The 69,453-nt window shown below is 47.2% G+C and overlaps 3 protein-coding genes and 1 long non-coding RNA gene across 11 annotated transcripts in view; 2 read left to right on the forward strand and 2 right to left on the reverse strand.

Moving 5' to 3' along the window:
* Positions 1-491: 491 nt before the first annotated feature.
* BOK (BCL2 family apoptosis regulator BOK) lies at positions 492-23,505 on the reverse strand. 2 transcript variants are annotated; one of them, XM_068954349.1, is made up of 5 exons: positions 23,203-23,505; positions 21,934-22,308; positions 17,255-17,383; positions 9,165-9,328; positions 492-4,023 (listed from the first exon to the last, which is right to left on the reverse strand). In XM_068954349.1, exons 2-5 carry the CDS (start codon positions 22,154-22,156, stop codon positions 4,003-4,005), a joined length of 537 nt encoding a protein of 178 aa, XP_068810450.1. In that variant the 5' UTR covers positions 22,157-22,308; positions 23,203-23,505; the 3' UTR covers positions 492-4,002. The 2 variants fall into 2 exon arrangements, with proteins under 2 accessions (XP_068810450.1, XP_009688829.1); XM_009690534.2 differs by having other exon boundaries at positions 492-4,027; positions 23,203-23,503.
* Positions 23,506-40,425: 16,920 nt separating this feature from the next.
* Positions 40,426-62,031, forward strand: STK25 (serine/threonine kinase 25). Of its 3 annotated transcripts, none has more exons than XM_068953736.1 (12): positions 40,426-40,508; positions 42,071-42,196; positions 48,033-48,263; positions 49,991-50,047; positions 51,196-51,304; positions 52,489-52,646; positions 52,912-53,097; positions 53,313-53,458; positions 54,387-54,501; positions 54,797-54,868; positions 58,082-58,218; positions 59,789-62,031. In XM_068953736.1, the coding sequence occupies exons 2-12, from the start codon at positions 42,146-42,148 to the stop codon at positions 59,826-59,828; spliced, it is 1,302 nt and encodes a 433-aa protein (XP_068809837.1). In that variant the 5' UTR covers positions 40,426-40,508; positions 42,071-42,145; the 3' UTR covers positions 59,829-62,031. The 3 variants fall into 3 exon arrangements, with proteins under 3 accessions (XP_068809837.1, XP_068809840.1, XP_068809838.1); XM_068953737.1 differs by having other exon boundaries at positions 40,469-40,512; XM_068953739.1 differs by lacking the exon at positions 54,387-54,501.
* A 221-nt stretch (positions 62,032-62,252) lies between these two features.
* LOC138068119 (uncharacterized) overlaps positions 62,253-69,453 on the forward strand; it is an 18,878-nt gene continuing 11,677 nt past the window's right edge. Inside the window, exon 1 of the long non-coding RNA XR_011142748.1 lies at positions 62,253-62,422. This is a non-coding gene — a long non-coding RNA (uncharacterized lncRNA). The remainder of the gene's footprint in view (positions 62,423-69,453) is intronic.
* The window catches only part of FARP2 (FERM, ARH/RhoGEF and pleckstrin domain protein 2), a 92,269-nt gene continuing 88,366 nt past the window's right edge, over positions 65,551-69,453 (reverse strand). For 3 of the 5 annotated variants that reach the window (XR_011142746.1, XR_011142747.1, XR_011142745.1), the window contains exons 26-28: positions 69,393-69,453; positions 68,401-68,552; positions 66,147-67,306 (exon numbers count right to left, since the gene is read on the reverse strand). The exon at positions 69,393-69,453 is cut by the window's right edge and continues 47 nt beyond it. Coding sequence is in view for 2 of the 5 variants with exons in the window: in XM_068953741.1 (XP_068809842.1) it covers positions 67,216-67,306; positions 68,401-68,552; positions 69,393-69,453 (304 nt within the window). In the remaining 3 variants the exon portion in view is untranslated. Of the gene's footprint in view, positions 67,307-68,400; positions 68,553-69,392 lie in introns of all 5 variants that reach the window. The other 2 variants (XM_068953741.1, XM_068953740.1) reach the window with 1 other exon arrangement.

The following is a 69,453-nucleotide window of genomic DNA, read 5'->3' on the forward strand; positions in this document are numbered from 1 at the left end:
GTGACAGCAAAGCAAGAGGCACCAAAAGCTTGGTTGGATCTTAGCCCCATGTGTGCCGAGGGATGGCTGCCTAACGGGGCAAATAGCAGCCAAGCTCCCCTGTGCTACCAGAGGGTGCCTCCTCTGCCGGGCTGAGCCGGGGAGAGCACGGGGCCAAAACTGGCCAGCGGACTTGAAGGTTAGTGGGGAGAGGGGATGACCCCACCAAGACAGCTGGTGCTTAGGTAAGTCTCACTTAAAGCGTTAAATGGGAGCAAAAAAAAACGAAGGCAGCATTCACTTTGATCAGTGTTCTCAAGCAGATGACTGGAAACGCTGGTAAGAAACGTGAGATGGCTTGTTTGGGGGGATTTCATTTTTTGAAGCTGGAAGATGAACAACAATTAGGCTTTCAATAGGAAAAAAGCACAATGGTAATAATCTTGGTACTTACACCCTCGGTTTTCTTTAGCAGCTACATAAATTAGACACACTCCTAGGACCTTTACCAGTCATATGAAAGAAAAACGTTTATTAGGGCGACACATAGCCAACCCTGCGTTCCCCTCTCAGGTAGGATTGGCCAGAACGCAGGAAGGAAAAGAAAAATCACAGAACCATAGAAAATCTGAGGTTGCAAAGGACCTCTGGAAGTACTCTGAGATGCTTAAATATTACAGCTAAAACTGAACGCAACATAAATACTTGGCTGAACCAGGCTCGAGACTGTTGCTTCCCAAACGCACAACACTCTGGGTGTAATTCTGTTTGCTGTTTATTTTGGTAGCAAGACAAGCACTGGTGCCGCTATTGCACAAGGAGCGAGAAGTCATATGGGAGCAGATGCCGGCACGCTCTTGCGGCTCCCAAAGCTCCAGGCCAAAATAAGAAAGAGAGCCGGCGGTGGTTGCAGAGTTGCCACTTCGTGGGAGCCGCACCTTAAGGCTCAACCTATAGCAGCCCACTGCAGTTCTTCCACACGAGAAACACCCACTCGGCAAGCAGGATAAAAGTAGCATCACGCTGGTTTTAAAGCGTAAGGGAAAGATGAGCAGCTCACCTTTCAAGGAGCTCCATTATGTACACTGCAGGGCCTAGCGGAAGCAAGAAGGAAGCAGAAAGCCAGAGAAGTCTGGCTTGAAGAACTCAAGCTCGTGGAAACTGCTGGTCCAAGTTCTCCCTAAATCACTTTCCCAGCTGGCTCTCTTGCATTTGACTCTGAAAAAGGACACAAGAGAAACCCCTGGGAATCCCAAACTCTCCACAGAATCCAGGCTATACGAATGCCACCAGATTTTGGGACTGAAACCCGTTCACGGGCATCTTCACCAGCTCTTCACTCTCAGCAGTTTCCTGTTAGAAACTGTGGCTGCCTGTGCATGTCACCCCCTTCCCACCCACACACATTCCTTCCAAGCAGTGTTGCTTTATTTGGCTTATTGGCCTTATCTTTTTGTTAAACTGACTTAATTGGTGTATTTAACTCTTTATGTTCCTTAACAGTCCATTTGGTTTCACTTGCTTACTCCAAAAGCAGTCACAGCCTGAAGTATTACATTCCAAAACAGCATCTAAGTTGAGAAAGGTCTTGGCAGTTGCAGGGTTGGACTGTGTTAGGTTCATTAACTCATATACACTTCATAAAACACGAGTCATGACAAGGCAAGCTGGATTTTACCAGCTGCTAAATTGTCAAAGTCAGCACACAACGTGGGTATTTCCAGCAATCAGGGACGCCTCTCTCCAGATTTGCCAACGCTCTAGGGGACCGATCGAGAAATCGTAACTAACTCCAGTCTTTGATAAGGCCCTTAAAAAAAAAAAAAAAAAAACTAAACTAAACAAAGCTGCATTGCCCTACAATGAACCGTACTGCTTTACTGCATCTACTCCAGATCAGAAGAGACCCTCTTCCCGCTGCTTAAACCGCAATTAGTCCACCAAGTAAACTATACACAAACTGAGTCTGCACACCGAGAGCTATCAGGAAGCTAAGGGAAAAAAAACCCAAACAGGAGAGATGCCAGCAAAAGCCCTAATGCTGATGCAGCTATGTTGGGGCAGGGGAAGGGGAAAAAGAAAATAGAAAAAAAAAAAAAAAAAGTCCTTTGGCAGCTTGGTTTTGTTTGGGGAACTTTCGCAAGCTCTAAACAAACAAACAAAAAGGCACAACCCGCAGGGCAACGTAAGCTGCATCCAACACTAGGAACTTTGCCAGTATAAATCCCCCCACAAACTTGTTGCTGTGTAGCCAAAGTCTGTCTAGACAAAGTCGAAAGCAGCACACAGCTTCAATACATAAATTTTTAAAAAGTGGGGTTTTCTTGTTTTGGGTGAGTTTTCGTTAGGGTTCTTTGCGGAGGGTTGTTTCGTTTTCCACGAGTTTCTCTCCAAAGATATTAAAAGAGCTTCCGTAAACTGAGCTGGTAAAAACAGCGGGTTCACCGCGGGTGCAGTACTGCTGGCAAAGCTGAGCCCTGTACTTATGCTCAGTAGAGCAGTATAAAGCCAAAAAATCCCTATAATGCCGTATGTAACCTAACACAAAATAGTGTTTTTCTGCAACACCGTGCTCTTGGGAGCAAAGCAGCTAGCAGCGGGGCTGCAGGGAGGCTCTTGCTGAGAAGCGACTCCACGGCGTTCCCCTTCGGATGACAGCAAGGCCTGGCTTCTATCAGAGAAAACAGCGTGTTTCTGACATGTGCTACCAACACGGGTTAAAATCCTAGCATGAACCAGGCAAATTGCAGTTTTAACATGTTAACACGTTCTACCAGGGGAAAAGCCAGAGTATTTTTAGCATGGACTGAGTGTTTGTCTCTCTGCACTGGTCTGGCCTTTTTTGGAATTTTTAACTGTGGAAGCAAATACAATACCCTCTGCGATAGTGAAACACCACCTATTTTCTTTTATTGTTTGCCACAACGGAAGACGGCAAGTCGTACTTCTGAAGACGTTAAAGGAGAAACATAGATCAGGCGCTTTTGACGCAGCTTTCCCCCTTCAAAGCATCAGACAGCTTGCTCATGGTTGCCCTAAATCCTGCACGTCCCCCCTCCACCCCACCAGCCAGTTCTACTTGCAGGTTTAGCTCTGCTGGCATCTCAGTGGAGAAAAACTCTCTCTTCTTTGTAACGTTCAACCCCTGAGCTGTTGTCTGAAGGCATTGCCCTCGCTCTGCTGTTTGGAAGGGCGTGTGTCAGCACAGAGCGGGCATGAAGCATGCTTACTGACCACCTCAAATGCAACTGCCCTTTAGTCCTACCCCTTACGCAGCCACTCAGTGGTTTCCAAGATACTTCAGCGAGGGAAGCTTCTGACCACGGTGCGTTCTTCATCATGTTGAAAAGCCACAACTGCTTTGTTCCCTCAACCACTCAGTGCTGTGGAGAGAGCCCAACAAGTCACAGTTAGGTATAAAGGAGGAGACAGAGCTTAAGCACAAATATAACAAGAAGAACGGACCAAAGGCGAGTCACAGGGCTGGAAGGGAAATTCCACTGAGCAAAGGAGGGACCCTCCCCCTCTGCACTTGCTATTCCAACAGCATCCCCCTTCCTCCTCCCCTCTGCCTGGCATTAGCGCAAGGTGTGCAACACGATCCTAACGAATGGAGGTCCGGCAGCCCACGTTGCACACAGCTGCAATCAGTCTGCCCAGGCACTGGCATCGTCCAAGCTGCACGCAAGTCACCCAGGAAAACAAGACTCTTGAAGGGATAATGGTGAGCAGAAGAGAAGGCTCCTGGGGCTGCAAAAAGGAGACCGTGGTTGATCGGGCGCTCACAGCTGAAGGGAGAGGAGAACAAGCCTTTTGTTTGTCCCAGCTTTTTCTTCTCTTCCTCCTCTTCAGAGTTTGCTGTCACCACCGCTTCTGGAATGGGGGAGGAGACGGGTACGGGGCTGCAGTTAGAAGCTCGGATTCATCTCTCAGGCAGCAGGACGAAGAAGATGGCCTTGAGGAAGTGCCCAAAGCTGCAAATGGCAGCCACAAGCCAGTGAGAGCGAAGGCTGGGGTCGGTATTCACCACACATTTTGTGATGTCTGCCTAAAGGGAAGCAAACGGAGATCATCAATGACGGATGCCCAGAACGACGCTCACAGAACCCCATCAGCACCGCTGCAGACCCCCGGGCACCCCACCACTTCTGCGGCACCATCCCGCAACCAGCTCCAAACACTTGCTCTGGCCTTGCCATGCACTGCAAGTTATTAAATCAGGCTCAAGAGCTCTGCAAAAGGCACTTTCTTCATCCTGCACCAACAAGAAGTATCCCCTTTGCAGCCACACAGAGGAAAAGAAATGCTACAGAAAGACTGCAAGCATTCAGCATTTTGAACAGCAAAATCAAAGAAACTCCTTTTCTTCTCTTTTCAAAAGAGCAAAGAAGCCTTGGCAATATCAGCACTCTCATCCTTTTCCGTATGGACAAGATGCTTCCCAGAGGTTGTCCTGTTTAATATCAGCTCAAGCTGCTTGCACTTTTTTCCTCTTGCCTTAATGTTTTATTTGGAACTCATTCAGGCAAGCCAACCCCAATTTAATTCCTAAGTAATGCAGGCTTTGTTTGTGGAAATGTGTATGCTGGCAGAGATGCCTCCCAGACGCGTGGGTCAGATTTAAAGATCGCTTGGGCAGCTGGTTCCAAGTATTAACAGGAATGGAAGCTGGCCCGCAATGAATAGAAGTATAACAACAGTCCAGCAAATTCATGAAGACAGGATCTCGACTGGCAATATGAGGAGAAGGTGGAAAACATCCAGAGGGCTAAAGTGAACAGGACACAGATGACAGAAAACTGCATCTTTTGGTGGGAGAAACAAACGAAGGTTGTATGAGAAAAATAACCAAGTTTGTGGTTAAACTTCAGCCTAAGACAAGGAGATATGGACTGCAGTTCTGTAATGGAGGGCATGCCAGTAGCAAGTCAACTTGAGAGGGTTTTCAGAAATATCACTGGGAGGCATATGTGAAGGAGAATTTGGTTTCATGTCACAAGCAGGGCAAATATTCATCAGCCCTGAAAGTCTTTTCTCTACAAGCTTAGCTCAGCAGGGCTCCAAGTTTGGTTTCCGACATGAGTCTTTTTATTGACTAAACAGAATAAAGTCATAACCCCAGATCTGAGAGTAAAATGTAACATAAAAACGGCCAAATATTCCTATAATCCTTTCCAGTGTTTCTGTATATGTTCAGGACATCAGTGAGCTGAACCTAACTTACTTGCCTTGGTAATAACTACAAGAAAACAAAAAGGAGGATGGAAGGGACGAATGCAATCCCTGGTGTCTGGTTAGTAAATACAGCAACATTAACCGATTTCTCTGTCATCTACAGGTCAAAGGTTGGCCAACAGCAGCCTCAACAACCTTCTAAGCTGTTCCTCCCTCCCAAGGAAGTCTGAAATGCTGGCACCCCCAATCGTTCTGCATCGCTGTTCTCTGAGGAGCCCTAGGAGACCTTGAGCCCATGAATAACTCACAAGTGGAGACTGCAGGAGGAACAAATACAGCCGCACAAGGAAGTGGGGAAACAGGATGACAAGAGGAAGCTGAAGCAGCACACGGGGTGCTCCCACGGTATGGAAATGTTGCTGCCTATAGCTACAAAAGCACACACAAAGCTAGCAAACAGCTAGGTTAGACCATAGTAGAAGTTGCTACGAAGTAGTACCAGTGGTTATAAGTATATCGTCTCCACTTTTAAGTAAAACAGGTCTATCGGAATGCTTTCAGTGATGGCTTAGCAAATCCACCTTACTTTGCATTGGAAAAAGCCTGAACTGATTCAGCCTGCCCAATTTTAGGTTCCAGCAAGGGTGTCAAGCTGCGTCTTTAGTCAAGAGAGGTTACGATGGACTGGCATCCGTACAGAGATATTCCAATGTTAGGGGAGCTGAGCACTAAGAAACCTAAGATGAACTAGCTCCTAGCTTTAGTGCCTCACATGAACAAGTGCCAGGACCAAATATGCACACTGGGTCGATTACAGCTGTAGAGTGGTAACTTCCAGAGGAGAAAGTGTGAAGTCCTTAAAGCCTACCCAAAGGCAACCACCTCACTGTGGCTCATTGAGAGGAGCTGCTGTCAGAAGCACATGCACCACAGCAATCAGTCTGAATAGGTTATCAGTGGCCTGACTGTGCCACCTTCAGTAAGTAGCAGTGCAGGAGTCAGTTCTGCCAAGGCTATCCCTGAACAGAGCCACAAACATGGAGCATATCATTTCCCTGTTCAAACCATTAAATGACCAATTGCAAATTAGGATTTGTAGACAGACTTTTCTGTTCAGTTAGAAAGTCCTGCAAATCCAAATGTTACCAACTGGTATGGCACTTGCTTAAATAAATAAAATTGCTCAGCTATGTAGCAATTGCCTCAACTATTGTTATCCAGATAAAACACACCTGATAAGACACTGGAATTGAATATTTCAAAACTGCTTCATTAAATAAGTCTTTCAGTCCTGTGAGGTAGTGATAAGCTGTTGCGATGGCAGTTTGATCCTTGCCTGTTAATTATTCATCAAACAAGTTCAAGCTTTGCACTCTTCTTTGTAGCAAATGTATGGCACAGCTGCTAAAATCCTTTCCATTCTACTGCAAAGCCACTACTGAGGCTGCAAACTCTTCCCAGGGGCAGATGATACCTCAAAGGGTTAAATATTTCTTGTTTCCCCTAAGAGGCTTTGGGTTTTGGGAGGGGGTGGGTCTTCTTGGAGGGGTTGGGTCTTCTTGGAGGGGCTGGGTTTTCTTGGAGGGGCTTTCCCTGCCATATAAAGGAGGATTATGGAAACCTACTGCTGACTGGAGGCTTCCAAAAGCCTTTTTAAGACCTCCACATCGGCCTCCCTGAAAAAAGCTCAGAGCACGGTAGTTCCTCTTGGCAGCCTCAACCTGCGCTGATGCATAAGAGATTGGGACCATGTGCACGGCAGAAACATGGACTCCGTGCCAAGACAAACTAACAAACAGCTAGGTCAGGCAGTAGATGAAAGGGTCTCCCGTACAAAGCTGCTGCGTTCTGGCTCCCTCGTGAACAAGGCTGGGAAATCTCATGCTGCAGTGCCTAGATCGAGGGGAGGAACATTCAGGGAACCATAGGACAAGATGGCAACAGGATTTACAGTCTCCCCACAGACAGAAGGAGTTTCTAGAGGGAAGGTGTCTCTTTTCTGCAGCTCAAGGTTGCTGGTAAGGATACTCGAAACAGGCTGTGACCACCACAGTCCAATGGCTATATGCACCAGCCAGCTAAAGAGGAACGAATGGCACGTGGAACAAGTAGCGGGGCAGCAGTTTTCTCCTCAGCTGCAAAGAACCAGTTCTGGTTAGAAGGTAGCTTTCATTAAAATGTTGGAAATGTGCTACACAACGACCATTCCAAAAAAAACCCATCCATTTGGAAGTATCAAAACACTTCATTTTGAAGTCCAAGAATGTAACACAAAAATCAAAACAAGATGTTAACTTATCAAAGCATGCACATTATCAAAACAAAGAGAAATTCAGTTGGAGAATAGGAGGAGATGCACTCCTATGCAACATTTCAATTTTAATGAAACTGGTTTTTTCCAAAGGAAAAACTGTTCCAGGGAAAACATTTCAACCAGCTCTACAGTTACCTACTTCAAAGTCAGCCTCACAGCGATACTAAGGCAGGGATTTCATAGCCAGGAGCCGGGCCACTTAATCAGCCTCTTTCACAGGATATCCTCTTCTCTATCTTGGCACAACTGTTTGTGCAGCCACAAAACGAATCAGATCAGGGTATTCAAATCAAAGGCTACTTTTCAGCCCGACTAAACAGTTCCCTGACCCAGTTTGCCTCAAGGTCACACAAAGTTTTAGAGAGGGCATGGAGTACTTAAGGCAGCAATGACAGGTAGTAAACACACGGGATCCACAATCAGAACGTCACTACTTTCCCAGCTGCCCTCTCTCAGATAGAGGATGGAGAACTCAGGTCACTAAAACTGCTACAGGCACACCTGGAAAGGCTCAGCACGGAGGTCCAAGACTCAGTTTGGAAACAACCACCCTCCGGGTCTGAAAGAGGAGGGGTGCCTTCCCATTTTCTTACAGCTCAGGAATAAATACCACTTCTTGGGAGGGAGGAACTTTGCTGCTGTGGCTCAGTTTGGAAAGGGAACAAGATGTCCCAAGAGCTCTGGGGTGTCACATAGGAATATTTAACTCCAGGCAGCATCTGCCAGGCAGTATTTCTTCCAAAGTGCTTCAGGCTATGCGTCTCCAACAAGTGTCTCTATTCCTGCCAGATAGGCCCAGAGACCAAGAGACGTACAAATATCACCCAGCTTCTGACATCTAAAACAGCTAACCAGCCATCTCAGGCTTCTGGGGAGGTCACTAGAAAGGTGCTACGGAACAGCCAGACACCTAAATAAAGCTCTTACTCTGACCTGTCCTCTGCAGGACCATGGCATTTCCCATAGGCTGCAGAGATAACCTAAAAAGTCCGAGGCTTAAAGCCAGCTAGTGTTTATACCGCACACCAATCTGCAGCAGCACGGTGCCTTACACGCAATTTCAGCATAGACCAGTGAAAGACTCAAGAGCCCTTCCACTGCCAGGCCCCATTGATTGGTGCTATTAGTGCTCTTCAAAAGGCAAGCATGCCATGACTTGAGCTACACTTGAGCTACACCAGAAGTTACTCACAGAGCATTGCCAGGGCCAGGTCAGGAATGGCACGAACTACCAGGTTTTAATAACCCTGTAACATTCTCTCGAGTGGAAGTTACATTAATATACTAACCCTTGACTTGGGCAGCTGTGGGGCAGTTGAAAGGTGAAATTAGTTGGCAAGCTTCATTTATCCACTTTCAAGAAAGCAGCCGCCCAAGCAGTCTCCTGCTATGCCTGGCTGGCAGCTCCAGAGAAGTTAAGGACAGGAATAGAAGAGACATCAGCAGGTCAGGATTGAATTAGTCTGGCACAGTTATGCAGGAAGCTGAGGACTGTAATAGCTGGTGAAGCATGAAGCAGTAACACGGAGGCTAACAGAAGTAGGAGGGTGGTGGCCACAGGACGAATGAGAAGCTCACTCAGGGTCCTTCTGCATAAAGCCCAAGCTGCAGTGTAGACACTCACTTTCACTAACCCGGATATTTTCTGATGTCCATGTGTGGATAGAAGTAAGCATGATCAGATAGTATCTCTTACCCAGCCTCCTCTCCTTTTCAGCCACGTCACCAAGGTCTTGCGGACAAACTCTCCCAGGCAGTCCACAATGGTGTGAACCATAGCTGGCTGCGCATGTCGCACGCAGTCCACAGCCAGTCCAGCTGCCACAGCATAGAGGGACACCACCTTGCCCCACGTTATGCCTATGAGAAGAATAGAGGACATTCAGATTCAAACATGCGTGCACGGCTCAGCCTCGGGCAGTCAAAGAGCACAGTACCAAACAGCTCTCCCTCATTAAACGCGCTTGCTCTGAGTGCCTACTGCTCCGAGTTGGGATGCAGCCACAGTCCTGCATGCTTTCCCATGGAAGACCAGAAACCTGGGGAGCTGGATTAGGGAAAACTCTCTACCTGGAGAAGGAGAAAGAAGTAATCTGATCTGGAAACGCTTAGATCCCCCCTCAGCCCTGGTTGCACAGCTTCGCAGAAAGCGGTCCAAAGGCGTCACCAAAGTAGGGAAGATGTGCACCACCATTGTTTATATTACTGTCAACTCTCAGCCACGGACATGCTGCCTGGGAGGAGACAGGATTCAAAGGGTTGAAGCAACCTGTAGTTTTTGCCATCAGCCCTTTATACCTTGAAGACAAAGCTTTACCATTTTTTCTTTTGATCAAAGGAGACTGTTCCAAAGCAACACACAAAGCACGTGAGAGATGAGCATCTTCACAGTCAGTTCTACCATGACATGAGAACAAAAGAGGGAGACCAAGAGGGTTGGGGGCCTCCTTGACTTAAGAAGTATGCCTCAGTCTCCTGCTGAAAGGCAGGCACCTTCAAGAGTTTGGTGACACTGTCTGTAATATTTAACATGACACAGCCCACTGAGGGCAGTGCAGGGAAGGGAATGTCAGTCAGTTATCTAATCTCCAGTAAAGCAGAACTTCCTGCAAGGTGGACTTGCCAGAAGTGAATGCTCCATGGAAGTTGTCCCAGAAGCAGTCATCTTCCTGTTCGCACTAGTGATAAGTGCCCCACAGCCATGAGCTCAGCTCTGGGTACCAGCCAACCTCCCTGGGTCTCCCCCGCACTTTGCCAGTGCCACTGGGCATAAATCTTCCATGCTGAAACACTGCAGCCAGCAGTCCCTCATCAGGCTTTTTATCAGGACCAGTGACGTGGAAACGCAACCCTTCTGCTCCCATGCAGGAGCACCACTGCAGCACAATAGCACACGGATTTCCTTTGATTCTGCTAGGAGGTTTAATTGCCCCCTTACTTTACTATCTGGAATAGCAGTATTTGACAAGCATGCTGTGAAGTATTTTACAGTGTCAAATTCCTGTGGAGTCTGTCCAAGGTCTGTCCCAGACTTAGGCAGAAGTCAGGTGAAGTTTCAGAAGTTTAAAAGTACCCAAAACTGCTCTCACTGGGTTGCGACCAGAAAGAAAACAGGTGCGAGGAAGGAAGGATTTCAGTCAGTATATCTAAGGAGTAGAAGGGGTTAAAAACATGATCAAGAAACTGGATATGCTCAGCAATCTATCAGCTAGGAAAGCAAATCCTTAAATACAAGCTGAATGAATCAAAGTCGCTGCCTCTTTCCTTCATATCATTCCCAAATCCCTAAGCACCCAGAACCTCTCTCTACAGGGTGGGGCTTAAAAGTCACACTGCAGCAGCTCCCCGTGTCCCTTTACAATACATACAAGTGTCAACAGAATGATCCTTCCACTTAACGCCTCCAAAGTGAGGCTCACGCTAACACTTCTAGTTTTAAGTGCAAAACTTTAAAAAACCTATTTAAATGCCAACCACAGGAATGAGATTTGTTAGACTGAAGAAAATCCATTCACTGTTCCAAGCAAAGCCATTTGTCCACTGATGACTGATACGAGATCCAAATCTACAGAAGATACTCTTGCGAAGCCTGTAACAACAATAACTCTGCAGCGGTTCAGAGTCCCCTGTGATCCTCTGTCCTTTGCCAACTCGCTATCTCCAAGACCAGAAGGAAATTATTAATATAGCTAAGTTGGTTGGGTTTTTTTATTCTGGTTTTATTTTCCTGAGTAGGCCTTGTGGCCCATAGCTGTCACTCAGGAAGTTCACTGCCTATGTGGTATTCACACTATTTATCTATCTTTCTCACATTGTGTGTCACCATGACAGCCAGCAAAGCGAACCAAGAAGAGGCTACAAAACTCACACGAGAAAACCTTAGACAGAGGGCTTCTCCTGGTAAATTATACTAGCAGAAAGAGGCTATTCTGTCTCAGGTCAATACCTCTCCAGCTAATGAGAGAGGCTTGGAAAGGTAATCTCTCGTTGGTCACATTCTTCTGGACCACAGCCTCAACTGGCTGATGCCCAGCCTTAGTGCAAATCGATTATACCCATCCTCCTTCCTTGCAGAAATTTGTCTCCTTGCATTTTGTTTCTTTTGAGTTGCATGCATGGACCAAAGTCACCCAAAATTTCAGGAAAGAATTCATCATCCTATTCTTAAGCTTTTACTAACACTGCTCTTACTTACATATCTGAAGCAAGTCCACCAGCTTTGAGATATTTATATGGCAGTGGCTAAGATGAGAGCTGAGGCCACCCTGGCAGAGAAAGATGACTGCCATCTTGATTAACTTTGTTTTAAACCCAAGTTTCTTTTTCCAAGGGAAGAAAAGTCTATTTACAACCTATGAAAGGTAAAGGCTCAAGAGAACCATGATTTCCTGCTTGAGCAGAACGGTTAGACTAAATGATCTCCAGAGATCCCTTCCAACCTCAACCATTCTGCGGTTCTGTGATTTCCCTAACACAGAACAAAGTGGTCCGCTCTACAAACCTGTCAGTCTAAAGACTGCCTCCCTCGGGGAATGCAGAGAAAGCTCCTTGTGTTCTTGGCTTCTCTGCCAAAGTCACTACTTGCTGGTGCTTGCTGCAGGGCCTGCACAAGGTGAACACTTCCCCAGCACACACAGCCTGTCTCCATTTCCTGCAGACCGTAGAGAGAGCCCAGGTTGTTGGCTAGTGCTTTTCTTGGTGATGGATGCGAAGGTCTCGGCAGTCACTTCCCATTTCCTCCTCATTGTAGAGCATGCTTATGCAGGTCAAACCAATCTTTATGTCTGCTTTTGCTATTATTGGAAAAGCCGAGCCACTAGGGTGGGAGGGAAGGAAAACCTCCCCCTCCTATGATTTCTTTACATGGAACCTCCTATTGCCACTGCTAGAGACAGAAGATAGAGCTAGCTGGCTTGAACCACTGGGCTCCTGATCTGACCCAGCAGGACATATCTTACGTTCCTGTTCAGTCAAGATGTTGTAGGAAAACCTTCAAGCAAGGGAAAAACAGATATCTACAACAGCTGCTCTAGACCAAGCACTGGGCCATGCCTGTGGCCTGTCTGTCTGTCCCAGGCCGGCTCCAGCAGCCCACTCAGCCTCAAGCAGGTGCAGTGCTGGAGAACAGGGCAGAGCAGCCTCTCATCTATCCTTTTCCAAAGCACATGCTGCATACATTTTTCTCTCTTCATGGGATCCCCTTGGTAGGGGTAGAGGAGCACAATCTACTGTCAAGGCAACATCTGTTTCTGCTCCTCTGTAAAATCTAGGCCAGGGCCAGGGTGACACTATCTTGATGCATCCCTCAGCATGAGCAGGAATTGCTTCTGGCCACTACATACAAGCAAAGAAAACTCCTTGTCTCACTCCAAATTCCTCAAAATGTCTGGCTGCCATCCACACTAGGGGAACAAGGGCACTCATCACTAAGTGCGGTGGAGAGAAACAATCTATCCACAGATTCCCACTGTGCAGACCAGCATGCGTGGGAGCTAAAGATAGGAGGGAACAGAAAACCAGTCCAGAAAGAAGCGATTAAAACAGAGAAAGTCCTGAAAACTTCTCCCCACAGAGATGGAACAAGAGCATCAGCTCAAAAGGACGCAGAAAATGTGAAAAGCCGCTTGGAAGGAGTCTTAGAAAATAAGAAACACAAGTTGCAGACTCAAGGCCAGCCGCGGAGCTTGAGGTATGTAAACACTGGCGAGCCCAGGGGAAAACGAATTAGCAAGAAAGGACTGCTCTTGAAAGTGTTCCCACTGCATATCAGCTTGTGGGCTGCAGCGGAGAAGTCGGGAAGCCATGTGACACGAACGCGCGGAGTCTCCGAACACACACACCCTGCACACGCTCTCCAAGGTTATTCAAATAAACTTCCCTCTGCCCCACTCAGCATCAAAGTATAACTTGCAAATCAGACCAAAGAGAAACATGATCAAGTGCCACATTTCAACGGCTGGGAGAACGCAGCCAGACACAATATACTTCCCCCCGGCGGAGGGAAAGAGGCCAAGAGGGATGCACGCAAGGCCTCCTAAGGCCTAAATGATGGGGCAGCCGTGGGATGCTTTTTCAAACAGCATTTGCTGCTGCAGGGGAAAGCATTTACTCCTGACCACCTGTTAACCATGCATCCCTGTCCCTTGTTCTACAGGGTTCACTGCAGCCCAAGCATTCTTGATTAAAGACCTACTAGCACCTACAACAGTATAAAAAGGATGAAATCCCTTAGCACCTACAACAGTATAAAAAGGATGAAATCCCTTCTGGAGAAAAATGGGTCTGCCTTTTCCTCTTTTGTTCTTCCACCAAGTGGCCTCTTCCCTCTGGAGCTTATTGAAACAGCTAAGGCAAATGCCAGCTCAGCCAGGCTCTAAATCCAAAGTCTGTTAAAGTCAGTGGAAAGTCTTCTGCCAGCTCCAGAACAGTTTTGGATCACATGTCAAGGCACAGAATCGACGGTGATATTGTCACAGAGCAGGAGCGAGGCACCGAGCGCCTGCTCAGAGAGAGGAGGGGTAACCCCCAAGTGGATGGTGCTGCAATCCTCAAACGCCCAGCCCAGGACAGGGCCCTGTGGTGCCAGGCTCCGCACAGACACGGACCGTCCTCGCCCTGTGCACCTAACAGGTTGTTCGGAGACAAGGGCATGAAATACAGCTTTAGCCCTACCATGTCCTGTGATCTGCTCACTTTCTGCCTGTGTTCTCAGCTGTTAATTGCTGTAATCTGGATTCCAGCTGCCCGTGCTATGCCAGAGAAAAGCCAAGCTTGAGATAACTAGGCATTGACAGCTCTGTAAACTCAGCTACGGTCCCATTCATCCATGCAGCGGGCCCTGATGGAAGTGTCAAACATCCTCAGACTTGCCCTCTTGAGAAGTCCACCCAGAACTTGTGCTTAGTCCAGACTTATGGACAACGTGGACAGCAAGTGAGCTCAGCCAGAGCTACAGTATGATGATTCAAAACCAGACCAGAGCATGGAGGGAGGCCATGTACAGTGTGAGTGCAAGCTCCCAGCTAGCTAGTGCCACAGTACTTCCTGACCTGCGCTGGCTACAACGCAACCTTTTTTCCTTGCGGCAAACTGGGGAACAAGAAGAGGACTGTTAGAAGAAGCGAAGAAAAAAAGGTTCAAGAAAAAAATTCTCCAGCAAGATAAGTTCAAAGCATCCCACCTTGTTGGACCGGCCTTGTGAGTGACTAAAGGGGGCTCCCCAGACTGTCTGGACACTGGAATGTCAAACTGCAGTTGTTTTCTTAATAAACTGGACTGTTAAAAACAGGCTCAAATGCTTGAGCTGTCAGTAATTGGCTTGAAAACTCAGACCGCATTTGAGCTCTCTGGTTGCCTCTGCTGAATAAGAGCCTCCTTCCTCTGAATTAGGAAAAAAAATAAGGAATGAATGTCTGGCTGCCACAGCCAGCTCTTGATTTGCTGGATTTAGCATTAAATGCTGAGTCTCAAGACTGCAATTGGGATTCTGGAATGTTAAAATCAGCAAACTTTTCCCCCACTCTGTCGCTCAGCGGTCTTCCAGCAAGAGAAATCAAGGTAATGAACTGATAAAAGTAAGGGATTGAATTCACAACAGGAGCTTCGCGCTCACCGGCTGTCCTGTTAGTTGATCTCAAGGCAGACATGGGAAAGAGAGAAGAAAATGGATCTTACAGCACAGGGAAGGTTTGGAATCCATCCCCTGTGCTGCCAGCCATCTGCCAGCAATTTATGTAGCACAAGTTCACAAAAGAGAGATAGCTCTGGCAACAGAGCCAGAGTCTGGGCCCAGACTTTGACACTGTTCCTAAAGGCTGCAGCATTGCCAGCCTCAAAAGTCTGAGGCTCAGGCTCCTGTTCTTACCAGATCCCCTGCAAACCCTGAGCTTAGAGCCCAGAGTTACAATGTCTAGCTTTACTTCCAATGAAAACATTTTAAACATTAATCTTAACTCGATTAACTGGAAACTTGAAGAATACTAAAAAATGCAACTCTCCCAATGACCCACTCAATACACATTGGATTTACCTGTAGCCATCCTCCTTTCTGGCTTACGTCCCCGTGTTGCTTCGGTACTGCAGATGGGCAAGTTCTGATGTAGTCAGCTATATTCATCTAAGAACACAACCTACTCACTTATACGGCAAATACCTGAGCCTGCAAACTTGAGCCTTGTTTTCTGTAAGCCTTGGAGCAAGCAAAGCTCAGCACTGAAGTGACAAGACAGGACACCTGAACCCTGCCGTGCTCTGACACTCTTCTTGTATTTGTCCAGCTTTTGCCTTCTGAGCCCCTACAGCTTCCCAAGCCAGCCCAGCACACAGGCAATCTCTGCATTCCAGGCATACTTTGAAGGATGCTGAGGGCTGCAGTACTGGCTCTGGAATCCAGCTCCATCCTTTTTTACGACACAGCATTGATTTCCCTGGTCCAGGGAGTAAATCCGCCTTGCTAGACCTTCCTGGGAGCCCTGCTTTATTCTTGATACAACCCCGAGCAGTTCCTCTCGGGCAGATCTCTTTTGTCATCTCTTGCTGTTCTGGAGAGGAACTGTGCTCTGTATCACAACATACTTCCAATCCTAAGGCCAGGATCTCAACATAGGGTTTCCCTAGAGTGTCAGTGCTCCCCACAGAGTTCTTGTCCCTAAGGATGTGTAGCTGAGCGTAAGATGAGGAGTTTTTGAGTGAGGAAGCCTATTCAAAAGTACATTAGAAACATGGATTTCTATCCTGTCCCAACTACCTCCAGAGTAACAAAGATCACTGCCTCCTCTGACACTTCCCATGTCAGTGCCACTGGTTCCAGTGTTTTCGCACTACTCTGCTGCTAGTAAGCAGGTGTCAGTCTCGCTTTGCTTCAGGTCCTCTCCTTTCAAACCACACCGACGTTTCCAGTCCCTAACATCCATTGTCCTTTCCACAGACAACACAACAAGGCATAGTAGAAAACCCAGTTACATCAGGGCTTGCCTTACTCAAATCCATGAGTGACCTCAAAATGAAATCTCCTTTCTCCTCCCTCGATTTCCCCACATTGCACTCCCAATCACAGGCAGAGAGGCTGAAGCACCGGCAGAGACTGTTTTCAAGGGAGGCCAAGGCTCCCTTGCAGGAACACAGCACAGGGATATCTTCGCTTTTGTTAACAAACGCTGCGATCAGCCAAACAGCAGCAGCAGAACAGTCATGTCTAAGCAGCAAGAAAGCTCAAAGCACCTGCTTGTTTGGGAACAACTAGCCTGGAAGGCCAAGGCTCCTGCCTTCCTGCCTACGAGAAAGGAAGAGAACAGCTGCAAGGAGCAGGCTCCATTGCAGTTCTGGCTGTTGCTGGGGGAAAGGAAGCCAGAAAGAGGGGAACTCCCTTGTGAAGAGTTAGTTCTGGCTCCTAGCATTAGCAACGTGAGCTGGAATTAGGGAGACTCCCATGTAATGAATCTTCTCCGGCTGCCAACGGTGAGCAAAGGAGCTTGGAATGAGTGACCTCCCTGTGCAATGAGGTAACACCACCTCCTAACGAGGAAGGGCGGGAGATGCCTTCTAGAAGGAGTGAGAACCTGCCAGGAGGATATATAAAATAGGGCATTTCCCTGCCAGAACAACAGAGCATACAGGAGCTCTCATTAAATCATTAAAGCAGGGCATGCTGCCAAACTGCCCATAGCTCTTTCAGAAATCAGGCCCCACCTTGCAGGCGATTCCAGAAACATGCCGTCTCTGACGGAGTCAGCCCCATCTTGTTCTTTTCCTCCCAGCCCTGTCTGTGTATCTGTCAGGGCACAGTACCTGCGGTGAAAATCTGTGCAGCTACTGCCAGAAAGGCGTCCGTGACCACCGTTTCCGAGTGCAGTGAGATGTTCAGTTGGCGGGCGATATTCCGGTAGACGTTGGGGCGGATGTACTCCAGCTCATCCCCTGGAAACCAACAGTTGGGAGTCAACACGCAGAACATCATGCGCTGCTCTAACCATGCAGGAATGGCAGCTGGGGCCACCCCATGTGCCCTTCCAGCCACAGAGACTTATCCCCACCTCCGCTTTATTTTTAAAAGGCAACAAGAGCGCATACGGTAATTTAGATGTAACTCCCCTGGCACCTGCTCTCTTGTTTCCTAATAGCCCTTGTGCCCAGGACTTCTGAAGGGAAAGGGGACAGGCAGGGGACCTGGACTGTTGGTCTGGCTGCAGTAATCTCTGATACAGATTACGTTCCCAGGCCAGTTGCAGAAGTCAGAGTCTAGCCAGTGCCTGCCTTTAGTCCACAAGAGACTGGCCTGAGATAAATAAAGTCACCTCAGTCTTTATCATAAGTGAAAAGCGGGCATGTGCATCTATGCATGCTTTAGTGAGATTCAACTGCTTTCAACACCAAGATTTCTACAAAAAAAACCTTAAGATGTGAGACTCAAGCATCCTGCAGCCTGATGAAAGCCAAGAACCCACCCAGAGCTGCACAATATTGATGGAACAAAGACTATCGGTTCAGCTACTTCACACTAAAACAGGCTCAGAGCGAAGACCTGGAGTTCCTTCTCTCCTCCAAATGGTTAAATGCATGTTCATTTGCCTGGATGACTCCTCAGCAACAAGGTTCCTGACACACACCAACATGTGCTTTCACCTCCAGGTGGTTTTCTCCCCAGCTGGGAAACGGTTGGAGGTGTTAGGTTAGCTTGAAGACCAAGATGGAAATACCAAGGACAAGCAGAGAATCCCCTCCCCCTCTAGGTTTGTGCTCTGGAGCTTGGGCATCAGCAGGAAAGCTTTCCTCTTATAGCAAAACCAATAATTTTTGAGCAGTAACATTATTAAAGCCTGTTTTTCAGTGAATTTGTTTCTCTAGTGAGACTCCTTACAGGGCTTCACAGATATTTATTGAGGGCTGCGCACAGGCAAGAGATTTTCCTCTGTTGGGAACATAAATTAGGTCTTTTTCCTTTATTAAGTACTCGTTTTCGGAGGAGGATCTTCACTTCTGTCAGTTTGGCTAAAATAGATTCAAAGTTATCATGCAGATACATCCTCTGCACATACATCCTCTGAAACGTAGGGCTAAAATATCAGTGAGCAGTGCTGTAGGAGCACTGCAGAATTCCCACTGCATTGGATCAAGGCTCTTTGTACACGGAGGTCCCCACTTGCTCATTTAGATGGAAACTTCTCGTCCTTCTACTGCACGCGAGTGCTCTGGGACAGCCAGGGGAAGAGGAGAGCTGTCAAAACATCTTTAGACCCCACTGCAAGACCCTGATGACTTGCCCCAGTCGGAGGGTGCCAGATCCTCCTGAAAATGTCATGTTATCATTTACATAGGAACCAAAAGGGAGGAGGTCATCCAAATCATGAGTTTGTTATAGAGCCGCTAGCTACTGAATCTTAAGCCTTTAAATTGGTCACTGGCACTCAGCGAAAAAAAATGGACAAACCTCAATTTTACAGAATTCCACAAATAAAGCGTTCTGGCCATTTGTACGTGCAGGATTGCACCACACAATCTGACTGCAAGAGGAAACCCTGCAGATGCATGGGCAGCCCTGATAAGAGGGAGCATTACTTACACTCCTCAACAGCTCTTCTCGCCCCACAGGAAACACAGGCTTCCCCACAAAAAAAAAAGGGATAGCCTTGCCCTCGGTTAGCCGAGAAGGATGTATGGGAAGCAGGAGGGTGCTGCGATCAAGAGCTAGTAGCCTGCCACAGGCACAGCTTGTAACAAGCAGCACCTGAAGGCCTCAGATGAGATCAGGGCCCAGTTTTGGTTGGAGGCACACATGCCAGTAAAACAGGCCCTGCCCTGCAGCAATAGACAACGCAGACAAGAACAGAGTGGGAACAAAAAACACAGCAAAGAAGCTCCAGGGTTACTCAGATTCCCTACCACGGAGGCCACAGGACTTTTCCAGCAGCACATGATCCTGGTGGCACCCTTCTGTCTCCGTGTTCAGGTGTCTCATTGCACACTGCAACATTTTGAGCGATTTGCGTGCTTCTCCTCCTTCTTCCACCCATACTCACGGAGGGCAGCAGTGACAGTTTCCATATGCAGGAACTCAGTGCGGAGGTGAAAGAGCACTTGTCCAGGCCTTGGCCATAGGAGAGACAAGTTCAGATAAAATAGACCTATGGCCCATGTGGCAGGTTAGTCTGAGGTGTCTCATTTGGCCACACCATTAGGTTTTACCATCTCTGACTAGCTAATTCCACTAATTAGTGCCGAGCCTCGCTGGGCTGGAGGGCTCTCACTCCCCCAGGCCTCGCAATTGCATTTCCTGAGCCCAGGAACCCTTTAACCCCACCAGCCAGTTCACCACTGCCATGGCATACACAAGAGGACTAGGAAATACCCCCACTTCTCATCTCCCCAGGGTTCTCAGAAGAACCATCACGGGGCAAGAACTGGTTTGGCTTGTTGCACTGCTTTGTAAGACTACAGTTCCTGGCAGGTGACCGGATACCACATTGCCTTGTATTAGTTATGGCAACAACAGGGAAAAGAAAGGAGCAAGCCATGTGGCAGGGGGTGGTTACGAACAAATGGGATGGAAATAACTCTCTGTTCTCATAGGAAGGACTGTTCCCTCTTCTTGTTGCACGGGTACCATGGTTCTCTCCAAACAGATTTGTTCAGAGAAGGAGCCAAGTGACTAGGACTATCAGCCAAATCTTTCCATCTGGACATGAATAAGTAACAGGAAAGTCATCCATAAGAGGCCTTCAGATCCAGGTTGCCACCTGCTTGCCCTTTAACATGCTCCTGGCCACCCGCAGAAGATCTGGTTGAAGGCAATCAAATCTCAGCCGCTAAGTCAGGTAGAGAAAAAATGGAGGGCCAAAGAGACAGTGTGAATGGCGGTGAGATTGAGAGAAGAACAGAAAACAAAGACCAAAAAAGCCATGGGAAACCAAAATAGGAGAGAAAAAAAAAGAAAAAAAAAAAAGGAGTCAGCACAGGGGAGAAAAGGGGAAAAGAATGAGAAGTCAGTCAAAAGAAAAAAAAAGCTATGCCTTAAAAAAAAAAAAAGAAATTTGAAATTTGAGATAACATCAAACAGAAGTAGAAAGAAAGGGGAAAGAGTGGGAAGATCAGCCTGGTCCTGAGCTGGTTAGGCCCAGTTCAGTATTGCCTCTACAGATTTATTTGAACTTTGGTGTAATTAAATTAGATGCAAATATTAATTGTCGTTTCCAAGTCAGACATGAACTAATATTCCAGCCTGCAGGCAAAAAGGGATGTTGGAATCAACCTCCAAGATTGAGGGCACTAGGATCCCAAAAGATAAATGGCTTTACTTGAGTACAGGGGAGGCTAGGACCTAAAAAAAAAAAAAAAGGTAAAAAATTTGAGGCAACTGTCAGCACCTAGAAGGTGCTCAGGGTACAAGCACAATTCCAGGCAATGTCATCACGCACCACTTGGGCCCAGCACACTCTACAGGACTCCTCAAAAACTGCTCTCTCTGCAGCAGCATCTTGGCAATGAGAGTGGCTAGCTAAAGTTTGGGCACTGAATGGCAGCATGGGTCAGCCAATATCAGCCAGCTCCTCCGCACTTCCACATCCAAAGTATGCCCACTGCATAAGCCCCCCAGGTCCTGCCAAGGCAGTCTTCCAGGCATTTGTTAGGTATCATGACTGAACAAGTCACTGCCAGGCCTTTTCCGTTTGTGCCTAGATGGGCATCCTTTTCTTCCTGCACAAAAACACCTAGGTGATGTTAGCTTTATGCAAAGGTCCCTGTACTAAAGATCTGCCACATGTGTACGGCTACCCCAAGCACAGAAGATTTAACAGTTGCCTCAGTGACAAATGGGGCAATGAATGATTCAGGTAGGCAAAGACAGATTAAATACAGTGCACTCACTGAAAAACAGCTTTTACAAAATCTCTGGTACACGTGGTCTAAGCAGCTCCCTCCAAACTAAACATCCTTGCAGTCGGGCAAGCAACTAACTATGTGAGCAGCTGATGAAGCCAGAGTCTAGAGCTAGGAGTACTCTACCAGACACCAAATTGGGCTGTGTCACAGCAGCCAATTGACCTGTGTCTTGGAGAAAACACTGCAAGACCCGTTAAAACGCCAAGCTGAGAAAAACTATTGAATGAACTAAAACTCTTACACAGCTGGAGTCTTATGCAACTCCAAAAAAACCTTAGCTTGTTGTTGGTTTTTTATTGAGCAGTATCATGCCTTTAAGTTGTTGCAAGTCCTTGGAGAAAGAAGCTCTGCAGAATCACTGGGCTGAGCAACGCTCCAAGGGCCTACAAAGACACAGGTAAAGGAGTTGTTCAGGGAAGATCGCCAAGAATAAATTCAAATGCGTACAGCAGAGAACAAAAGTCTTGATCTCATCACAGGAAAAACCTCTTGGCACCTAACATTTGCAGAGATCATGGGGCCCTTCCTAGCCTGGTCTGAACTGCTCCAGATCAGACTCACAGTTCCTGTTCATACCCACAGGGACTTACCTAGTCGCAGCAGTATGGTGGACACCTCAGCCAGCTTACCACCAGGCACTGGTGCGTTGTACTCAGGTTTGCTCCAGCTGACACCTGCTCGAATCAGCCTGGAATTTATGTAGTCCCTGCAGAGAGCCTTGGCCTGGGACACAAGCTCCTTATCAGTGGGAGACCGGTCAAAAACCTCCATCACCTCCGCAGCAAAGACTGAGGAACGGCGTAGCACTTCCATCCTTGGCTGCTGAGCACATCAGCGTGCACTTGCCAGAAGGCTGCCCCAGTGCCTTAGACAAGACTCTGCAGGTGCCGTTTAGTAATCCACTGGTCTCTTGATCTCTCACAGCTTCCAGCAGCTATTCTCAAAAGGCTAGTCTTTCATTTTACCTGGTGAATTACAGCATCTATAAGTCCACTAGGGTTACAAAGACATAACCCAGAAGCCCAGCCATTACACCTTACAGTGACACTGAAGTCAGTAGTATCATATTTACTAAACATCTGTCTCAGTGCATCTTACAGACAAGGGGCCAAACCTTCCTGTCTTTCAGCGCCTCGTATTTTCACTGGCAGCTGGACCCACAGAAGAGCAGCAGTTTTGAACTACCAAGGTGTTTTCTCTATTCTACTTCAGGCAGCAGTGCTGCAATTACACTTCAGAGAGACTAGAGGGTTAGAACGTGGAAACAATCCATAGAATGTGTAGACAACCTCAGCTTGTTTCGATTAAATCTGGAAAAAAACTGAATCCCAAATTCCAGCTACAATAACCTCAACCAGCTGCAGACAGACATTCCAGCTCATGGATCCTTCTGAAGAGACAGCACTGAAGTACTGCAAGAATAGGAATACAGGAGCATTTTAAATGCCTTGCTAGTACTTAGCTTCAAACAGAAAGACTGCTCTTTATTGTACATGTTATTCTCAGTTTAGGTTTTGGTTCTGCAGCTTGTTTTTTTTTTTAAACTTAAAAAAAAAAAAAAAACCAATGTACATACTACTTCTCCACATCTTTTAGCAACAGCAGAGAGAGTAAAACAGAAAAGCAGGTTCTAAGAAAGTTTTCAGGTGTGAATGCCTAAAGTGACAATTCACAGTTCTTCAGTCGCCCAAATAATTGTGCTGATCTGACTTTTTAAGCCAGTGCTGCTTTTGAAGTCAGAGTCAGATGGCAGTAAATTTATTCCTCAGTCCTCAGTTTTAGCCAATCACTTACAATCATCTATCTTAACTACAATACAGCCAGTTATTTATGCTTTTCCCAGTGAAAAATATATTTACCTCTCCTGCTGCACTTTCCCCCCTCTCAGTGATTTCTTTTGGGGGTTGGTTTCATGCGTCTTTGGAAGATCTGCATCAGTGAGCACCTGGTTTAGGATTCAGAGATCCTGTCACACTTCTCCTCTGGAGAGCACCAGCCTTTGCTGCTCCACAGTCCCCGGGGCTCACACCATCTCTACCAGCGTCCGCATCCCGGGTGGCGCTCAACCGGGATCCTGGGGCTTGCTCTGCTGCTTTTAAGGGACCCAGGCAGGCAGAGGACAGCTTCTAGCTTTAGCCTTGTAAGGAAGATGAAATAACTGGGAGGTGGGGTTGCTTCAGCCAGAGAGCAATGCTTTCTCCTCCCCTTTCTTCTCTCTTAAGGAGGCTCTCCGTAGTTGTGTTGGGTCTTTGCAAAGACGTTGTTCAAGGTGCTCCCTTTGGAGTGAGGGTGGGAGCATAACTTCTAGATGAGGTTACTCGATACAAGAGACACTTTTGATTGCACCACTGAGGTAGGAACAGAAGGTGTTAGCTTCTGTTCAAGATGGAGCCTACAAGATGGACTCTTGTAGTGTCGACGTTGGCCAGTCATTTCCACGCAGTAGCCATGTCCTGTAACTGCTGCACTCGAGTGGGTGGCTATCACACTTCGACAGTGGGCCAGTCCTCAAAGTTCAATCCTAAGTGCCGGAGGTGATTAACAAAGAGAGCTACAATGCAGGGCTTAAGCAAGATGCGCTGCTCACGCAGCTCTTAAGATTCCCCAAAACTATGAGTAGTCCGGTTAAAAAAATTGAAACAAGTTTGCTGATAGAAAACAATTTGTCCCAACAAAAGTCTCCTGCAGGAACATACCCATTTCATTTCAATGTGTTAAAGAAAAGAAAAAGATTTTAAATAGTTTAAGTAAAAAAATTCAATTAGTTCCAATGTATTTAGAAATGAATTTCAACATCAGTTTCTTGTTGCAGCATTATCATATCGACACCACAACTCTCAGCTTTGTTTCTGTTTGTACCAATTCAATTCCATAGGTCAAGTAGAAACGTTGGCTTTTTAGGTTCTGATTTGAAACAAAAGAAGTTTTAGAAACAGAAGCGTCCTGCAGAAAAGAAATTCCACCACCGCCAACCATGAGTTGTTCCCAATAAACAACAAGTTGTAGATGACTAACTGGGCGCATGGCTTGTTCAAAATACAGCCTTTCCAAAAGCAGATCAAAAGCAACTGGTAACCATCACCATCTCTTGCCTATTGCCTCTGAGAAAAGACTTGAGGCACGTACATCTCTCCAAGGCATTGATTACCAAAAATAACAAGCACAACCTGCACACTACTGCTGGTCTCAAAATCGAGGAATAAAAAAGAACAAACAAACTGCATGTAAAACCTGGTTGTACAATGTATTGATTAGTCTGGCCACAGTCCAACACAAAACTCATGCACAGGCTTAACACAGCGTATGTTTTGGTCTGCCGTTCACTGGACCACTTAAGAGCGCTTTATTCTTTTCAGAAGGAGGCTGCAGTCAAGTGTGTTCTCCCTCCAGATGCACATCCACGTTCTGAGCTGGCTTCTCAGAAAGAAGGGTTAGACACACGCGTATCCAGCAGAAGTCAGGTCAGAACCCTTGGGTTAGCTTTACATGACCATGTTAAGCTGGCAATGGAGCTGATGGTGCCTCTTCAGCACCAGAAATATTTGCTCAACGATTCTCTCAGAAATTTTTTGTTATCTGCTAGCCTTCCTCAAATTTAAATGTAGTCACTAAGACAGAGACCCATCCCACAGAGGCTGAAGTCAAGACTCCAGAGATTCTGTGCTACTGAGCCATCCCTAATCCACCCTTTTTTGCAGAAATGTGGCCTATGGTCTCTCGGAAAGTGATGTTTTTGCCTTCATAATTCTGACAGCTGCAAAATCATTATAAATATGGCTTAGCTTCCTGCAGCAGCTGATGGCTTGAAATAGTAGCCCTGCTTAAACTGTCTCCACTCAGTAGAGCTCTGGAACAAAGATGAGTGCTTAAATATCACCATTGCTTAACTAATGATAGTTTTGCCAGAATCGAGGCAAATGTGTTAGTACCACAGTGCCTTCCAGTTCTCCTCGGGTGCCAAACACATCCCACATGTTCCATACCCGACTGTCACGGCATTCGGCATCCCGCTCAACTTCTACCATGCAGCATGAGTCAAATATACAAAAACTAAAACATGACGGCTGTGCATAATAAGCCAGATTTTGTATCAAAAAACAGGGCAGCTATTCTACTTCTATTACTTATCTTTGCACTAAAAGATACCACTGTAAGTACAGTGCATGAAACCACAGCATATAGCGTTCAGCTGACCACAGAAGAACACTTGGCCAGTGTTACAGGCCAAGGAGCTAGCAATATAATCTGAGCTCCTTTTTCCATAGGATGTTTTGGCTACATCATTTAGACGCTACAACGTTTAGAGGCTTGATCCAGACTGGAAAAATCCTTGTGGCAAAACGATATTAGTAAACAGTGCAGAAAGAGCTTATATCACCCCAAAACACCGCTGCCAGTGTATCTACTCTACTCATGACAATATTCAGGCTGGAACAACAGGATCTACACCACAGTTCCTGCCTATCTCACATGAGATGGTGAGAAGAACTTGGCACATTTCTTCAGTAAAGCCAAGGCAGCACAGAGATATGACTACATTTTCTAAATGCATCAATAGGAAGCAAACCCTGGAGAAACTGCATCAGTGAGAAGGCAACAAGCAGCAGAAGCTGTCCACAAATACATTTAGACTTGATATTAAATAGTTTAACCGTTAGTAAAGCTCTGGCAGGGCCTTTGAAAAGTTATAGTGGAGGCAAAATAGTCAGCTAACTTTAAGCATAATAAGCTTGTGAAAGGGACTGCATGATATGGTTTCCTGTGATAGCACGAGAATAACCTCGAGTGACCCAGGAGGTCATTTCCAGTCTTGCGTTCATAAAGCCCGATTTCAATCTGACACAACCACGTATTGTTTCGTTTCACCTCCCGGTGGTGATCCCAGCCATTTCACACAGACCTACAACAATTTCAGCAGAAACAATACATAGGTTCATGCAGAATAAGGGCTCAGAGAAGCAGAGAGACCCAGAAGAGATGCACAGTTAACAGCTGGGCAACCTGGGACAACCCAACTACCCCCTGACTGCTACAAGAGGTTTCCATTTAGAGATAAGATAAGCAAAACACTGGCACTGTAATCAGACCAAAGCCCTCTATCAAACTATCCTTGAACTTTCTTCTGCATCATCCCAACACTGGCTGATTACCAAGCCAGCTTTAACATACCATCTTAACCTCACTACCTCTCCCTGCCTGATTTTTGCAGCAATACTTCAATTTTGCATGTCTGAAGTTACCATTTATCACTGCAAAAGCATGTCAAGCTTCAGGTTGCAAAGCCATACAGGGAAGAACAGGGAGGTTAGAAGAAACACTTCTTTTTAAACAGGAAGATTTTGCCACTTGCAACAGGAAAACAATACATGGAAGCAGCTGTTTAACAGGACCCAAGCAAAACAGTGAGATTTTTTGAACCCTCCTCTCATAACTGAAGGACTTGATTCAAAGTCTCCTGAAACCCAAATAGTTATTTATATTACTTGAGTGATGGGATCGCCTTGGAGCACCTGTCCTGGAAGAGGATTTTGTGGTGCCAAGTGTCATATGCCAGAAAAAAGAGCCTGAGCCAACAGTGACCTTACCTTTAGATAGCTCTCCTTCACGAGGATACAGGTCTAACGATTTAAATGCATCAAGTTTAGTAACCAATCTGTTCCCTAGAACAAGTTTACGAATACCCGTTTCTGACATAGATTATCACTAACACCCAGCATTTTCCTCTCTTAACCGACTGCCACGCTCGCTACCACTGTTTATAGACACAACCTCCTTGATACTACACGTCCTTTGACAAAGGTAGGCACTGTGAACTCCAGAACTGACACACAAGCATACTGAAGGGGAAACTGTAGCAGGAATTTAATATTAGTGAGCAGCGCTACAAGGAGAATCGTAGAACATCTCCATCTGTATTCCTGAATCTTACTCTGGAAGCGATTGCGGAGAAGAGGGTGACTAACTGTTGTTACTCAGGTACCCAGCCAGCAAGTGTCCTTTGTGAAACAGTAGCTTGTAGCTAAATCTAGAACTTTGATGAGCCTGCTTATCAACTTAGGAACGTAACCAAAGAGACACAACTGTTTTGGTTATTATCCTACCCTCTAGTTTTCTTTAAAATGACACGTTTTACGAACACATCATCTCACAAGCCAGGAATAAGGCAGACACGCAGAAGAAATAAGTTTTAAGCTGTTCAACAGCCATAGCTTCTTTTCAAAACGCAAAGAAAATGTTTACGCACCGCAACGCTAAAATATAAAAGGCAGAAAAACTAATGCAGTCCCTATCCCGGAGACAGCAAAGAGGATTCTTCCTTTTCAGGCTCTACGCCACAGAAACAAATGATGTACCTTCGTCTCGTTCTAAGCAAAGTCTGGGAATCAGTTCACACTCCCATGTAAGCATATACACACCAGACGGCTGGAGACAAACAGGGGCCTCTATTCGTAATGATCCTGAAATCTCAAGAGCCTCAGGCGGGTGCAGGCACTTTAGCACTGGCTCAGCAGCATTTATGAGCTCCGACACATTTATCTACTACTTCGAGCCACATGCTGGAAAATAGACATGCCCCATACAGACAAATGGATTGGTGGATCTGATAACCACAAGGCAGGAGACTCACTCTGCACACCTCTTAAGGTCCTAAACACACCCCAAAGAACTAAGACTCAAATTTTACATATTCAGGAGGTAGCCCTACTTTTAATTAAGCCCTTACTGACTTTCAGAAGTGAGTTTCAGAAGTCCCTTTTCAGAAGGGCTTAGGCTCTTCAGTCTTAGCATCTAGTACTGGGCAGGGCAGTACCTATGCTTTTTAAAAAACTGCCTTTTCAAGTTTTCACACAAGGAGGCTAAGTGCTATCTCTGCTCTGCACGTATCAGATTCCAAGCACATGATTACGTTGCATGTGGTTGATGATGCCATGCAGCATTTCAGCCATTAGGACTCTCAGTTCTACCCTGAACACCAGCAAAGCACTTCTACACGTTAGATGCAGTCAGCGCTTGTGGGACTCCACGTAGCCAAAAGTTCTCTTGGACTGCTTTTGGCTAGCAAGATTTAACCCTCTTACTCAGAGGGACAGCAAGACCTTTTTTTTTTTTTTTTAAAAAAAAAGTAGAAGGGCCAGTTAAAGCAACCTTCACTTCCAATTGCTCATTCCTGTCTCCAGATGGTCCTCCTCGTTGCACTGCTACAATTTTGTGTATGTTGGCAGGGGTAACTTGTTCAGCGAACTGAGTCATTATTTTTCATCTGGATGAGATAAACCTTCCATCCATGGTACAGTTGCAGAAGTAGTTGTGTTAGTATAACCACAGTAGCTGCATGCAGGAGGGAATCATTTCAGCTTTGCTACTATCAAGATAAACGTTCATGAAAGCGTAGCCCAAGTTTTGTTTCTGCATACAGAAACCTAACTGTGGTGATTTGGAGCTTCTTAGTCTACTGCACAAGGCAGCAATTGCTCAGCATGTCTGGGTTTCCAGCATCTTCAAGATGACAACTTTCATGAGTCATGATGATGAGGGACGTACAATAGCAATTCCTCCCTTCTGGGCAGAAGCATGAGCTCGATCAAACAAGTGTGCAAAGCAAGGTTAAGTTATATTTGTTGGCTCACTGACTTTGAATTCAATCATCTTCCTTTCTCCTGAGAGTTGTAACTGTTTGGGCCAGAGTGTTTACCTGACTTTGAAAAGCAGATGAGAGCAGCGGTTGCTCTCAAGGTTTGGGATGAGGCGTTATATTCACTCTCTCCACTTGGGGAAGACGGGAAGCTTTAATGTATTTCTGAAGATACCCCACCATCTTCTTCAGCCCTTCCTGGGCCCTGCAGCACACCAAAGTTCCTTTTCCAGTCTCTCTGGGAAAACCTACCTTAGGTCTTGCACCATCCCTTCAGCAAGAGCCAGGAAGTTCTTAGTGCTCTGCTCCTTCCCCAGCCTGCCGGTCTCCTCTAGCGTATCTGATTTTAGCACAGTGTCGTTGGCATGACAACAACCATCTAGCCAGATGTTAAAAGCCATTGCCAACGATGATCAGGGTGCACCCATTTAAGTCAAAGTGATTCAAGTCAATTTTAATCATATTTAAAAATCAGCAAGCAGGAAACTTTGTTTGAGGTCACTGATTTTAATCTAGTTTTCTATTTGTTTCAAAGAGAGGGCGAGCCTCAATGACGGGTAGGATTTAAGACATGTTTATTTGCAGCTGAGCACAGCTCAATGCTACATTTTCTATCCCTGCTATAAAGGAATAACAGTGATGTGCATTTAAGCAGTTCTACAGCTTACACAAATTAGAAATCTGAGTACGTATCCAGGGTGTTAAACATGTTGTTTTCTCCTGAGTAGGTTATTGGTACTCCATGTTGCTAGTGTACCACCTTCAAACATTGATCTAGATGCAATTAAAGATAAATAGAAACAATGACTTTGTGTTAAACAAAACTACCAGAAATTAAGTTGGAGGTTTTTTTTAGAATGCAGAAAAACACCTGCAACCAAAAAAAAAAAACCCTAGAACATGTTTCAGTCAGCAGAAGTATTATCTCTAGCTATTGAAATGTGTCAGCTGTTGAAATGAATAAGCAGCCTTTTGAGAGCAAAAGCCTGTTCTAGGGATGAAGTTAAAACTTCAAAGAAGTCTTCTATATTGAGTTAGTTCAATCTGTACTTTGATTTTGAGCAGCCAAAGAGAAGGAGAAAAACAGGTATGGAGAGGAAAAAAAGTCTGCTACGTTTTGGGCAAGGGGAGTCACTTTTCACAAAAAACCCTGAAGGACAACCTCAACACAAGCAATGCTGGTTCCTTGTATTTTGCCAGGACACCTACCCAAACACTCGCATATCATTGTGCTGTGCTTCACATCACTTCAGAATTTCAACAGATGTTCACAGCGTCAATACTTTTGTTTTACAGCAGAGAGAGGACTCAAACATTTATTTAGTTACGTTAACAAAGTCTAGCTGAAGTTCTTTTGAATACGAAAGCTTGCACTAAGAGTTCCCTTTCTAAATTCCAGAGATTTCAGTTAGGGAAGGTGCAAGTGAACTGGCAACGAGAGTGCAGAGCCCCACACCTCACGTGGGGAAGACGCCAGCAATGCTCAAGTCAGCTTAAACTTCAAGTCGCTCCGCGGCAAGTAGGAGGCTGATAAGTGAAACTAGAATTAGGGGAAGTGTTTGCAGAGAATGAAGTAGAAATACATAAAACTACAGTTCTGAGGAAGAGAGGTACCTCATTCAAATGACCAGTCTCCGCTGAAGCGCATAGAGAAAGTTTCATACACAAGATGCTCCATTGATTTTGAGCGAATGGTTCATTTTTTGAACAGAGGGAATCAGTGTTTCTTAACATTATTCCATGTGGTAAAGACAGTAAGAAGAAAAAAAAATAAAAACAAAAATCATATTCCCCAACAGATCACACATTTAATAGCAGCAGCATCAGAGAGAAGCAAGCAACATGAGAAGGCAGTAAGTGCTACCAGCTGCCGTGACTTTCCACAACCAAGACACCTGGAGCAGTTAAGCACATTTCCTCTGGTGGGCCTCCACGAGCAAGACGGACGGACAGCATGCAGTGTTACAGGCTTCCTGCTGAGCATTTGTGGTTTAAGGGACATAGGTATCCCTCCAACAGAAGCTGCAGAGTACAGTGAACGTATGGCATGAGTCATCTGACAGACACAGCCTCTCGATTTAAGAGAAAAATTAGATGATGCTGATACTAAGGTAGCAGGGCAAAAGCAACTGCACACAGACCTGCACAAGGCCTATACCCTATTTCTCTCACATACTTCCAAAACATATTTACATTTGAGGTCTGATTTCTCATTTCCTGGCAACCATAAGCCCAGGTTCTCTTGAGAAAAACCAATACGGTACAAAATTTGTTGCTGGCACTAATATATGTGCAGCATTTTGTCAGGAGAAATATAATCTTTGTGATTTAAGGAGAACTCCAGTTCTAGAGGAAGCCAGCAGAATAGGCCACTGCAGTTTCTGAGACTGATCAAGTCTCACATAATTTACATAAGTTATCCCCCAACCTTGCAGAAACTCATGTGATAAAGCAGAGCAGTTAATGATAGCTTTGGTCCGGCCAGCAGAGGTCAAGGAAGTATTTACTGAAAAACAGAAGCTTGATGCTAGCATTAAGCCCCTCATAAGAAAGAGACATAAATGAGCAGGTAACTCTGCACCTTCTTGTTTTACAAGAGGACAGAAAAATCTTTTCAAAATCCTAATTCAAGCAACTATGAGCAAACTGATTGAGAACATATTTGTCCAGGCATATTTTTAAACAGGAAGATGCACAGAGTGGACATGAGACTTTGCTTAACAAAACATGGTTTGTTCATTTTCCCCTTCACAAGGGACCTTGGAGAAACAGCCTGGGAGTTCTGCTCTCAGCAGTACATACATCCCAGGAATAGGTTTTATTCAGTGTTATATTTCAGTTTAGCGGCATGAAAAAACATGCTAAGAAAAAAAAATTACTGTTGGCAAGAGGAAGAACAGCTATCAAGTCACTTGGGGAGGGGAAGAAGAAGCTATTCTCCCATAAGACCTTGCACATTGAACTCAGACACTGGAATCAGCACTAGAATGGGTTATTCCACTGGAGGAACTGTGGCTCTCAACACACAAATAAGGAGTTTCCTCTCCAAGGAGTCTCCAAGTGGCTCCCACGCATTGGAGCCGTTCTCAAAGCAAGTCAGCTTTGACAGTAAAAGTTTCAGAAAGACTTAGTGGAAGTTTCACAGAGGAAAGCTCGAACTCAGAAGCAGCCAGAAGTATCTCAGAAGAGTGAGTTAGGCTGTCCTCTTGACTGTGGACGTGTTTGTGAAGTCAAATTAGGCAGATATGAGTACGTTGTGGTTTCATGAGAATTATTGCTGAGAGCTCTGTTCCTGGTTTGGACGTGGGCAAGAAAGGCAGCTGACTGGCCTGTACACATGGACCAAACACATTCAAGGCTGCTTTGCTTCCTAAGGGAAGGGGCTTTCATCCATAAATGTTTGAACAAATGCAGCTGGAGGTCCTGACTCACCCCGCTGAGTTTAACATAAGATACCCATTGGTTCCAGCTGTCTCCTGATCAGGCCTGTGTAGAAACAGATCATTAGCCTTTGCCAGGAACAGGAAAGATGCTTACGACATTGTTGTAATATCACCACATCCACCCTGAGATAAGATACTCCCATGTAGTGCTATCACATTTACTGAAAATTTAGTTTATTTCTTGAGGATTTGGATTGAATCTCAGCACCTTAAGAGGGCAGCATCACTATCACGATGTGACTCTCTTCATTGATCAGCTTTGCCTAGAGAGCTCCTCCCTAGCTGGAACCGAGCAAGATGAATCCTAAGTCTGGGCATACCCCTTATACTCCTAGAGGCAATCAGCTTAAGGTTGTTTTTTTCTTGTAGCTTTAGAAAGAAAGAGCAGAAGGGTACTTTCTCCTACAGTTTTCTGCACTCTTTCTTTAGGCCGTAGATCTCTCAGTATTTCATTCCAATCAAGCCTTATCATGCCAAATGCACACTGGTGTATTTAGCTTGCCTAATAGGCAGGCAAATAAAATAAGCTTCTTTCTTCTACCAGTTCTGGTTAAGGTCATCTCCTTCCTCCTCACTTTCCTGAGTGGAAAGTGGATTCAACTACATCTAGTGCCTCCAATTTAAACATGAGTAGGTAACTGAAGCATGATGTCATTCATGCTAACAGTCCCAGGAGTGCCTTTTGTTCTCCGTTTCAAGGAGCAGTTACACCAATTGCCATCGATACTTCATCTTGGTTCCAGAGAGGAGAAGTATTTCTTGAAGGGTTCAGTGAGTGCCAGCTCCATCCTCCAGATAAGCTGTATGCCAGCCAGATCCTATCTTTTATCACTCACTCCCATCATTCACTCAGAAGCCCATTTAAACAGGCATCCTTCCTGGGATAACCCACCCAGCACCCTGCAACTTCCAGAGTAGTCAAAGGAGGCTAGCTGGAAAGACCAAGTCTCCAAGAATGACATTAGCCATGTCCAGTCCTGCCTCAGCAGAGCACAAAGGTCTGCAAGAGCCTGGGATTCTGCTTCATGAACTGGCTTCTACCACTACACAAGAGCAGAAGTTTGGAAGAGCAACTATTCGATGCTCTTGGCTTAGAAGGACCCTAGTTTAATTCAAGAATTAGTTAATGTAAGAACTCAGGACTAAAGCACTGATAGCACAAACCCAGCAAAAGATCCTTAGTTCCACAGCTGCAGGGGTGGCACCACTTTTCCACTTTGCCAGTACATTTGGGTGATAAAGGGCCTTTTCTTTGCTGCACACTCAAGACAGCCTTAAGAGTCACAACACCAGCAGGAAAAGAAAGCCCCAGGCAGTCAATACTGCAAGATCTGCAGCGATACAGTCTGCAAGCAGGAATGAGAGCATTTCAGCTTTAACAGCCTGCTGCAATCTCCCTATGAGCAGGGAACTCAAGAAGGGCTATCATAGGAGCAAGTGGGTTTCTTCAGTACTAGTGCAGTTTCACCTGTCTTCTAAGGGCACAGGTTTCTCTTTGAATTCCTCCTTTCACTTCCTACAAGGAGCAATGCTTAAGGCCTGGAACAGCCCACTACTGCCAATACAAGGCAGCCACTTTAGCCCTGCTCTAGGTGGGTGCATCCCAGCCACCAGCAGGCATAATTAGCCCCTACGCCTCACACCAAAGAGAGGAGCAAAAAGGAAGCTTCAGCTTTAAAAGCATTGAATTCCTCTGTCTACTACTATGTGCTTTTGCTGAATTCAGGTAGGACACTTACTACTGCAGTTCAAAACCTTTAACCAAAGAAAAAGATGGGGGGGGGGGAAGAACATCCCTATTTTAAATTGTCTACTTAGTTTGCATGTTTAGGCAGACTGTTCCACTGTGAGCTTGTGAGCTTGACCAGTATCTACTATACAGAAACTCACGGGCCAAGTCCAGATACAAACCATAAGCCATGGTGAGGAAGAAAACTGCTGGTGAAGTCCAACTCTTGCTTCCCTCTGCACAAGGGCATTCTTTCCTAAGGCTTGAAAGCTTCACTTTGGACTGGAAACAAGAGTATGCACTGGGAGGGTGACAAATTCAAAAGGTTTTATCTTCCTGACAATAAACTTTCATTCTCTTCTGTGGTTTTAACGCTTAACTGTGTACTGCAGTAATAGTACTTTTCTGTATCACTGATCTCCAGAAATACAACTCAAAAAACAACTTCAGCCTCTCAGCATGCTAACGGAGCTAGAAATAGCTCCTCGGCATGAACGGTGCAGCATTCAGAGAGTTACTCAGTTGTACTTTTTATAGTAAAGTTTTAACTCATGCTAGCCTAAGTAACCCTACCTTCAGGAAGCCTACTAACACCTAGCACTCCCTCTAAGGCTAACTGCTGTGCTCCACATCTGTGGTTATGCTAGGAAAGTACTAGTGCCATTGTGGGCTCTCCAAGCTCAGGATGCCTAAGCTGCTGCTGCAAGCGATGCTCCATCTGCTCAGCACGAGGCAGAGGGAGTAACGCCATGTCACGGCTTATGGTGCTGGCATTAGCTATGTCCAGTCATGTTTGCTTCCTGACAAAACTGCCCTTTTGAACAAGAGTACAGAGAGCTGGAGGGGCATGAAAAATTCTTCCTTATGCCCTGAGCCCAGCTGTTGCTTACAGTGAGGTACTCTCCTGCTTCACAGTCAGTGAAACCAGGGTCGCTTCAAATCACTCCTCCTCCCTGCAGCTTCTTATGTTTATGTGGCAATTCAAGGCCCCACAGCACTGGGTAACTTGCACGTTTCAAGAGATAGTACTTGTCCCATCAGAGAACTACCTTCGTCCCCGAGAAGGGTAAAGACACTAAGTGCTCAAGGAGCAGCAGACAGAGCTTGACGTAGGCTGAAGGTGGAAGAGGAAGATCAGTTCAAGGAAACCTCACCAAGTCACGAGGGGTGAAGGCAACAGTTCTACCTGTTGCCCTTTCACAGATCAGAGATACCAAGAGCAGAGCTTTATGTACAGAGAGAAGACAGAGCAGTACAGAATAAGCTGAGATGGCTAGCCCAATCTAACCATGCAATCCTGTCACTTAGAAGCTGTTTCCATCTGTGTGCACAGTCATGGTCATCTCCTGCGACACACGCTTCACTCTCTGCTGTTTTACCCTCACAGCGTCTGAAATGCTATTATTGTCCCCAGTGCAGACACGGGAAACTGAACCAAACTTGGCCTGGGCCACCCAGCAAATTAGGTAGAGCAAGAAACCTCAGGGGCACAGACTAGTGATCTAACTAACCACTAACCATCGCCTTCCTCTGGTCCCCACTCAGCCACTCGGTTCTCCTTTGCAAGCGGGAAGAAACTTGTGCGCTATAAAGCTGAACAGTGCACAGTACTCAGTTATTGGGTTTGACCACTGCTCCATATCCTAGCATGAAGGGCTGAGGGAGGTAGACCCAGCGACCCGCACAGAAAAGGAAATATTTTATATAAGAGCAACAGAGTAATCAGGATTCGGCAGGGAGGGGAGAGCTTTTACTTGCTGCTTTCTTGCGAGCAGGATGGGGCTGCAATACACTGTTGCCACCTGGTGGCAGCAACAAAAAGCAAATCAGATTTGCTTCCAAAACCCTCCGACCATCTCTGAGGGCCATTAAAAAACCTCCCAGCTTTGTCTGGCAAAGGACACTTGAACGACTCTCCAGTCCCATTGCATCAGTGTTAACTCTATGAGAGGGAAAACAGGATGGAAAGCCCTGAGTTACTGCAGGCCGAGTGAGCTAGCCCCAGGACTTGGATAACAGCACCAGAATCGTCCATCTCCAACAGACTAGCAGCTACACCTCAACAGGGACCGAGCACATCTCACAACTAGCCACGCTGTACCTCTCTGCTCAGTTATTTGAGGGATACAGCTGTTTGAGGTGCAGTGCAGGCATCTCAACAAGTTTCTCAAGAAGTAGAGACTGAATTAAATCCTGGTGGTCATCTGTGGGGGTTTTGAGTAATTCATACCAAAAAAAGCCATCAGTGCTTGAACCAACCACCAACAGACACCGCCTTGAAAGAGTTTCATAAGCTGAAGCAGTTAAGATGTAGAGCATTAGTTCCTGAGGTCCTTTCTGCACAGTTTGGTTTGGCCACTGAGTAATTCCAACCCAAGGCAAGGCTGCAGAGATACCAGACGCTGTTTCCTCACTAGCATTCTTTGCTTTTGACAATTGATTCAGCACCAGGCTGACCCTCTTTAAGATGTCTTATTATACTCATTTTTCTAATGAGTATAATACCCTCTCCACCTGACCCAAGTAGCAATGCAACAGGCAGAGATATGTTAATGCAACTACAGCATGTTTACCTTTAAGCAGGGAAGCAACTTCGAGACATCTCACTGAAGAGTTTCTTGTTCTCGAAAGCACCTGGTGAAAGGCACTGACCATCAGGAGAGCTGGCTGCAGGATCCCTTGTGATCCTGTTTGATATTTCCTATGGAAAAGTAAAAGATGTGTTACTTCAAGGGAATGTTTAAGAGCCTATCAGTCAAAAAGCTTCTTATAGCAACTATTTACACCTATCTCTGAATTTCACATAAACATAATGGAGTGGAACAGTTTATTGGACAAAAGTTTGAAATGCCTCATTCAAGGTTTCTCTGTTAGTGAGAGAATTACCCGTCACCTCAAGCAGTATTTCTGCCACACTGTCAACAACGTGCAACATAGTTTTCAGAAGTAAATCTTTTTACAGGGAGAACGTTAAGCAATTTAATTAGCACTTTATGCAGGCCAGTTAATTTCCTCTACCTACCCTTAAGTAGTAGCAATAACCTCAGATGAAGAAAAACTGAATATATATATATATATATATAAAAAATGAATGAGCATTATAACCAAGAATCGTGTTCAGGTGTCAACCTCATGGCTCCAATTTGGGCAAAACATTATGCTTTGAAACCCTTCTTCAGGCAGAGGCTGATCTAGAGCTAAAATCTTCAGGTTTCATTACGAAATAAGAACAGGTGTCTGGAAGAGATGACCCTCCAGCTCTTAATCTAGTTTTTTTTTATTCCCAATCTCTAACCTTCTGCTTTTAAGAGTGCCAGAAAAAAAAAGAACTAACAAATCAGCTTATCCCTTCAAGAAAACAGTACTTTTTAGAAGTTATTTGCTCTCTGTAGTGAGGAGAAAACCCAACAATATATACAAAAGTCATTCGTTTTTAGCCTTATTTTCCATACAACGAAGCATATACAGCCATATAACACACAGATGGCAAACATGCATGCGTGCGTGTTTACATAGTTGACCCTTTCCCTCTCACAGGTTTTGGCCAGTTGTAACCAGCTTGGGAAGAGGCGTCGCAACAGCCAAAATACCAAGTTCCTACAATTTTGTGAAAGCAGACAGGGAAGAACTTATTAATGGCACCACTAAGTTAAAGGCTAACCAGGCCACCTTTTTCTAGGCGTCAAAGGACTTGCACAAAACAAAGGGACGGCAGCAAGGCTGGCTCAGCTCCTAGAGCCGCTCTTTCCATCAGCCATACTTACTTTCATGACTAACCTCATCAGGAACAAGGTAACCTTCCACGGAGTCAGAAGGAACTGCCTGTTCGTTTTCACACTGACAGGGCTAGGGGGAAAAAAAAACACAGTCTTAATCCCAGAGTCCCTTTCAGATAGCCCTGCTTCCTTAAGGCCAGGTGAAAGCTTTAACCCTAAATGGAAAGCGATACACCTTCCGTAGGCCTGGTGCCTCCAACACATAATTAACTCCCCACTGCCTTCCTTCAGTAGAAATATTTGCTCTCTCTCATTTGTCTGGCTGGCTTATTTTAAACTTAAACCTCTTGGAGGCAAGGACTGTGTGTTTTTTCTGGGTAGGTACAGCCCCTAGCACAATAAGCACCAAACTTTTTGGGTGCTAAAGCAACAATTATACATAAAACTTGCAGCATGATTGTTCTGTAATCGCCCTTGCAAACGTTAAAAAATATACGAGCTGGTTTCCAAGAATACAGCATCGACCAAAAAGTAGGGAATTAATGGAAGAGGACATTTTTATTTTGCTTCTGCTCCAGTTGATATGTCGCTGAAGGTCAAATGGAGGAGGTGATGGACACAAACATGCCATTGGTGGCCATAGAGAAGTTAAGGCCGCCTGCATCCCCAGGGACAACACTTTGGCACTGCGTGGTTTTGAGTACATTAATAACCCTCTCCTCGTAAGAGAAAGTTAGAGGAATAACTGCCTCACAACGAAGCAGCGATCTCTAGGCCTATGTGGTTTGCCAAAAGCAGACCGATTAGCTATTGACCTGTAAATGGCTTTTTCCAGATGGCAGCTGGACCACAGTTTTCATTCCAACTTTCCTGCTCATCCAAGTATCCTGTTGCTAAGAGGCAGACACCCCACCGGTCCCAAATGGGAATTCAGGTCGCACCAGCCTACACCTGAGCGTGCTTGTCTTCCTGCTCAAAAACTGCTGGCCAGCTTTTGCAGTTTCTTTTAAGATGGGAACTCAAGTACTGATCATCCTTATTAAAGACTTACCCTAAACCAAGCCTACAAATCTAGTTGATTGCCATTCCTCCCAGCAGTTCAGGGTCGCTATTATCACGCTCCTGAACTATTCAACACTGGGCCAGCCTAAGGTCTAGGGGTGATGTTAGTGAGACAGCTTTTTGGCTCTGTTCAGACTTGCTGTACTTATTCAACCTAATAAACATTTCTGTGCGGCATTTGCCACCTTGCCAAGAATGCAAGTACATGGATAAACTCCTGAGTCTGCATGATATAAGAACCCAGGCCATCAGGGTGAAACACCACCTGAGTCACACACACATGGGGACTCATAACTTTCCCTACCACGTGGGTGACACGTGTGTGTGTGTGCAAAAACATGAGCAGAAAGGCAACGTTTTCACCCCTTCGTCCTTTCTGCAGGAGAACTGGAGCATAACCGCATTTTTCCTTCCTTTCCCTAACTGCTGATTTTCTTTCGCGCGTCAGGTATTTCAGATCAAATAAAGCTTCGATTCCTCTGCGTCTCCCTAGACTTTTTAAGTCAAGGTGCTGCGCTGGGACAGGGATATGGGTGTGAGGCGAGGTTATCATCATGGAAAAAGCTCTGTGCGTGGGCAGCCACGTCGGAGGCAGAAATTTGTGCCCGTTTTGTTAACTGAGAGGAAAACTTCCAAGGCCAGTTTTTAAGGTGACTGGCAACAGAAAGGCGGAAAGCGGCCTGACCGGGCTGCTTCGCTTCCTTAGGAAATATTCCCAAACCCTCCGGTTTCCCCGAAAGAGGGTGAATTTAAACGGTGCTCTGCTGGGGTTTGTCGGGACGAGCTCTTAGCATGGCCGCTGGGAGGATGAGAAGGCCGAACCCTCAGCACACCAGGGCGGGTTTCCTCATTCAAAAGCTTAACCAGCCACTGGAGAGAAAGAAAAAAAAACCACCACCACAATGAGGAAAGCGCTGCTGACCAAAACGCTCGCTTCGCCCCACCTCCGCTCACCCAGCTTTTTTTTTAGCCACCCAAATTTGCTCTTTCCAGCCCAGGCAGGGCCTGTCTCCCCGCAGCAGAAGCCGAGGAGCCGCGGGGAGGGGAGGCAGCCGCCTCCCGAGCCCCTCGGGCCTCCACACAGGCCGCGGCCCCAGCGGCGCCGCCCACCCCCGACCGCCTCGCCGCGGGGGCCACTGGGATCGGTAGTCCTGGCCCCGCCCGGCCTGCCCGCGCCCGCCGCGCCGCAGGACTCTCTCTCCCAGAAGCCCTCGCGCCCACGCCCTCCCCTCCTCCTCCTCCCGCCGCGCCCCCGCCCGATGCCTGCCGGGCCGTGTAGTCCGCGGGTGCCGCGTCGCCAGGGGCGGGCGGCGGCGAGGGAACTACGTCTCCCAGGAGGCAGCGCGGCGCGGCCACCTCACCCCCCCTTCCCCGCCCCCCCTCCCCGCCGTGCTCTTGCGCCCGGCCCTCCCCTCCCTTCGCCCGGTGTTCCCGCTGCCGAGCTCGGTGTCCCAGGGCGGCCCCGCGGCGGCGGGGGCGCGCGCGAGGCCCGGCATGGCGCCGCGGCGGCGGGGGCGCGCGTCGCGCGGGGGCCGTTGGCCGTAGGGGCGGCGGCGGCGGCGGCGGCGGGCTGCCCGCCCGGGTAGGTGCGGCGGGGCCTGGGGGCTGCGGGGGGCCGAGCGGGGCCGCTGGGGGGAGGCCGCGTCGCGGGGCCGTGCCGGGGGGCGTCCTGAGGGGGCTGGGGAGGGCTGGGGGAGCCCCGGTGGGAGCACTGGGGAGGGCTGGGGGAGCCATGGTGGGAGCCCTGGGGTGGGGTGTCCTGAGGGGGCTGGGGGGGGCTGGGGGAGCCCCGGTGGGAGCCCTGGGGTGGGGTGTCCTGAGGGGGCTGGGGGGGGGGCCGGGGGCGCCCCGGTGGGAGCCCTGGGGTGGGGTGTCCTGAGGGGGCTGGGGGAGGGGCTGGGAGAGCCATGGTGGGAGCACTGGGGAGGGCCAGGGGTGCCATGGTGGGAGCCCTGGGGTGGGGTGTCCTGAGGGGGCTGGGGGGGGCCCGGGGGAGCCCCGGTGGGAGCCCTGGGGTGGGGTGTCCTGAGGGGGCTGGGGGGGGCCGGGGGAGCCCCGGTGGGAGCCCTGGGGTGGGGTGTCCTGAGGGGGCTGGGGGGGGCCGGGTGAGCCCCGGTGGGAGCCCTGGGGTGGGGTGTCCTGAGGGGGCTGGGGGGGGGGCCGGGGGCGCCACCGTGGGAGCCCTGGGGTGGGGTGTCCTGAGGGGGCTGGGGGGGGGGCCGGGGGCGCCACCGTGGGAGCCCTGGGGTGGGGTGTCCTGAGGGGGCTGGGGGAGCCATGGTGGGAGCCCTGGGGTGGGGTGTCCTGGGGGGGCTGGGGGAGCCCCGGTGGGTGTCCTGGGGGGGCCGGGGGAGCCCCGGTGGGAGCCCTGGGGTGGGGTGTCCTGAGGGGGCTGGGGAGGGCTGGAGGTGCCTTACTGGGAGCACTGGGGAGGGCTGGGAGGGGTGCCCGGGGTGGGGTGGCATGCCCTGGGAGTCTGTGCCCTGAAGGGACTGTGCTGGGGCTGTGTTGGGGTGGGCCAGGGCGTCGTGCGGGGCCGTGCAGCGTTGGGGTGGTTTGGTTGCTGGCACAGCGGGGCGCCCTATGGGACGGGTTGCTGAGGAGCACCGAGCTTGTTGGGTCTGGGGGTGCTTTGGGGTGGCGTGGGGTTGGGGTACCCTGACGAGGGGGAGGAGGTGTGCTGGGGAGCTTAGCTTGGCAAATGGATGCACTGGGGAAAACGGTACCCTAAGTGAAGCACGCGTTGAGAGGATTACAGGGGAGCCCTAGGATGGAAGGGGTATGTGAGGATAATCCGGTGGAGCGTCCTGGGGATATATCCTGGGAGCTGTGGTGACGGCAGAGTGCCGTAGCGGCAAATATACCGGGGAGCGTGGTGAGGTAATGGCAGGGAAGAGGGTGCTTGAAGCTGTGTCGGTGCCTATCGTTAAAATGAGGTTCCTGATCTGTCTGGAAGGCACGTCTGGAGAAAAATTGCGAGGTGGGGTTTGCTGATGCAAGGAGGGGCTGGCACACTTTGAACGGGTTGATGGGGTCCGAGGCAAACTGCAGACTGAGCAGAAAAAGTTGAAGGTAGTTTTTTGGGGGAATGAGCCAGGCTCTGGGAACCTTGAGTTAGAGTTGCTGTGTTCTTGCTTGTCACAGCTGACCAGTGGATGAGAAAGCACTGCCTTCCCGCTGTGCTACAGCAACCCAACCTCCCTGATTTCGCAGACGCGGATGTCTGACCATCCTGTAGGCATGGCTCACTTGAGGGAATTTGCCAGCCAGGTAAGTGAGGATTAAAGATTTGTTTTAAACTCTTGCATCAAGAGCAGACATAACGCTTCCAGCAGGTAACTTTTTGCCACTGTTTCTCTCTTGCACACGTCTCATTACTCCTGTTAGCTGATTGATTTCTGTCTTATTCCCTGGTGGTGTTTGGCTGACAATGTTAGGTTGCCCCGCTGTATAGTGAGGGGATTCTTCTTCCAGTGCAGTGCTCCTCTCTGAGGGTAACTCTGCTCTTAGGGAGAGAGAGATCTTTGTCTCTGAGTGTTTTTTTTAGGAGGGCTAGGCTAGAAATGGGATCAGAAAAGCTGCGTTTACAGACTGCGCCAGATGTAGTGTTTTGGCAGCGTTCACAAGAGTAACCTGGGAAGAATAGTGCCTGTAACCCTATGCATGAAGGGTAGCAAAATTTGGTACTGAACACGTCTCTCTTCTGAGAGAGATGTCAGCCCCAGGGGATGTGGTTAACTCCTGTTGTTGTGATGCCATTTTCTTAAGAGGACATGGAAGGATGATGTCGTGACCTGGGACTTAGAACTGAACCACGTTAATAGTATCAGCTTGAATCTTGTTTCTTCTGAAATTGGTTGTGGAGTATGTTTGACTATTGGCAGACGTCAATACTGAATATAGACCCTTTTAAACCATGTTTTAGGAGAATTCTGGCATTTTTCTATTCTGTTCCTAGATGTAGAATTAAACGCTAAAAGCTTTAGTGGTTTGAGATAATGCTTTCTCCAAGCCTTTTCAGCATAACATTGATTTGCAATGCATCTTAGTTTGCATGCTGTCTTTCACATAAACTGTTTCCCCAAACAGTTGTGGAATTAAATGCAAATATAGAACCTGAATGAGTCATAATACAGGGAGAGAAATGAAAGGAATAGGAGAGGATGCTGTTTAGTTAGGACTGGGAAAATTTGAAGTGGCTGAGTTCAGTAGCTACAGAGAAGGTTCCTCTCAAGCTTGTAAATAAGTAGGTAGGAGAGTCGAGCTGAAAGCAGCTGATAAAACCAAGGAAGATAATTGTGAACAGAATAGTAGGGAATTAATGAAACCATTTGTGGATGGATTTATGTAAATACCGACAAGCTGTCAGTTTAGGTGCGATGAGCTTTTTATATACAGCATTCACTGATAAGCTTATCAGAGTTCCAGGGCTCTAAACTCTTAATTTATTATATAAATATCATGCATTCTCAGATTCTGTCATACCATGACTCTCTGTCTGGTCCTAGAATAGGAAAGCAGTCTGTGTTGTCCGCTCCTTGGATCTCTTCAGGAATCCTGGATGAGACCTTGTAATCTATGCGGTTGAGGCTTGTTGGAGGGCAGTAGGAATTGTGCTGAAGTTCTGCTTACCTAAATTTAGAGAGGTGTTGTGAAGATCAAGAGACTATAGGACTTAGACTGGGATGTCAGAGGCTTGGCTTAGCTTGGATTCCCAGCAGCGCTGACATGCTGGGTTACCTTGGGCAAATCACCAAGTTGTTTTACCTCTGTGCTTTCATTTCCCTGCCTAGGTTGTTTAGGCCTTCTTTTTTTTGATTGCCCTTTGCTGTGTATATACAGCACAGTGGGTCTCCACTCTTTGCTGGGAGCTCTGTCCGCTAGAAGATGTGTTTGCATTACAGTATTTAAAGCTGTGAGCTGATTTCTGAGTCCAGTTTTGCTGCTCCTTAGGTGACCTTGAGAATGTCTCTCAGGTTCTCTGACTCAGGAATGTTTTGTTGCCTTGAAGCAAAAGACTACTATCTGTGAAGCAATTTGGCAGTCTCAGAAAAATGATTATATTTGTATTTCAAAATGTTATTAACTGGAGGAACTTACCTCCTTAGCTATACTCGACAAGTTCAAAACTGTCTCAGGCGCAGCCATTGAAGAGAGTTGGGTACTACTTTCATATGGACAGGGAAGCTTTCAAATGTTTCCAGGTACAAAGCTGATTTCCCCAGAAAGAACATAGTGCTGCTTCAGACATCTCAGTGGCCCAAAAGTCAGAATGTAGGATGCAATGTGGAGAAGTGCTGGATGGGAAGTTGGAAGGAGAGGAGAGAATGAAGGAAAGAAGGTCAGTAGCTGAGGTCTATTAAAACCAACTTCTTCCTTCAGCTGTGTGTGGCAGAGGAAAATGATATTGATCTGTTTGGCTGGTTGGAAAGTACTGTAGTCAGAAGTGAGAACACTAAACGCTGTTATAGTTCGATATAAATCTTTGGAGACTGCCAAACTCCAAGTCAGCTGCAGTTCTTAATGTGTCCCAGATAGACTTGACATCCTTTTTCTACACCAGACTTCTCCCATACAGGACAGTGACTATGATCCTGACCTGCCCCGGACTAAGAAATTCTCCTTTCCAAATGGGTATAAGCACCTCTTGGTGTTCTGTGCAGCAGATGCAGGTGTGACTCCTGCTCACAACGCTGAACGCAGCTCTTCAAAGAGTGAGCTGGAACAAAGCCAGAAACAGCCCAGAGAGACTATCTTGAGGTGATTCAAAGGTCATTTATTTCTATTCCCAATGTGGAGCTTACCTTTCCAAGTAGTAGCTTTGAAATGAGAGTGGATACTTCCCCCTCTTTAGTCTCTTCCCAGAGCTTGAGGGTGTCATGCCACTCACTGACTGCCTGTCTCTGCAGCTGGAGGTAACCAAGCTGCCAAGCCCTCTCTCTCTCTCCCCATGAAGCAGCTGGTGTGGCTGCCAGGCTTGGCTCGTAACATGCTGTGATTCTTAATTCTTGATGTCTGCGATGAGTTGCTCTGTTTTAAAACATGGCGTCATCAGTCACGGTGGCAAATACCCTCACACCTGTCATGAGAGAGCATCCTTCTTTCCTGCTCTGCTGCTGTGAGACTAGATGCAGGAGGGGAGAAGCGGAGCATTACTAGCAGATTGTCCTCTCCCTCCTTATTTGTTCTCTCCCCTTCCTGCATGTACAACCAAGATAGTGGTTTTTTGTGCTCTCCCACCATAGCTTGTTCATGCCTGACTCTGAGCCATCTCTAGCGCCAGACTGCTCTCGAAGGGGAGAAACAGCATGAGGCCTTTTGCCCCAGAACTGCTGTATAATTGCCATTCAGTCAAGCAGAAAAGTGCAACGAGGTGAACGTCCTTAAAGGCTTTATGAGTTGCAGTAGGACGGGGCAGCAGCAGGTCAGCTAGCTCTTCTGACTGTGGTCTGGAGCTCCGTTTTGCGGCCCTGGTGGGCTCTGTGAGCGTGAAGGAAATGGAAAGATCCCAAGCTGGTAAGCTCTTGCAGAGCTGCCAGGTGCTAATAAGTTTCTTTAGGCTGGCAAGCTCACTTATGTGGGTGTGAAGCATTTCATCTGGAGTCTATTACTTTCTCCTAACAAAGTTTGTCTGATCTGCTTGTGGCTATGCAACTCTAAAACATGGATTTGGAACCAGGGCAATTCATTGACGATAAGACTGGCACTGAGATCACTTGGTGTGCAGAAAAGGGACAGATCCTGCTCTTTGCACTCCTCATTGCGGTTCAGCAGGTGCAAATTTATTGGGGTGGGGGAGAACTGGGCTACACAGAGCATGTTATTTTCCTCCCCTCCCCTTCCCCGCGTTAATACCCCGAGCACGGCAGTGTGCTTTTGCTCTTTTGACAGAGCTGTGCACTTGCATAGCCGCATATTCCTGGCATGACTGGATCTGTTCTGCTGCCTGATTGAGTGCTAAGGGTTGTAAACCCACAGATCTGAACCTTTGCTCATCCATGCTGAGTTACAGCATGGCAGCTCAAACAGGAACTGTTTTTAATAGACGAGAGCTTCTGAACAGGTATCCTGTGGTTTAGCATAACTTTATCTATTTTGCTTTCATTTAGTTTAGTGGAAAGTCAGGATTGCTCCCACCAAAATGCTACCTGGCAAGGTCTTCTGTGGTGCCCACAATGTGCAGTTTCCTTCCTTGCTGAGCCAGGTGCCCCAGGGAGACAGTCCTCTTTCTCTTCTTCCTTCTCCCTGATGTGTGGAGTGGCTGGCGTAACGAGTGGCGCTGCCGCAGTGCAGCGGGTCGCTACGCAAGGAAACGTCTGGGCCACCTTGCTGTAAGTTGGTCCAGAGGTGGAAACCGCTCTTGGCCTTTTGTGAGTCTGGATCGGCCAGACGGTTGTTCTCTCCTCTGCTACAGTCATCATTCTCGTGTTGTCTCCTGGCATTTCTCAAGTTCAAATCTTCTTCCTTCCCTTCCCCTGCTCCAGTCCATGCTATGTCTCCAGTTCTTTCCATCGCTGCGTTTCCCCTTCAGCTTGTTTCCAGCGTGTTTGTTCAAAGTAGAGCCTGTTTGGGTGTTGCCATGGATGCACAGGGATATTTGGTTATCCTTCTGTATCTTGAATTGGCATGCACATGGAAATCCTGTTGAGTGCGCCAAGTGTAAAGCTTGTCCTTGTCTTGGCCTGGCTTACACCATACAGTGATGTTTTGGGCACAAAAGGCAAACAACCTGTAATGACTGCTTGGCTTAATCATTAAGCAGCACCTAGTGCTGCTGAGTGATGGCCTGCTGCTAGAACCTGGTGTTAGATGGAAAAATGCAGCCGCCCTGTTCTCAGATAAAATCTCTGCTCAGCTCAAGGTCCTTGCAAGGGAGTGGTCCCTCTGGATGACACGTCTAAGGTGGGACTGAGAAGCTCTGGGTGTGGAAAACTTACTGTAACAGCTTGGCCACTTCCTGTAGGTCAGACTATTCTTTTCTAGGTTTTTTTTTTTTAAAACTAACTTTAAAGAAAGGCAGAAGAAGTAATCATGAAGAATGAAGAGCCTTTTAATAGCACAGAGCAGAGTAGGACCTCTGGGTCTGCAGCTGGGCAGAATGAAACTGCATCAGAAAATAATTCTGGCTTCTTTCCTTTCCCATCCACATTCTTCTTAAGAAAGTGTTAGTTTTGAAGCCTGACTGCTGTTAGAAAGTCAGTATTTCTCAGAAGATCACCATGTTTATAGCTTCCCAGTTGGTGTATTTATCTAATGAGGGTATTGCTGTTTGCTTTTGTATCTGGCTATGCCAGTCAGAGAAGCTGTTCCAGAAGAGCGAGTCTGTAGATGGAGTGTCCGTTCAGGTCTTCTGTCTCCTCTGGGATAGTCAGGTATCTGGGCTTCTTGCTGCTGACCTTCTGAAAGATGGGAGGCTCCGTGTGCAAACATCTGAAGGGTGCTGGGCTGGATGCAGCCGGGAAATCAGGCTGCGGAAGAACAGACAGCAAATGTGGATTGGTGTTTATGTTAGCAAGTATTTCACCGCCTGAACAAGTAGGGAAGAGAGCAAATGTACTACACTGTAAAATCTTTGCAGGCAGGAGAGGGACTGGAGAAACAACCCTGTGAAGTGTGGTGGCCTCTTCTTTGTTCCCCTTTGCTTCACTCTGCTGTTTAAAAGATAGCTAGTTTGGAGACACTTTGCCTGCCTTTCTGTTTAAGTGTGAACAAGTGCTTGCTAATCAAGCTGCTTTGGCATTAGTTTGGTGCCTACAATTGTGCTCCAGATCAAATCTGTCCTGTCCTAAAGGAACTGACCCTTTCTTTAGGGATGCTTGTTGGCATCTTCCTTTCCAGCGTCTCTGTCCTTCTTCCCTCGCCAAGGTCTGCAGGGACAGAGAGCCAGGGTAAAAGGTTTCTTCGCTTCTCATCTTGGGTCTGTTCTGTGCTAAGTTTCTCAGCATGTGGAAACCATTTAGGATATATGAAGTTCAGGTGGATTAAACAACAGAGTAGATACATAGAGAAGGAGTTAAGATGAAAATGATGTTGTCTGGGTATGCATGGTGCTCTGCCAGCTGCTCTGTGACTTACTGATTTTCTTCTTCTCTGCCTTCTGGTTTAGCACTCTAGGGTGGACCCTGAGGAGCTGTTCACCAAGCTGGAACGGATCGGCAAAGGATCCTTTGGCGAAGTGTATAAAGGGATAGACAACCGCACCAAGGAAGTGGTTGCCATCAAGATCATTGATCTGGAGGAGGCCGAGGATGAAATTGAGGACATTCAGCAGGAGATTACAGTGCTCAGCCAGTGTGATAGTCCCTACATCACCCGCTACTATGGCTCCTACCTGAAGGTAGGAGACGCTGCTGAGGGGAAAAGCCATGCCAATTCCCTTGCCTGCAGTTTGGGGGCGGGACGGGGCTCTGTATGGGTGCTACAGCTGACAGTGGTATGTAGCACTGGAAAGGTACCCAGTCTGTGAGGTTCACTAGGGCAGCAAGAACAGTAATGGCTTTGCCCACTGCATTTGTGTGGTTTTAATATGAGACTGAGCTTTAACACGCTGGCAAAGCACATGGAAATGAGATGTTCAGCACAATGTGGTCCCAAGAGCAGGGCAGTTTGCAGAGAGAAAATCTTCCACTGCGGAGACAGGACCCTGCCTGCTTTGACCATTTTTTGAAAGGAAGTTTGTGAATGCTTTTTGGAAATACCACAGTTTTAAGGTGATATCACTGAGGGCTTTAAGTCTTTGGGAGGATCTAGACTGTTTCTGGAAAGAAGAGGACCTTGAAGCTGTATTTTCAGTCTTGTGATTGTGTGATGCTACTTCTTTGCCAGTCCTTTTTTTCTCCTGGATATAACCTGTCACCAGTTCCTTTTGGGAGCCTGGCACACGGAGATCCTTCTTGCTAGGAAGGGGAATAGGCTGTTCTCAGGGGAAAGGCTCCTATCTCCTATCAGAGCTGGAGCTCTGAGCATAGTCTAGCAGAGCCCAGCTTTCCCAGAGCTCCTCAGTATGAAATACTGCCACCCAAAAGCTGAGCTGCCCTCTGTGCAACGCTGTTGATGTTGTCTCTGCCTTGGAAAGGCTGCCAGTCAACTGGTTATTTCCAGGAGATGGCTTGAAACATCTAAGCCTGTTTCACTTCCACTGCAGGCTGGGCTGAAGGAAAGTACAGGGCAGCACCTGGAAATGCCTGCCAAGGACTGGAGCCCTGTTGTATTAGTCCCTGCTTTGCGGGGGAACAGGAGCCAGAGAAGAGTGTATTGACAGGCTGAAGAAACAGTAAAAAGAACGGAGTCAGGTTCTTGAGAGGAGTGCTGGGACAAATGAGGTGGCATCTCTTCCACTGAGAACAGGGTTGGGAATCCTTAATGGGGGCTGTTAGTGATGATCAGAAGCAGCATCTGCATGCCGGCTGCTGGGGTGTATGTAACGTTGGGTCTGGAGCAAAGCAATGCCTAGGCTTTTGGGATCCTGATGATTCCTCGCGTATGTTTTTCAAAGGCCATGATGCATTTTTCTCAGCCTTCTAATGAAAACCTCAAGAAAGCTGTGGTTTCATGGACTGGCTGCATCTCTCTTATCAGGACTCTGTGAACCTCAGTCTGGGAATCCCTTTGGGGAGTAAGACAGTGTTTTGCTGATCTTCCCTTCAAGTTGGCAGTTCTGTTAGTGAGATCAAAGGCTGAAAAGCTCCCCTGTCATCCCTGGCGTTAACAAGCTGGAGATGTGCTAGATCTGTTGGAGTTGATGTTGCACAGCTCTCACCTGTGAATATGCTTATCTCTGTGGGCTGTGTAGTCTGGTGGCTGTGGCGCCACTAAGCTTGCTCAGTTAGAACCGGAGACTGAGAGAAAGAAATGTAGTGGGACAGGTCTGCTGTTGCAGTGCTGCATCAGCAGGAAGAGAGACAGCAAGGAGCTCCTTAAGTCTCTGAGAGCTGTAGGTGCAGCACCTCTCTGATCTGTCTTGTACAAGGCCGCTCGTGCATCTTGCTGCCTTTGGGTTGTGGTTTACCTTTTCTGCCTGCTTTTATTCCCGTCTTTGCTCATAACTGGTGCTCTTGCTTGCAGGGCACTAAATTGTGGATAATCATGGAGTACCTGGGAGGAGGTTCAGCCCTGGATTTGGTAAGTACTTGGTAAGCTCTGGTCCCTGAAAAATGTAGGCTGGAGCCTTGATTTGTGAAACGCCCGTAAGACGCTCACTTGCTGCATGCCATCTTTCCGACAGCCCTGCGCCTGAAGGGTAGGCAGTGCAGGACAGACGTGCTGCTTATTTGTATCCCAGGACAGAGGAAATGTCTACGTTGAGCTCAGCTGTTAGAGCTCTGTTGTCCAGAGTGCTCGACTGCTTTACAAGAGAGTCGGTGAACTGAAACGTGACAGCAGCCACTTGTTTTTGAGCAATGCAAATCTATGTCGCCTATCCCCACAAAGAGTTTACAGTGTTGTTTGGTGCCTCTCTAGCATTGAGTTCAGCAGGGCTCTGGTCCACAACCAGAGTTTCCAAGTGCTTGGTAATACAAAGGATGTCTAACAAGCTACCTCCAATTTTAAGGGAATACAAATGCAAAATAAACGATTTGTTTGGCAAAGTTCCGCTGTGCTGTAATCTTCAGCAGGATTGTGCTTTTCTGCTTGGGACGATAAAGCCTGTTTTTTCCAGAGCAGTAACTAAGAGCCCATGGTGATAACTGCTGAGCCTGTGCTGACTTAGAGGAAGGGTGTAGAAGGGGCCTGTCCTCAGCAGAAGTCATCTCAGTGTCAGAGCCTCGATTATTGCACTGAGAAGGATGGACTTGTGTAGAATTGAACTGACTAAAAGGAGGAAAGCTTTGATACTAATACCCTGTTACTCCACAACCAGAGGGTAGAAGCCCTCTCTGGGCTGTTGCGGTGGCTGAAATGCAGCTTTTGGATGCTAGCAAACAGGAGAAACTAAGAAGTTCTGTTCACCAATATATTTCCAGGCCAAAGCAAGAGATGAGCTTGCTGCTGTTGGCGGGGCATCGTTGGTGTGTGTGTATGTGTGTGGCAGCGGGGTACGGGAAGCCTTTAATAAATGAAAAGAAAACCCCCCAAAGTTTTTCCATTTAAAGATGCCAGGTGCAAAGCTCAGTGCTCTGCTTGCAGAGTAACACGCGCACCAGGCTGGTGCAGCAGGTGCTTCCTGCAGAGTCTGACGCGCTTGGCAAAGGTTTCCACATAACAAAGGGAGAGGCTAGGAAATCTAAGGCATCAGTCACCCTATAAGTCAACTTCTTGCCCTTTTTCAGCTAAAGCCTGGACCCCTGGAAGAGACTTATATAGCTACTATCCTGAGGGAAATTCTAAAGGGCTTGGACTATCTACACTCTGAGAGGAAGATCCACAGGGACATCAAAGGTAAGAATAGAGAGCTCAGCCCTTTTTCTTGTAAGGGATGTTCCAAACATGGCTTGAAGTATTTTACAGGAATAGTCTGAAGGGTTGCAGAGACTGCTTCTTAGTGCTGTTTTTCCTGTAATGCATTGGGTTGCTTGCTTCTGAATCTGAAACTATTCATTTTATTGCAACTCATGTTTTTGATGTTTAGTCTAGGGTATGGGGCAGCAGTAAGGGTCTCTAGCTTTTCTCTGGCAGTTGTAGTTTGACTAGGTAGAGGAACAGAGCAAAGGAGTGAGACGGCGCCCTCCAACATCTGCTGACTCTCCTTGGTCGTGGCTGGACATTTGCTTTAGTGTGCTGGACCTCAAGGCTGATTAGACACAACTTGCCTACAGCTTATCGTGACTGTGAGCTGTCCTCGTGCAGGGTTTATAGCCCTAGAAAATCAGGGCAGCTCGTGTCCTGCCCTCTGCCTCCCAAAGAACAGTCTCACCCCAAGCAAAACGCAGCAGAGGGAAGCAGGAGGACAGTGCTGTGAAGATGTGGCCAATGTTGGATGCTGACTGCCGTGACCCTCTGCGGGAGGTGATGTGAACAAGCAGAGTCAAGAGACTTCATGCAGGGAGATACGTAGAAAGGAGTCTGAGGATGTGTGCCTGCACAAAAAATTTATAGTGCTAGCTGTGCAGGACCGTTCACTGGCAGCACTCTGGAAACGCTGAATGTTTCCAGGTAGCGTGTCTCTCAGGTTGAAAAGTCTTGTAAAAATAAGTCTGAGCAATGCTGCTCTCTTAAGCAGAATTGGGAACCAGTACAAGGCCAGGACTTCTGAGCTCCTTAAAGGCTCTGCTTTTTAATCTGTACTGAATGCTGTTCTGAAAGAAATCAAGACCATCTGAGGTTATCTTGGGCTGAAATCCCCTCTCTTCTTGTGAAGTGACCAGGAATTCCCTTCACAGCTAGTCCTTGCTGCTACCCCACAAGTATTCCCCTTCTCCTGATCCAACCAACTGTATGACCTTGGTCTGTGTTACCCAGCAGAGGTCAGAGTGTGGGAATGAGTCTGAAGCTGGAAATCCAAGCTGAGGGTTTTCATGGGGCAAAAAGGGGATGTCACGGGGAGGTCCCCTCTCAGAGTTCAGTTCCACGTGGGTTGTAGATGGTTCAGAAACCAATGGGCTAACGCTCATTTCTGTGAACAGCTGCCAACGTACTGCTTTCGGAACAAGGGGATGTGAAACTGGCTGACTTTGGGGTGGCTGGACAGTTGACAGACACCCAGATCAAGAGAAACACCTTTGTTGGGACTCCGTTCTGGATGGCGCCAGAGGTCATCAAACAATCTGCTTATGACTTCAAGGTGAGCTGGGAGCAGGAGGAGGATACTCGATGCTACTATAAATTAAATAGTGCTAGGACGAATATAGAGGTTGGAGATGCTTGTTGCAAGAATGATGCTTTCCTAATTATGGTTCAGGGTCTTGTGGGGAAGTTTGTCCATTTGACATAAAACACTCTATCTGATTTTATGTAATAGGCTCTTCAGCGGCCAAAATGTCATGCTTTCATGTTGCAGAATTGCTCCTTGCCATCCTCTGCAGTCACTGTTCTTGCTCCTCTCTCAGGCAGATATCTGGTCCCTTGGAATTACAGCCATTGAACTAGCAAAGGGAGAGCCCCCGAATTCTGATTTGCATCCTATGAGGGTTCTCTTCCTGATCCCCAAAAATAACCCTCCGACACTTGAGGGACACCACAGCAAGCCCTTCAAGGAGTTTGTGGAAGCCTGCCTCAATAAGGATCCTAGATTTGTGAGTATTGCTGTCCACCTCTGAATCTGGGTAGCGTATTGCAGAGGCCAAAGATTCCTTAGGAGAAAGACCTCTTGGTGCAAGGCTGCTAGAGAGAAAGCAGTACTGTGTTTGCAGAACAGAAAGGCAAGCCTGGCAAGAACTAAAGGCAGCGTACTTTCGTGTTTAGTACACAGACAGTGCCGTATGTAGCATGCTTTCCTTATTTGCTCCAGAGGCCGACAGCTAAAGAGTTGCTAAAGCACAAGTTCATCACACGCTACACCAAGAAAACCTCATTCCTAATGGAGCTGATTGACCGATTCAAGCGCTGGAAGTCAGAGGGCCACGGAGAGGATTCCAGTTCTGGTGATTCTGACATGTATGTACATATGCTGCATGGAGAGGTGCTGTGCTGCACTCTGCGTAGCTTGCTGCAAGCAGTTCAGGTCCTTTTCCCCAACTGGGTGGGAGATCTTCTGTCAGGACAGGGAGACCGGTGAGTGTCTGCTTGTGAGAGTAAAGGACTGCTGCCTGAAGAAATAGGCTGTTACCTCCTGTTCAGCGGGACCTGGAATTCTCTTCTAGTCCCCCCTGTGGAGCTTCTTTGAGTGTAAGGAATCAAAAATACTCGTAAGAAACATCTGGTCTGTGCCTCACTAGTAAAACAAGGCCCTGATTGCCTGTATTTTATGCACATTCAGTGAAATGCATTGCCTTCCATAGAGCTACAGGCTGTAGGACCTGTGGCAACAGTTGTGTATATGTGTTCACGTACATTCACGCGTAGAGAGCTACTGAGGTGGAGGATAACGAGACCATGAGTCTCGGTGAGGAAAGAGCACTTCTTTTGCTGTTTGCTGCCAGGCTAGTATCACAGAGCTGTGCTTCATTTATAGTGGCAGAGACTCAAGCAACAAATGACTCTGGGAGGTTGGCCTGGAACGCCTTAAATAAGCCTGACTCCTGAAATCGTGAGCTTCCAGTAGCTTGAAATTCTCATAATTTTAGCTAGCAGTTGAAACTGCACTCAGGCTGGGTAGAGCAGAAAGTACTGTCCTTGGTAGCTGCAGTGACCTGGGAGTGTGATACAGTTCTTGGCTCAGATCTGTGTGGTGTCTTATATGGGCTGTAGAGACTGAAATAGTTTCTCTTTAGGATTTTTCTTTTCTGGGGTAGGGAAAGGCTTGGAGCCCTGTGATGATATGATGATCATGTGAGGGAGAGCTTGTGAATATGGGAACGCATGGGAAAAACATCCCGTGTGTGGAGCTGATGCTTTGCCTTGACCTCCCCCTTTGTGTTTCCAGTGATGGAGACACAGAAGATGGAGACCAGGGTCCAATCTGGACATTCCCACCAACTATTCGTCCCAACTCCTTGGGCAAACTGCACAAAGGAATGGCTCTTCATGGTTCCCAGAAGGTCAGTTTGCCATCTGTTCCTTCAAAAGCAGACTGAACTAACACAAGTTTGAAGGTCTTGGGGATAGCTACCAGTCACTCATGTTCTATCTAAAATTGACTTTAGTCTGATATCAAGAGCTAGTGCCCCAGAGCTGCCTCTTCCACATCCGTGGGGTACTGCAAGCTGTGGCTTTCCTGAGACCTGGTTGAGGGTGCTGCAATCGAGGTGCTGTGAAATTATCAAAAGTTTGGTAGTTCATGTGCCCTGGGAGCCTTTGCCTGTGCTTGTAACTCCTTCGCGTGTTACTTTCTAGCCTACTGAGCCCATCAAGAGGCAACCACGGTCACAGTGTCTCTCCACGCTTGTTCACCCGGTCTTTGGGGAGGTGAGTAGGACCTTCTTGCTGTCTGCAGTGGTTGGAGATGAAGAGGGACCTGGCATGGATGTGCAAATGGGAAGGATTCTGAGAAGGGACTTGGGGCAAGGTACCTACTAGGGTTGAGGGACTGTGAAGCACTTATGTCTCTGTTCAGAAGTCTGTGCAGTATGTTAGGAGAGTGAATACGTTCCTGGAGCTCCCTCTCCAAAACGCTTGTGTTCCTGCAAACATAGTGTTGCTGTGTTGTCCTCGAGTGAGGCTGGGATACAGGAACACCTGCTTCTTAGGCTTGCTAACGCATGGGCGTCACTGGACTTCCGCTGTCCCTGAGCTTGTCTGTCATTGCTTCCTGCTCTGATGGCGTCAGCAGCTCCTATCTGCTATACACAGCAGAGTCACTGAGAAAGAACCTTTTTTGCTGTAGGTGGGTTAGATCTGGAATCGGCTTTGGCAATTACGAGGCCATCTTTTTGACTTTTTTTTAGATGTCTGCTAAAGAATTAGTTACCATATGGCCTGGGGAAAGTGGACAGAGAAAACAGGTTTGGAAAATCCAGCCTGTTTTCCTGTCTTGTGTTCTGGGGTGGGGATGATGACAATCATAAGAGGCTACGGGCTTTGGTTGCTGTTTCCAGCAGGAAAGTAGGAAAGGGGGTTCTGCTTGGGAAGAAACAGCTTATGCAGACACTGCGTGTCAGGATCCTCTGTGCTGGGCTGTGCCTTAGGGTGCTGGGTCATGGAGATTCTTTCTCTGGTCCTGATGGGTTGCTCTGTTCAGGATCCAGGGGAGGCCAACCGCAGGCCTGTGCTTCAAGACAGTCTCTGGACTTAAAACTCTTCTCTCAGGTCTAGTGCCATATGCAAGGAGGATTTACTGCTACAGTGCAGACAGCAGAAGTTGTTCTGAAAAGGACGCGTTTAATGCTCTTCAGATAGGATTGCTTTGGAAATGGAGAATTTAACTAACTGGCCTCTTCTGTGCTCCACTGGACCTGAGGTCCAGCAGTCAGTGCACGCAGGCAGGTCTCATGCGCCTAGACCTGTGAGATAAAGAAGGATAAGGGTATCACTAGTTCCTGATGCAGACAGTCCGTTCATGCTGCATGATCACTGACTTGTGGGCTTCAATCCTTTCTGGTTCGGAGCCTTCTGGGGAGAGGATGCTCAGAGCTGTGAGCCCGTTAAGTCAACGAGTGCATCTTTGGGTGGCTTCTTACCAACTTTGCATGAAGCGGTTTTGCGGGGGTGGATGGGGAGGGGCTTTCACTTCTGCTAGCTTGACTCACTTGCCCCAGATTTGCTGACCCTTCTTTCCTTTCATTAGAGTTCCCTGCTGGCTCTGCTGACCCCGCTTGCTCGGTCAGGTGCAGAGGAGGTTCTGGGCAGTTACTGAAATAACCTGCACTTTCGAGCAGAGTAGCAGGGGTCTGGAAGAACATTTTTCTCCACATCCTGCAGGAAATCTACCTCGCTGCTTGTTGCGTGTGTTGTTCTTTCCAGTTCCAGAGCTTCCTATCGGCAGCGGGCTTTCTCCTTCTCCCTGTTGTGTTAGTGGCTCTTGAACGTGCTAAGTTTTGATCACCACTTTCCGTGACCGGGCTGGAGCTGGGCTTCGTGAATTGAGGTCTTTGTGAGCTGCTGCTTACAGTCTTTTATATGCCTTCCCTGCATGTGTATTATTGGATGTTAATATTGAAAATGACCCATGCCGGAGTACAGGTGTGGGCAATTACTCAGCTAGGGAAGAAGGGAGAGGCTCTGGTTAAGGTATTTGGACCTGTAGGACTAAGCAGTGAATAAAAGCCGAGCCTTAAGGCTTTGTACGGTATCCGGTGAATCCTGCTAACCTCCAGAAAGCTCTTCCACAGTGGAAAGCAGCAGGATGACACCAACTACTCTCCCCATGGGCTATTGGGCAAACTACAGGTTGGTGGCTTGGTGTTAAAGGATGGCGATAAACCAGCGGCTTACCTATAGGACGGACCCCATGTCTCATTTTGGCAGTCTGTGATCAGGTAGATGTCAAAGCAAATCCTTGGCTTTGATGTCACGGCTATTTTTGGCCTGAGCAGTCCGTGTCCTTGGTGTGTAATTGAGTTGCCCTTCATCCCCCCCGCCACTTCCGAACGAACAGAGAAGTGTGCGAGCTGCTTACGCAGCTGAGGCTTTGCGCTAGCGAGCGATAACGCTGTTGAAGAGGCAGCAGCGCGGGGACGGTTCCAGCTGGGGATCAGCATTCGCATTGTCCCGCGTTCTGCCGCGGCAGAGAAGGCAAATTCAAACAACACGAAGTCTGATCCTAGAACTGCAGACAAAGACCTGCGAGGCTTGTGCAAAGCCCCTTAATCGGTCTAGCCTAATGGGAGCTTAATTGAACTGGACAGCGGTTAGCTGGCAGAGATTGCTTGATCAACGGAAGGCTTTGCTTCCCGTGCAGCTCACTGCCTAATGGTGCACACTAAGGAAGGAGCTGCAGCCTTGAGCCGCTTGAGTGAAGGAGGTGGAGAAACGTAGACTCACGGTTGCGGAGTCAGAACACGCTAACGAGGAACGATGCAAAGACACTTTTCATCTAGGTTTGATGCTGGGCTCAGGAGTCTTGGTTGGCTTCGTTCCCCTTTTGCACCTGGGGAAAGCGCGCTCTCAAGGATGACGCTGTGTTGGAAGCCAAGTGGCAGAGGGTCGGTAGTGTGGCAGCACTCTCCCTCTGCCTTCAAGCAACTCATACTTTTTTCTTTTTGTGGCAGTTGAAAGTGGTGGCGACCAAATCCTGGTAGTAAGATATTTTTCTGCCCTACCTGTCTGGAAACCTTTGTGTGTGTGGAAGGGTGCTAAGCTATTCTTAGCAACAGAGATGACCATACTGGCTCAGATACAGCTGGAGTAGAGCTCTTTGTTCTGTTGCTACTTCCCATTTTTCAGGGCTGTTGATCCATTATTATCCTTCAGGTTGTTCGAGAGTATTGTCAGAGCCTCTCTGTTAAGGTCTCTAATTGCTAACTAGTACCTGGAGAAAGCCTGAAATCCAGACACTGGATTTCAATCTTCCCAACCTACAAAAAGAGCCCTGATTTTTATGTTTTAAGAGGAGCGTGGTTGCCCTCCTGCGTTCTGTGGTATCCTGATAAAAGAGAAAGGGACTTGGTCTCTGTGCCGCGCCGCACGACTGGCGCTTTCTGCAGCGAGATGAGGAGCTAATGCAGTGTTTCTGGGTTGCAGCTTAAAGACAAGCACAAGCAGACTGGAGGCAACGTGGGAGCTATGGAGGAGCTGGAAAACGCCTTCAGCTTGGCTGAGGAGTCCTGCCCAGGCATCTCTGACAAACTGATAGCACACATGGTGGAGCGGGTACAAAGGTGAGTGTCCCCTGCCTGGTGAGCTGGGGTGGAGCTGGCAGTGAACAGAACCGTTGCCATACTGCGTAGCTATGTTAAAGGTTGGTACTGAGCAATCAAGACGCCCAAAATGTGAATACTGATGACAGCTGATCTAATAGTCCTTACGTCACTTCTTTTAACTGCTTTTCATCTAGCAGAAGCAATTCTTCCTGCTCTCGGAAGCCCTTTCTTCCACTAAACAGGTTTCTATAGTGTAAGTGAATGTTACAGAGCACAGAAAGATGCTGCTACCTACCTTCATCTGACATAGGACATCCTGGTTGTCCCACTACCCAGGTAGTGGGCGCTATGCAAAATGTCACTGGGATCACTTCTGGACTAGAGAGTATCTGTTTCATTGCAAGGAACGCGCTTTAAAGCACTGCTTGCAACCGGTTGCTTTGCTTACCCAGGGATCAGGCAGCAGGTACTTAATAATAAATCAGTGGAGGAGCATAGTCCAGTATAACAAAGTTCTCTACTGCTTAACAGGTACTACATCAAACTTAGCTCTGCTACTGGCACCACGTTCAGTGAAGTCTGTGTAGCGCAGACAGCAATGTCAGATCCTGCTCACAGGTTTATCAGACTTTATTTAACACTAATTCAGCTTTGTCCCCATTGCAGCTCTTAGCAGGCCATCCTGAATCTTCCCCTTTCCTCCCCAGTCAAGAAACGTTAGTTCCAGCCTCCTGACCAGCGAGGGGCCAAATGTTAAGTGTTCTGCGGTTTATGTGACCAAAGGAGCCATTCTGTCCTCCAGTTGCTAATGTAAATGCAGCTCAATCTTTCTTTACACCATCGAACCAGGGCTTTCTAAGCATCTATTTTGGATGGCTGAAAGCTGGCACAGTTTGTGTCTTGTAGCTAAAGTGGCAATCTGATGCTGTCGAGCAAAAAGAAACCTTAGAGGTGAAGGTCAAAAAATACTGGTCATCCTTAATGACTTAGTAAGAGAAGGCCTCAAAGCTTTCAAGCAAATATGCTATGGGTCTCTTTAGAGCTCTGAGCTAATAATCACTTAAAGCAGGAAAGAGAACATTCCTGTCTGTTCTGGCTGAACCGACAGATACCGCAGAACTTGTGCTAGCGACTCCTGCAAAGGTTTTGACCTCTGGCTGAGTGAGAGATACTTGCACGGATGCCCTTTGGGTGGCTGCAGCACAGCTGTTCAAATGAGTCTCATTCCCTTCTAGCAGCCTAGAAGGGGCAGTACTGGACAACGCACGAGAGACTGACACCGTTCTTTGGAGGCTGGCAAAACCTCAGTGAGCCTTCTTTGTTTCTTGCTGTAGACCACTAGTGCTCAAAACTTGTCAGCCTATCCTAAACTTGAATTGCAAAGGCATGGAGAAAGACATGCCTTCTTGACTGGTTTTCCTTTCAGAGACTTTACATAGAAACCTGAGCGTGGCAGTGGGAGTAGGAGACAATGCATCCAGACTTGCTTCTTCATCAGCAAACATGCTGGTTGGCACAGTGCATGTGGGCAGTCTGTCAGGGTGAGGACTAAAAAGCGACCAATTCCACCCATTCTTCTTTCTTGCAGGTTTTCACACAGTCGGAACCACCTGACTTCTGCCCGCTGACACATACGTTCCCTGCTGCTGTTTTGAGGAGGGAGAAGGATTTTTGTTCCGGCTTCATAAGAACTACATAAGAACCCAGACCACCATCTGCTGTTGGATGTAACATTGTGTTACGGACTCCAGGACATTTCAGAGCCTTCATATACACGTGTTTCCATGATAACCCAGGGTGGGGTTTGCAATGCAAGTACAATTTAGACCTTTTGCAGAGCCCAAGATGGGCGGTCTAATTGTTTTTACAATGTACTCAATGCAGTTTTTAATTGTTTCCCTATGGATGTATCCATTCTGGCTTGGTTTGATTCACAGCTTATTATAGGTAAATGCCTGGCTGCTGGACAAGAGGGAGTCTCTTCTATTCAGATACGTTTCAAAGGCAAGTCTGATGGGTTTAGCCTTCTGCCCTTCCCAAAGAAGTATTTGTGAGCAGTAATGTGCAAGTGAGGTATGTTTGCAAGCTCTCCACGCACTACAGCCTCTGGGAAAGTTAGAGCAGCGCTCTATTTGTTCGGGAGGATCGGTTCAACTCCTTCACACACTAGCAAAGTTTTCAACTCTAGCAGCAGTTAAGATAAAATGCGTAGTTTGCTGCTGGTCTCTCCTAGCTTGTCATTTCACAGGAGGATGGGTTTGCTGACTGTGCTTCCTTTTTGGCTTTGGGACATCATTTTGGATTAGGCCTTGGTTCATCTCATTCAGGCTACAGCAACGCTTGCCTTGGGTCAAGGCACAGTGGTCGTGTTTTGGGTTGAAAGGGCTGGGGAGCAGATAGGGTTCCTTTCCTTGTTGCTTACTGCAGCTGGAGTGACCAGATATGTGGCTTTTGGCAGCCCTAGGCGCTAAGCTGAGTAGACAGCCCACTGTGTTTGCCCAAATGTTGCAGGAGGGTTTTAAAAAAGGGGGGGCTGGGGAATAAGGCAACCAAAGGCACTAACAAGGCTTCAGTTCTTCAAAAGGCAAGTCTACGTTTCGTAGCGGTTTTTGAGGCAAAAAAAGCCCTGTCCTCTACAGGAAGATAAATCAGATGGCGAACAGCAATGGTGTCCATGTGTTGTGGTTTGGGTAGCAAAACCACACTGCCCCCCGCCCCCTTCCTCTCGGCGTCCCCTTACTGGCTCTTCTCTCAGTTTGGGAGCTAAATTCACTGAAGCCAGGGCTTTGCTCCAGTTGACAAGGTGCGTTGCTGCTTGCTAGCAGAGAGATTAAAGCATCTTCTGATGTGTTGCCTGCTTACGGTATTCCAGTGGAGCCATCCCAACTAGCTTTGCTTTCTGTAGAGTACTAGTTTACCAAGCAAATCTTTAATTCAGGTTAATGTACAGATCTTAAAGCTATACGTTAAAGGTCTAGAAAAACAGATGTAGGATCATAACTTCTGACAGTGAGTTGCTTAGAGACCTCTCTAACTGTAACGCTATTAGCATTAAGTCAGCAAGATTTTAGACACCCCCGAACCGTCTGTCTGGGTGTTTGTGAATGATGCGGCTCACTCAAAAGCTGCTGAGAACAAAAGCTGTAGCTGTTCAGCATTTTTTTTTTTTTAAAAGATAGGCCACTTTGTTAGAGAACAAGGTTTGGGTGTGTTTTGTTTTGTTTTGATTTTTTTTGGTACTTGGAGTCAGACCTGCAGGTTGTAAGCGTTGGGCTCAAAGGGGGCAGATGTTCCCCGTCCCAGCGTACTACGTTCACTTTAGCTTACGGCTACCCTTTACCCTTCCTCTGCGATGTATAACTACAGGCTCAGCAAACACTATGAACTTGTCTGGTAGCGAGTAGGTGCTGCTCTTTCATCTGGCTGGAGATCAGTTGTGGCGTGGTGTTTCTCAGGGTAGCGTGAGCGCTATCGGAGCCTGTATTCATGAAAAAAAAAAAAAAAAAACAGAACCACCCTGTTGTTTTTTTCCCCCAGGAGAAGGAGTTGGTGTAGAGCTAGGACGCTTACTGAGGTGGAAGGCAGAGGCTGCAGTCTAGCAGAAAGGCAGCGGAAAGGCTCCTGCTGCTTTTAAAGTTGTTGTTCATGACGGTAGCAAATTGTGTCAATAAGGTACCTTGTATTATTCACATGCACTGCAGTGTAGTGAGTAAAGTTTTTAAAGGAAACAATCCCCACGACCTTCCTTCAGTATTCAACGCAACAATGGTTTTAGTTTTTAAAAACATTGAAAGGGATCTGCCACTTTCAATAAAGTAACAAATCAAGTGACGTGTGTGTAACTTGTTATTACTAGGGAAATAACACTTGCTCAAGCTGCGGTTTCGTTGCGTTCAGCTTGGTCTTCCACCGCATCTCCCTGCCGTATGCGCCAGGCAGCGCCCGTGGAGGGGGTTAAAACTACGCGTCTCCGAAGAGCAAGCAGCGAGAGACTCGTTTAAATATTAGCCAAAGGCAGCTACGGGGTGTGAAGGTACTTCCCTGACTTCTGAAGCAGCTGTGTGATATCATTCGGTTTGTACAATGTCTGGCAGCTCTAAAAAGCGTTGGTCCGCTAAAGCTGCAGGCAGCGAGGTGTTGTCTCCTGGAAAAAACAGCGCTGCGCTATGTGGGCTGCTGCTGAGGCCTACCCCAGACCGGAAGGAGAGGCTGCGGAGCGCAGGTGAGTCCGCCGCCTGCCAGGAGCGTGAGACTCGGAGCTGCGGTTTCCTTTTTGTGCAGGAGGGAACACAGCGAGAGGTGTGGTACGTTCAGCATAAAGGATTAAATGCGCTGGTGTTAAGCTAGGCTTGCGTTGTTTGCCAAGGTGCAGTTATGCTTCGCAGTGTGGGTTTTGCTGGATTCCTGCTTAAAGATCTGCAGCATTTAGACTTCAGTTCCAACTTCACAGCCGACAGCAGCCACCTCTGCCTTCATCTCGATTACAGCAGCGTCAGCTAGGAGATTCCATTTTAAGTGAGTGCTTAAAAAAAAAATCTCGTGCGTGATGTGTTTCTGCCTGGGCAAGGACAAAAAAGGATTACAGTAAGGTCTCTGAGCAAGCTGTGCAGCAGCCTGTCAGCTGCTTTTCCTTGGAGACCAAAAAAAAAAAAAAAAAAGGTGAGGGGCAGAGACTGACAAAGGTACTTTTGGATGTACTGTTTTGGCATTTCTTTTAAAGGCCATGTGCTTGCACTCACCTTTGCCCGACGTACTGTTGGCAGAATAGTGGCCATAGCACATCTTTTCCCTCATCTGGAGCTACAATGGAGAAGATTAATGCAGCACCTCGAGGACAAGCCAGATGCCCAGTCCCGAAGGTGAGCGTGCAGAGCGCATGGGTGCAGCTTGTGTAGGTGGCTGAAGGTCCGCCAGCACTTAATTAATCTAACGCTCCCGCAACTGTCAGACTTGCGGTGGAGTTAGTGCTGCTGCATGTAAGCAGTGGCACGCTTGCACCTGAGAGGCAGGAGTACAACAGAGGCACCAAACACCTTTTTAAAGTGCACGTTGCTGACACTGGAACAGAGGTAAAGCTGAGCGGATGGGGCCAGTATGAAAGAAAGAGGGATGTGAATTATTGAGTGTCATGGAAGCCACAAACACGCTTGTAACTGGGGGCCAGAAAGGGAGCTACTCCAAATGCAGCATTCACCACAGCAGCTCCGGTTTTGTTACCTGCTCGGTAGAAACTCAGATGCAAAAACGCACTTGTTCTGGATCCTTAAGCAGTGAAGTGCTCTGGTGTGCTGAGTGGAAGATAAGCTGGCTAATCTTAGGGGAAGCAGGGAAAACTGCGAGTGCTGATGAGGAAGAACGGCTTTTAAAAATGAAACGAGTATGTTAAGCAAGCACGTTCTCAAGAGCACGTGGTCATCTCTCCCTTAAATAATTTGTGTTCCGCTAGCAAGAAAGCAACGATTAAGGACCACTTGTATTCTGTTCTTAACAAAAGCCCTAGGAGAGGTAACGGCTAGGGATGGTAGCAGAGGTGGAACGTAATCCTGCAAAGTTCTGCTATAGTTTAATAGGTCAAGATTTTTACTTCAACGTGGGATTTCACAGAAGAACTGATACACCACTGAACCCTTCATCAGTCTGAACGCTTGCCAGGGCGAGGGGTAAGCAGTTTGGCGAGCAGTAGTGAAGCTTCTGGCTTACAGTCTGTACTGCATCTTAAATGCACGCGCGTTCGTGCTCTCTTTTCTCCACCTGAGACACATTTTGCTGCCTTCTGTTGTTCTTTGGTCTGCTAGCGCCAGAGGTTCCCGTTTCAGGCACCAGACCTCAAGCCAGCGTAGCTTCAAGATAGGAAATACGAAGGTGAAGGTTAAGTGCTTAAGCTGCTCTAACTACAGGATCATCCACTACTCAGCTCCCTAAAAAATAAGGGAAGACTCTGTTCACTGCCCCTCTCCTGTAACAGGAGTTGTAACAGTGCTACACTGCTAGACAGAGGTTTGATGGGAGGATAAATACAGTGTCGGTGTTCAAATAGTCTGTGGATCAGCCATGTAAATATTTAAGTCAAGTATTACCACCTTCCACTATCTTCATCACTCTTCCAGCCATTTCTTTTGTTTCCGTGTGTTATATGCCAACGCTGTTGTTCACCGTTACATGAGATGGAAAACCAGGCAGGGGTGAAGACTCAGGCCATTGTAGCCCTGCAAAGGACTAGGCAAAAGAAATGCCTCCCACCCTGCTTGCTGCGGGTGAGGCTGGCTCCTTATAGTTACTTCAGCCTCCAGGAGCACTGGGTACTTGTCACAGTTTGCTGCGGGCGACTGACGGCTGATTTACAGACGCCATTCAGATGAAGTCTGGCTGATCTCCAGAGTATAAATTCCTGCCAACTAGCTAAGAGGAAATATTGGGCACCACTACAGGTTATTTCACTCCAGACAGAAAACACTTTGCACTCTCTAGTGCACCGTGCTCTCAGAAGCACACATTTCTCCAACTTTTCTATCCCTGTCTCTGCTAGCAGTTAGCCAGTTCCAGTTTCCACAGCATACATGCTAGTCTAAGATATTTCCTTTTGACACGCACCACTTGCTTTTCAGGACTGTGCCTCTTTCTACCAGGCCTGCTACCCAGCTACTTAGGTCCCCGTGTAGACTGTGGTGGGGGAGGGTTGGAGGACTTGGCCTTTAGCTTTGCTGAATTTCAGGATGTTCTGTCAGTCAGTGCCTTCAGCCTAGCAGCCCTGCCCTTGAACCGCTTCCCCACCCGGTTTTGCGTCACTCACAATTTAATGAAGGTGCAGTCCGTCTCCTCTTCCACATCATTCTGGCTTGGTCATGTCTGTCTGCTGCAGGTGGATCATATCTGATGCTAGGTGAGATTAGAACAATTACCTTGGAAAACTACTTTCGTTGGATAACTTGAGCACTATAAAAATATTTTACAGTAGGTGGGCTTTCTAGAGCCAGGATTTAAGTCAATGCAGCCAACGGCTGGGGTTAAGGAGATGGCAGAGACTTGGTCAAAGACCACCAGTTGCTGACAGAGATGCTGCTCTTCCACTCTGGAACTGGCTACTGCAGAGCTTCCTTGCAGGAGAGCAGCAAGAGCTGCAATTGCATGGAGAGCTCTCATTAAAGAGGAAAACACTCCTGTGAAAAGACTTTGGGATGTTACCATGACAAAGGAGCAGTCAGTACCATTGGGGCAAACAGCTGGAGCGTGAAACTTTCTCTCTCAGTTCTGAGAAAATGCAATGCTGCTGTGAAGATACCATCCCTCTCCCCGCGAACAAGCCTATTGACAGGGATGATGTGCCCAGGAATAAGAGGCTGAGATTGTTTTATACCAAGAAGCTATTTACTTTCAACAGTCATATTCAGCTAGGTTATAACATACCTAGTCCATTCACGTTCACACACCTACAACAGTTAAGTTAAAAAAAAAAAATGAAGACACTAATAAATTAAATACATTTAACTTGCACTGGACAACGGTCATTGACAGTGGCAGCGAAGACTGGTTCTGCAGTCACTCTTCTTCTCTGTGATGCAAATGCCAGGTGAATGGTCTGGAAATCTCTCGGGAGTCCTCTACCTGCAATCCTCATCCTTTCTCATTCAGCATTTATTTTAGACCATAGCCTAAAACAGCCTAGGAGACTGCACATGCTGGCCTCTCTACTTTCCATTTTCCACAAGGATCTCGGCATTCTTCCATCCTCACAACACGCAGCACTTCCCTTTTTCTTTCACTACACACGTTCATTGTTCCTTCTTCTAGTACACAAATAATTTTCTATCTAAAATGTAAAGAGAGGCTCTAGAGCCCCTCAAAGCCATGTCTAACAGCATTTTGTGGCTTTTAGCTTATTTCAGTCCTTCTGCAGGGGCCATGAGATATGACAGCTTTACAAAAATAGAACAAACAGCAAGCACTTCAGATTTGATAGAGATTTAATAGAGTCCACAGACACTAACGCTCCATCTAGAATCCAGTGACTTTTACACCTTCACGTGAAATGAAAGATGGATCCCACCCCGTATTTAAAAGTAAGAATAGAGATTTTTCAGAAGTCTTTAAAGTGACACAGAAGCACAAGCAACAGTGACTTTCAGAGGAGCTTGTCCTCCAATATTGCTTAAATGCCTTGAAAACATCACCCACATAAGGGTGGACAGAGTGTTTGCCATCCCATGCCTTAAGTAATAATACCTATTACAGGATGAAGAGACACTGGAGCTGTAATATGAGAATAGCAGTTGACCTTCTCAGCATGCAACATAGCACAGGTCTAAGGAAAAAACATGCACCCTACCTGGACCAACCCCACACTACTGACACCTCAACAGCTTCGAGGTTCAGCCTTCCCACTTACCCTGGAAAATTGTTGCCGTGACAGTTTCCAAAGAGCAGAATTGTTCTATGAGAGCTGCAGTCTCTGTTCAAAATTAACTGTGTTTAAGCTAATATATCTGTGGACCCCGTTAGTCTAAGAAGATTGTGCCAGCAGGTTGACGTTAACAGCAGCAAGAAAGACAGCAGTTGTATAGTCAGCCACGCTGAGCATCAGGGGAAGGGAACTTCTGGGAGCCAGCGAGCCTGACACCAGCAGCTGTGAGCCAAACACACCACTGACAACCGCTATTTTTCTCTGGTATATGCTGACCACCCAGTCACAATGTAAAAAGAGGTGCCATTTGCCTTCAGGGCCGGCAAGGGTATTACGGTACAGAATAGGTACTACTAGAACAAAGTACCTTCCACAGTGTGTGCTCACCGGAGATCTGCAGTTAGGTTCTCTCTAAGTAGGTTCAACTGGAGCAGACTTGACCCTCCGCCATACCATTTGGAGCAGATGTGATCCCAAGTCCGTAACTCCCTCGCTCTCACTTTCCATACGAGGTGGAAATGAGCATCCTGGCTCTTTGCTCTGTCCGCTCCAGGGACTCCTGTTTCCGCTCACCTCTTTTACTTATGTTTATAGCAGAGATCCAGCTCTGCCCCCCATCAGTCTGTGTGACTATCCTTCTCATCCTTTGGAAGCAGCAGGTTCGATCTTGCTGGAGAGTTGGTGGCTCTCTTGATCACCTCCATCCACCTGGTAAGAAAGAAGTAACAGGACATGAGGACGCTCAGCCCCTCGCTCACTGATGCCTCAAGCGGCACGCCATAATCCTGTGCTTTGGTTAGGAATTGCATTACTTAGACCAGACCTCACGAAAAAAACTGTTTTCTACCTCTCTTTTAAAATTCTTTTAGGAAGTTATTTACTAAAATGGAGAGATTAAGTTAATTCTTCAAATGAATAGGTAAAAAAAAGAAATAACTTAGGAAGAAGATTGGAGCAATTAGAGCACATACATCATAATGCATCAGGAAAAGAGCCAACACTGGAATGGGAGATATACTGGCAAATCCTTTTTTTTTTTTTTTTTTTTTAAAAGAGAAAATCCAAAATTGCATTAACTTGTACCTCCTTCCTGCACCTCCTTCCTGCTCTCACAGACTAAATTTTGACTGTGTCAAACCTAGCTTAAGATGTGATAAATACACTAAAGAACAAAAGCTCCAGACAGCTCTTGTTAGAGCACACTGTAGTCTCTTATAACTGTACGGAAACTCTCTGGTTCAGTTTTTACCTTAGGGAAATTTTGCCAGCCTGTCCTCTTAAGTCACATGGATTGCTTTTCTTACAAATAATTACGTAACAGATTCTCAATTCTTGCTAATATGGAAGAAAACTGAGCAACAATTGTGAATTACAGATTTCTTCCTTGAAATCACTATATGAAGCTGGTGGATTGAAGAGCATAACTCTTTGCTATCTCAGGTAGCTGATACGAACATTGCTCGCAAGTGTGTGATGCTCTCCCAAGGAAGGGAGAAGTATGTGGCGACTTCCCAGTAACACTGAGAAGTGACTTCTCAGAAGTCTGGTAGACTTCTCAGTCTAGAGAAGCCAGACTTCTCTAGCTGTACTCTCCACCTTCTCCCCTGCAAGGAGGAAGGGTCTGGCAGAGGACAGATCTGCAAGTTTTATGGGTATAAAGAGGAAGGGAACTTTCTCACTGGGAACGTGCTAGGTATTCTTGGACTATGGTCAGGAGCTCTAAATACCCTAACTCTAGATTGTCAGCCAACGAATTAACAGAATGTTGTATTCTGAGACAGACAAAGAAAACATAAAATTACCTCTCAAAGGTATATTTGCTCTCAGCCCTGAAGAAATACACGTGGGACTTGAACTGCAGCTTGAAGACGTAATCCTTCTGAATGCCATCCGCCTCCATGGGGGAGCTTACTGCATAGCCAAGGAGCGGGAGACTAGCCAACGGATAATCGTCCTGGAACAGCCCAAAAGCACAGGTCTTAGTGTAAGGCATTCGCTGCCATGCGGCTCAGAGACAGCAAGTCCAAACGTGCGTTTGCTCTTTTGTGCGAAGACTTAAGAAGGTCTTAGTACTTTGTTTAGGAGAGAAGGGGAGGAGGAGTTGCCTTCTCATCTCTTGTGAGGCCTGTAATAGATTATAATGAAATCTTCCTCAGCTGCTTTCACTGTTTTAATAAAATTATTTGCCTCTATTCCCTTGCCTTTCACTGCCTCCTGGAGTCTCCCTTTCCCCCTCCTCACCGTCTCTCTCAAATTTCAAGCATGAATTCAGCATAAAATGTCCCTCCCAAAGGAACGTACTCTCCAGGCAAGAAGCCTGAATAAAATAAACCCAGTTTATTGGGTTAATAAGAAGAAAAGGGACAGGGTGCACTGCAGTAAAGCTCATTACAAAAGTAGTCACCCACTACACCACAGCCAGAGAAATTCCTGACGCCTCTGATTGTTAACTGTGCTGAACCCAAGAGGCGAGAGCAGTACAGCACGTAGGTAGAGGAAAGAATAGTGACTGATGAAAGGGTCCTTGACCTCCATTAGTCACTACATTATGAGACATCTTTCCCTCGCACTCAGGAGGTCAGTACCATTAACAGAATTAGATATCCTGATTAAATTCTGTAAGAAAGGCCCTTCACCCGGCAGACACTAGCTTCATCGATTACTGCCTACTCTTCTGTTTGTTACTCTCCTTCAAATACCAAAGAGCGGTACCTACGGCTGAAAGCAAAGCATTCCAGTTTCTGTCCAACATCTGAAACGTAGCACTTCCAGTTTCTCGGTCACATTTGCTCACCTGGTGCGTTTTGTAGAAGAACAAACAGAAGTTGGTGAAGACGACCCACAGCTTCTGCCAG

The sequence above is a fragment of the Struthio camelus genome, chromosome 9 (genome assembly GCF_040807025.1).
Source record: "Struthio camelus isolate bStrCam1 chromosome 9, bStrCam1.hap1, whole genome shotgun sequence".
Lineage (NCBI taxonomy): Eukaryota > Metazoa > Chordata > Aves > Struthioniformes > Struthionidae > Struthio > Struthio camelus.

Bases quoted from the DNA above. Each gene is read 5' to 3' on its own strand.
- BOK (XM_009690534.2), bottom strand. From the start codon at position 22,156: ATGGAAGTGCTACGCCGTTCCTCAGTCTTTGCTGCGGAGGTGATGGAG. The intron at 17,384-21,933 runs GTAAGTCCCTGT...GTTGGTTTCCAG, and splicing joins CACCATACTGCTGCGACTAG to GGGATGAGCTGGAGTACATC. The intron at 4,028-9,164 runs GTAAGAGATACT...GCTTCCCTTTAG, and splicing joins TGAAAAGGAGAGGAGGCTGG to GCAGACATCACAAAATGTGT.
- STK25 (XM_068953736.1), top strand. From the start codon at position 42,146: ATGTCTGACCATCCTGTAGGCATGGCTCACTTGAGGGAATTTGCCAGC. The intron at 53,459-54,386 runs GTATGTACATAT...TTGTGTTTCCAG, and splicing joins AGTTCTGGTGATTCTGACAT to TGATGGAGACACAGAAGATG. The intron at 54,502-54,796 runs GTCAGTTTGCCA...GTTACTTTCTAG, and splicing joins CTCTTCATGGTTCCCAGAAG to CCTACTGAGCCCATCAAGAG.